The sequence below is a fragment of the Lacerta agilis genome, chromosome 6 (assembly GCF_009819535.1).
Source record: "Lacerta agilis isolate rLacAgi1 chromosome 6, rLacAgi1.pri, whole genome shotgun sequence".
NCBI classification, from domain to species: domain Eukaryota; kingdom Metazoa; phylum Chordata; class Lepidosauria; order Squamata; family Lacertidae; genus Lacerta; species Lacerta agilis.
Window position 1 is genome coordinate 27,734,590 of NC_046317.1, and position 72,089 is coordinate 27,806,678.

Below are 72,089 nucleotides of genomic sequence, written 5' to 3' on the forward strand. Positions count from 1 at the left end.
GCCAAGAGTCCAGGGCTGAGAGTTGAGTCCAGGGAAGAGCCCGCCCATCAGTCAGAGCGCTGTGGCGGGCTCTTCTTCTGCTGGCGGCTCTGTGCCATGAGTTCAGGGGTGACCGAGCCAGCAAGACGCTGGGGCAGCCAGCCGCCTCCGCCCTCCTGCATGCCTAGGACTGGGCAACTGGGGGGGGGGGGTTCGCTGGGCAGGTTTTTGCACCCCGGCGTCACATATGTTTAAGACAGCCCTGCCTCAACTTAAAACATAGAGGTTGCACTTCTGGCCATTCTGGCTAATAGCCTCTGATAAGCTTCCTGCATGATACAATTTATCTCCTCTTTTTAAAAAGTCATTAATGCTAGTGGCCACTATTCATTAACCATGTTTATTAACTGTAGGTTAACCTGCTTCGAATTAAGGGGGGGGGGGGGTGAAACAGAAAGGAAGGGGGTGGGAGGTACCTGGCAATTTGTAGATGTAATTAGCTTTAGAATTTCCTAAGCTACTTCCCCCTACCTTCCAAGCCACAAAATCTATATCACGCTCCCCCCCACCTCTGCGCTGCCAATTTTGTCAGAGCATCTTGAAGAAAATAGGAAACATTACCAATGTGTTATACCAGACATCATCAAGCTCTGCCGATAATGAAGAAACACTTGTAATTTGTTCCTCTTATCTGTGATCAAAAGATAATTAAAAAGAAAGAAAAGATAATTAAAAAGAAATTAACTTTGCTTTACTTTAAACTCCCATTTCTGTGGGCTGTGTGAAAGGCTTCCCGAAGCATCTAACGTTTTCCCCAGCAAGTGAGAAATCTTCTTTAAACTGTTACAAACAGAATGGCATTCGTTCCATCCAAACAAAAAAAAGGCAGGTGATTTGTTTGTGAGATGCCACGTTTTGCGGGTTTAAAAAAGGGAACGATTTGGTTCTGTAACAGACTTTATAGGGATACGGTTGAACCCAGCTAGCCACCTCAGAACTGCCTCCAACACTTGCATCCCAGTCGTGTGTTGAGACTCCACCACTTCATACTATGGATCCCTGCCTCCCACTAGCAAGAACAGCAGCAGAGGGAAAGTAACGGGCGGAGAAACAGGCAAGGACGTGTTATTTCCGATCATTTTGTTTGTTTGTTTTGATTTTTGGACCTGGAAAATGGCATGTAGGGAAGTAGTTGAGGAGGGAAAGTGGCAAGGAAAAATAATTGCAGAAGAAAAGGTTGCCACAGTGGTACTGGAGTTCTCTTGCCTGCTGCCTCTCCTCAGAGTATCAGTACCAAACACAGGGTTGGGAATTTCACGTTTGGTGCCAAAGTAACAGCTATGTAAGGTTAGTACATGAGGGTAAAATCTATTTTCCTCCTTTGCCCCCCTGGCTGAGGAGGGCTTGGAAGAGGAAAGCCTTCTCTGCCAAATGGGGCATTCTGGGAGAAGTTTCAGGGAGGGACTGAGCTGGCCCTCCATCGTGTGATGGCATGGGGCCCAAGCTGCAATTGCCAGCACCAGGCTGTGCAATGATTTGCCCTGCCCCCCCCCCCGACTTCAGCACCAGCCAACGTGACGCAACAGGGCTGTGGGGTGGCAGTAGCCCCCCACTTAAACATTAAGCCCCACTGATCTTTGCCTGGGCTTTAGATTGCAGTGCTGGCTTTCCAAAGTCAGAGGTATGCTTTGGTTTTTGTTGTTGTTGTTGTTGTTGAAATATACTTGGAGTCCTGCAGTGATTTCATGCTCTTTATTGCAGCTTGTAAAACAGTGATTGAATCCTGCTCCCCCCCCCCCAACCTCAGGCTTTTATATACATTCTTTACACAATGAGTCCCGTCTGATTGGCTGATTCTGCTTCCCTCCTGAAGCCTGATTGGGCTGCTGCTGCAAGCCAATCAGTTGTTGTATTCTAGCATCCTACTTGCCTATTGTTTTAGGATTCAAGCTTAGTACATAACAGTTGTTGTTTTTTTTAATAAAAAACAAACAACAACATGTGAGGAAGAGTGTTCCGCATCTGTATTGAACTTCATTTTAATATGTCTTTATTGCTTTGGGAGGAAGAGACGGTTATTAAATATTAAATATTAAATATCCAAGCATGTGATCCATGGCTTTGCAAATTGAAGGGCTACGACCCCATGTTATTATTCTAATACTGTAGACTGGTTCAAAATGCAAGAGAAATGGGGATTCTGTCTCATGGACTGGAAACTAAATGAAAAAATCCTTCCAGTAGCACCTTAGAGACCAACTAAGTTTGTTCTTGGCATGAGCTTTCGTGTGCATGCACACTTCTTCAGATACCTTAGATACCACACGTCATGGACTGGAGTGTGGGTGGGGAAGGAATGAGTCCCATTTTGGAAGAAGTAGGCAAAGCAGAATCCAGGGTCAGTCTTTCTTCTCTGTCACATGAGCCACAACTCCTCCAATATCCTGATAGAATATGTCCAAAGGAACCATAAGAGTTCATTTTTTTAAAAAAAGAAGATCTGCTTTGGGGTTATTTATTCAGATAAATGAATAAAATGCCCTGGGGATCTAAAATCTCTAGTGTTATCTGAAAGTAACATTCTCCATTGAAACACCAGCTACAGCTTCTTTTGTCTTTGAACTAAATACAGCTGGGGTTGAAGCTGCCTTTGGCAGAGAAGGGGGGAAAGATAATAAAACTGTTAAAAGATTTTAATTCTGCAGACTTCCATGCTGTCACTATAAATTCACTTCTGCCTACAAGTGAATTAAAGTGCACTGTTTAAACCCACAGGTTTCTCTGTTGAAAGTGGATTCTTTGGATCCTTCTTGAAGGAAAGGGATGCTGCCAACTCCTCTGCTATTTTTGTGCCTTTTGAAATCTTTGAAGACTCCCCATGGGAGCTCACTTCAACAAAGGGAATTCCTAGGGTTTGAAAACTAGCCTCCAAATTAACCTTTGGCCCCCGTTTTCTCTTTAACAGAAACACACACACACACACACACACACACACACACACACACACACAAGTAAGTAGATTTAAGGACTGCAGTTTGATTTTTACACTTTGGGCTTGAAACAAGGGTCAAAATGAGATGTGTGCAGCTTAACCTCAAAACGTAAGACAAGCTATTCAATGGCTGCAGCTCATAATAGGTGTACAACTGGAATTGCATGTACTAGAGAGGAGGCCTTTTCAGTGGTGGCCCCTAACGGAATTCTTTTCTGAGTGATGTGCAATGCATGCGATGTGCCACCTATGCAGGCCTCCAAAAAGATTTGGAAGATCCACCTCTTCCAGTTGGAAATTAAATTTGATGCAGGTTTCTAGAATATTGTTTAACTGGTGTTTACTGAATTTTGGCCACTTTCATGTTGGGATGAACATTGCTTTAAAACTTACTCCCCATTGGATTCTTGGCATTTGGCTGCTTCATTATTATTTTTCTGTGCTATATTATTTTGTTGCTAAAGTATTATTTATATTATTGGAATGCTGGTGTTCATTGTTATATGTTCATAAGACACCTGGGAGACCAGGTTTGAAATCCTCATTCAGCCTTGGCCAGTCACTCACTCACTCACTCTCTCACTCTCTCTCTCTCTCTCTCTCTCAGACTAACCTACCTCACAGGGTTGCTGTGAGTATACAGTGGAACGGGAAAGAGAACCACGTATACCACCTTGAACTCCTTGGAGGAAATGTGGGGGTTTTTTTCCTGGGTGTATACACACACACACACACACACACACACACACAGAATGCATGCAAATAAATGCCCGAACTGGATGAAATGCAACATAACTTTTGTTCACACAGTCAAAATCCAGGGGTACAAAAATTTTGTTTTGTTCATTTGAATCTAGTCATCAGACCATCACAAAGCAAGAATTTAACAAACAAATGGAGCTGCATATATAAAATTAACAAAAGTTAAAATAAATAAAATGCACATAATTTACAGATTATACAAAAGCATAAATAAACTTACAATTCCAAGTCTCTCTGGAAACACAGGGAGAGTTTATGCTTTCATAGATCCTCTGCAAACAGAGACTACATGTCTACAATTGAGGTGTGCCTTGGCTGTCTCCTTGGGATCACAGGACCAGATCAGTCACACACACAACTAGTATGCAGATTGCCGCTGTCCACAAGGAATCCACAAACACTTAGACATCAGGGCCAAGGTAAGCAAGCATGGGCAGAATCCCTCTATGTGCACAAATGTTTATATTCAAACATATTAGCACACATTCTTAGGGACTTTGGGCTGGGAGATATAGCCTCCCAAAGTTCAGGAGGAAGAGGAGGCTAAAGTTAGCTGGGGGGCAATTATTTTGATCAGGGTGAACGCATTGCTGGCTAACTGTTTTACGAGGTGGTCTGAGGGCTGGTATGACTTCATTGTCTTTTTAAATGAAGCTGAAACTCATCAGCGGAGCACTCAGCAGTACATCTGTGAAGTATTTGGCTAGCGGGGCCCTAAAAACCCTGGGAATGTCTCTATATGGTATCAGGAATGAGCCAGCTCCCAGTGAAGGTTTGCAGCCAACTAAAAAAAGCAGCCAGGAACAGAGAGGGTTAACCAGGGGTCAGCAACCTTTTTCAGCCGTGGGCTGGTCCACCGTCCCTCAGTCCATGTGGTGGGCCAGACTATATATTTTTTTTTTGGGGGGGGGTGAACAAATTCCTATGCCCCACAAATAACCCAGAGATGCATTTTAAATAAAAGCACACATTCTACTCATGTAAAAACATGCTGAATCCCAGACCGTCCGCAAGCTGGATTGAGAAGGTAATTGGGCCACATCTGGCCCCAGGGCCTTAGGTTGCCTACCCCTGGGGTTAACTTTCATGCAGGATGAGCAGCAGAGAGACCCAACTCACCCGCCCCTTGGAATGCCGATTGATAAGGGAATGACTGAGAGCGGGCTGGAACCCAGCCAAAGCTCTTGGGAAGTTCAATCAGGCGGGAACAGAGAAGGAAGTAGTCTGTCAGGCCAGGAAGAGGAGCTGATCCAATCTCTCCTAAGAGTTGGCTAAGGGGTGGGCTCTTAGACTGGAAACAAAGCAAGAATTCAATATCTTCTGTTGAACCCAGAAACAGTCTTCAGAAGGGTCATCTTGATTGATGATGCTGGAGGCTAAGTTACAGCCGTCTGGAGCTATCTGTTTGTTTTTGCAATAAATCCTCCTTTTTAATTAATGACACTTGCTGTGTTATCAAGCCGGGAACTTGGATGCATGACATATGATGACATAGTGTCATCACCCAGTCGCTATAAGGAAAAAAGATGACTGCGCCCATGCTGTCTTTTCTCCCCCTACAGTGTCCTGGTAATGACACTATGGTCCCTTCCAGGCATGGCTTTTTCCAGAGCTCTTATGCCCTGCATGGTTTCACAAGGCATTATTGTTTCTCCACAGGTGTTTGAAATAATGTAGGCACAGGGCCAATTTTTCTATCACAAACTATGTGACATCTGAAGAAAGATCTGGTATGATCCCACCGCAGTGTGGAAGATGCTGGATGTCATTCTACTGTGCACTATGTTGGGGCGTGAGTGGTGAAAATGGTCTGACAGAGTGACGCCTGTCTCATGCCACTTCAGACTGACCAGAGAAAGCTGACTGTCCTCTGAGGAAAGTGAGAATGGCAGGTGGTCTTGAAGGAAGTTTGAGGGTTGGCCATCATGGCTGAGGTTATAATCAGGACAGAAAGAGTCTTTTTTTTTTTTACTGGCAAAACAATTAAAGAATTCCAGAATACCAAGGGTGATTAAAAAATAAATAAATCTGTCCTTGTCAGTGATGTGTATGCTTGGATCTTCCCTACCATGACTTCCAGCAACTGGTATTCGGCAGCATCGCGGTCTCTAGCTGTGAAGTTAGAGCATAGCCATCATGGCTCATAGCCATTGATAGCCATGAATGAGCTAATGCTCTTCTAAAGCCATCCAAATTGATGGCCATCACTTCCTCCTAGGGAGCAAGTTCCACATGAAGAAGTACCTTATTTAATCTGTCCTAAACCTTCCAACATTCAACTTCAGTTGAAGGATGCCACTGAAGAATTTATCTCTTCTTTCATTAGCTCATCCCTCAAGCTCACCAAGGTTCTTCATAGGACGCTGGTACCAAATCAGAACCAATGATAGCTGAGGCAAAAGTCCTCTTCTAGTAGCAGAATATGCACTTTCCTGCCACAGCACAAAGCAATCCATTGGTCTTGTTAGTGAGGAGTTGCTCAGAACACCTTTTTCATGACCCATCTGTCACCTTCAATGCCTGTATCAATACTTACTTCTGCAATAAGTATGAAAATTATAGGACAACCTCCTTAGCTTCAGACTTTCAAAGTGCCAAAGACGTACCATTTTTGTGTCCATCTTCAAATAACCTTCTGGGGAAGGGCAATATCACTCCCATTGTGCAGTGGGCAAACATTGGTCGAGAGAGAATGGCTGGCCCCAAATCACACAATCTCAATCCATGTAGAGGCCAGACTTGGATCCAGATTCTAAGCAAACAATTTTTTTTCCTACTCAACAACCTGACCCCACTTGCCTTGCCTCTTCCATTCTGTTTGCAAGCCTATGACATGATGCATTGGGAATAATTTTGAGCAGCAATAACGATTTAAAAAAAATTTTTTTTACCCATCTCACTGTGCAGCATCTTTCTCTGTGGGCTTCCGCACCATGCCCATCCTTTCAGAAAGAGGTCCTAGGTTGCCCCAAGTGTCCCCAATTGCAGGGCGAATGTGACTATGAACAGACCTGTTATGCCTTCAGAATGAAGTACTCCTTGCTAATTTCTCTTCAAGACACCAGCTTAATTGCATTTTAAACAAATGGGCTGCTTTGCTGGCCAACTTTTAAATGAGATAACAGCAATGTTCACTCTCCAGCGGTGATGAGTGCCTTGCAGTAGATTCAAAACTCTGTTCAATAACAGGTTTAATCTCACACCAGCAGATTTACTGCAGAATAAACTGCCACTGAGCTCATAATTAGCAAAACAAAAAAAATTCAGCCTACTAAATATTATTTCCAAAGCAGCAGGCTTTGTTTTTAGTGGGAAATTTCCATTGTGTTCTTCATGTGTTTTATTGATTTTATGTATGATATTGGGAATTCATGCTATGATTTAAGATAATGGCCTTTATCGATCACTTAAGCAGTTGTTTAGCTACTCAGTAACGAAATGATGTTCCATTCATGGAATATGCAATGCAGACAGCAGGGAGACCTCAGTACTTCACATCTTAATGTTTATTTCTTTTTCTCTCTCTCCTACCCCTCCCAAATCATATTCACGGCTGGAAAATGGCAACAGAAAACATTTGTGCTTCAGAAACAATCTTCTCATAATTTTCTTTGTTGTAGCTATTAGTAGCCAATTGTCATTCCCTGAAACCCAGCTCAACAGCTGTTCCAAAGTATATTCTGTTTAGCATGACAACAAATATTAATGAGGTAATTGAAACTATTGAGAAAAAGAAAATGGGAAGTGTTTGTTTCACAGAGCGAGAGGTCATGCCCTTTGCATATTTTCCCCCTAGCAAAAATAAAAGCTACAGTTAGTATCTTGTTCAATTTCAGTCCAAGAGAGTGTTTCACCTGCATCTCTGGGTTGGTTTGTGCAACATGCAAAAACATATTGGCTAAGTGGATTCTTTTGCAAACAACAACGACCCTGCAGATATTATTTCAAAAAAATGGTCCTCAGAAAATAGTGAACATCCTAAAACAAACTACAGAAAGCGGCAAGCAGATTTAGGTTTTGCCACCATTTAGCAAATGCCCTTTCCATTGAGGTGTCAATGGAAATAAAGGCAACTGTCGTAAAGAGAGAGAGAAAGAAAACCTGCCATCCATTAGGCCAACTAACAACATAACATATGGGGATGCTGATGTGTGGAAACCTTCAGTGCGTGAATTATTGGGTCACCACAGAAAAAACTCAGCTGCAGCATATATGATTGGGGCAACTCTCTTTAACCCTCTCTTTAAATAAGCAGTTGGGGGAGAATTTTCCACAAAAGGTTTCCTTTCCCCTCTCTCCTTTGCTGCCCCTATTGCATATTCATGTGTTTGAAAGAATGTGGGAGGGCTAAAGTTTGACAGGGAGCAGGTACATGAACACTGGCCCTACCTCAATGTCCCTGCATGCACCAGGCACACCCTGAAAAATGCAGGATTCATTCCTACCATGGTTTTCAAACAGCATAGTTCTCGAACGTTTTGGCTCCCGAATGCCGCTAACCCAGAAGTTTGCGAACTAATTTTGGAAGTCAAACGTCCAATATCCCTGCAGCCAATCCGAAGCTGCGCTTTGGTTTCCAAATGTTTCGGCAATCGAACAGACTTCCAAAACTGATTCCATTCGACTTCCAGGGTATGACTGTACCTAATAAGGCTTGTACGTGTAGAGAAATTAAGTAGAAGCTTTTCTCCCTCTCCCACAGGGCCATCCAATGAAGTGGAATGCTGTCAGATTCTGGACAGACAAAATACTGTATTTTTTTCGCACAGTGCATAGTTGACTGTCAAATTTGGTCCACCAGCCTAAATGGCTTTAAAACAGGATTAGACAAATTCACGATGGATGGTTACCAGACATGATGGCTATGTTTTACCTCCCGTGTCAGAAACAGTATGTCTCACAATAGCAAGATGCTGGGAATAACAAGTCGAGGGAATGCTGATGTATTCATGTCCTGTTTGGGGTCTTCCCATAGGCATCTGGTTGGCCACTGTGAGAACTGGATGCTAAATTAGATGGGCATTTGGCCTGATTCGGAAAGACTCTGTGGTGTTTGCCCTTCCTGGAGAAATATGAATGTGCAGGAGTAAGTGAAGGGTTAAGTGGCTGACCCTAGGCGGACCAATAAACAGAGGGAGGAGGAGCTAGGGGCAGCTGAACAAAGGCAGTTGGAGTTAGACAGTGGGTTAAGAGCAGTTGATTGAAGCAGTTGGTTGGTGGGTGGTTGGTGATTGTGAGGGTTGGTGGTGAGGTAGAGTGGTGAGCGTAGGATTAGGACAGGGTTGTGATAAGAATAAATACATACCGATGTAACCAATATCTTAAGTTGTTGAAGTTTTAAATAAACACTTATTATTTTGTTTAAAATCACACCCTGACTGTGACAGTGATTACCAGGGAGGGGATCCTGGTTGTTGGCAGCGAAGCGGCGTGGTGGCACAGGGATCAATAGTCCGTTAAACGACCGGGGACCCTGTGTGATCGCCACAGGCTCTTTCTGTACATTCTCTGTTTACATGTTCAGCTGAGTGAAATGCCTTACAAGCCTGCAACACACCTCCACACTGGGTGATGGAAGCATGTGCATCAATGCTGCATGATGATGTTGCAGTGTCACAAAATCAACCAGAGTGGAGATAATGCCTCCACCTCTCACTTAGAGCATTCAAGGGAGAGGAGAGGATGGCCACCGGGATGAAAAGGAGAACAAATTAAGGCAGGCATAGGCAAACTCGGCCCTCCAGATGTTTTGGGACTACAACTCCCATCATCCCTAGCTAACAGGGCCAGTGGTCAGGGATGATGGGAGTTGTAGTCCCAAAACATCTGGAGGGCCGAGTTTGCCCATGCCTGAATTAAGGCTTCCACATGGGGAAAGTGTTATTGCATGGAAAAGGATGCAAGGAATAGGTGCAGACCATGAGGGGACTTTTTGATCCAGCGATGTCACTTGAGGACCAAGTGACCTCAGGATCCAGGTTTGCCTATTTCCAGCTGTGGCTCATTCTTTAGCTATGGGCCTTTCTGGATATAGTTTGGCTACAGTGGTCCATCCTTTGCTATTCTCCAGATTGGACTGTGGTACTGTACTCTACATAGGGCTGCCCTTAAATATGGTTTGGAAGGAGCAGCTTGTGCAGAATATAGCAGCTAGGGTGCTCATGAGTGTCCCTGGCTAGACTCCTATCATGTCAGTCCTAAAAGATCTGAACAGGTGGCCAGTTCTCTACCAAACTCAATTCCAGGCGCTTACGCTAATGTATAGAGCCTTAGCAACTTGATTCCCAGATAACTGTAGAAGCATCTGCTCTGATCGACCTATCAAGTGTTAAGATAGGTAGGCCAGGCCATGTTAACAGTGCTGCCACCCTGTGAGCTTCAAGGGGCAGTGGCATGGGAGAAGGCCTTCCCTGCAATGATGCCCATGTTGGGGAATATTCACTCTGTGGTGCAACATCTGGCTTTCTTGTTGAATGCATTTCATCAGCAGCATGAAGAAACACCACTTTGTTCAGGCTTTTGGGGATGGCGATGCTCTCCTTTCTGTTGTATCATTAATGTTGTTGCTGTTACGGATGTGATGCTAATGTCTTTTTTAACTGAAGTTCATTTACTGTTTTGAATTGTAATATTTCTACATAACCCACTGTGGGACCATTGGTGAAGGTCAGGCTATCAGTATACATGATAAATAAATATAAATAAATAAACGTGTCCAGGCTATCTGTTTTCCTTCATTTCTGGGAAATCTAAAAAAACAGTCTTGTGTTAATGCCATTTCTTTAGATACAGTATATAAGGGCTGCAGAGGGACCCATTTGCTGGAGATTGACTGTTCTGGGCTGAGTTAATTGGTTGAAGAGATTAATAGTTACTCTAATATCCTGGCACAGTGCATGTGTTAACATGTAATGTAAAATACATTAAGTAAATGCTACAATGAATGTCTTAATTTTATGAGAAATTTGCATAATGCCTATGCTTAACCCCTACTACATTTCCCACCATTGTAAACATATATAGCGAGTGTGAAATGTGCATAATTTTCATTCTAAACACATATTTTTAAAAGACATTTTAAAAAGTTGTCACTGCATTTAGCACCTTTCTCTTGCAATGAGATTCCAGCACCCAAAGCGACTCAAGTTTGAGACTACATACAGCAGGAAGAGAAAATAAAGAGAAAAAATCCAGAGACATAGTTAAAGGACAGGCTCTATGCTCCAAGCTGAAGGAGATATTCTCATGACACGGCGAAAGACATGCATGTCAAACAATCCAAGCTTCACATATTACATTGATGGGGTCTGAGCTGGCAGTGACTGACAAGGAAAGGGATCTTGGGGGCATGGGTCACACCAGTGGAAATGTTAACCCAGACTGCAGCAGCTGTGGAAAAAGCAAAATCCATGTTAGGGGTTATGAGGAAAGGGACTGAAAATAAAACCACCAATGTCATAATGCCTTTTATACAAAACTGTGGTGCAGCCATACAGTACATGGAACAATGTGCTGTTGTGGTAGTTCCATCCCAGAAAGGATACTGTAGAGCTGGAAATTGTGTAGGAAAATGGGAACCAAAATGATCAAGGACCTGGGGTTGCTCCCCTATGAGGAATGGCCACAATGTCTGGCAACACGCTGGATATTTATAAAACTATACATGGGGTGTAGAAAGTTTTCCCCTCTCTCATTATACTGGAACCTGGGATCATCCAATGAAGATGAACAGTGGGAGCTTCAGGACAAGCAAAAGGAACTCCTTCCTCATACGGCTCATGGGGTTAAATGACAGAATTCACTTCCATAAATGGTGGTGGGCACCAACTTCGGTAAAGGTAAAGGGACCCCTGACCATTAGGTCCAGTCACAGACGACTCTGGGGTTGTGGCGCTCATCTCACTTTACTGGCCGAGGGAGCCGGCGTACAGCTTCCGGGTCATGTGGCCAGCATGACTAAGCCGCTTCTGGCAAACCAGAGCAGTGCACGGAAACGCTGTTTACCTTCCTGCCAGAGTGGTACCTATTTATCTACTTGCACTTTGACATGCTTTCGAACTGCTAGGTTGGCAGGAGCAGGGACCGAGCAACGGGAGCTCACCCCGTCGTGGGGATTTGAACTGCCGACCTTCTGATCGGCAAGCCCTAGGCTCTGTGGTTTAACCCACAGGGCCACCCTGGTCCCTTGGGCACCAACTTAAATGGCTTTAAAAGGGGATTTGATAAATTCATGGACCATTAAGCTATTAGTTGCCACCTTGGGGATCATAGTCACCATGCTCTTGAATACCAGTTGCCAGAGAACAACAGTGAAGGAGTAATTATTGTGCTCATGTCCTGTTTGTTGGTTTTCCCTATGTATCTGGTTAGCCACTAGATGGGCATTTGATCTAGCAGGGCTCCTCATATGTTCCTCTGTTAACTTTGCTTGAAAATAAAAAGTAGATCCAGTGCATATCCAGAGCTCCTACTTTGTGCTGGCAAAACCTGGTCAATGTGAAATTTCCTCATGAAGTAAGGTGTGCAGGGGTGGTCAGTGGCGAACAGAGTCGCTTGGCTGCCCGGGGCAGCAAATGTGAAGGTACCCCCTTGGGGTGAGGTGGCGCTCCGCAGCGTGCATGCATCCTAACGCATGCATCATGCATCGTGCATCGTGACGTTATGACACACGACGCACGCGTTAGGACAAACAGCGCGTGTGCACTGCTTCTCCCACGGAAAGACAAGCAGCAGCAAAACAAAACAACCACCCCGTGGCCTCCTGCCGGGCACCCGCCGAAGTCCCAGGACTGGCCAGGCGCTGCAAAACAAGCAGCAGCCGCAGAGGGACACTGCCCCCCTCAGCGCCGCTGCAAAACAAAACAACCACCCCGCGGCCTCCTACCGGGCACCTGCCGAAGTCCACTACCACGCACGCAGCCCCCAGCCCCAGGTACACGTTACCTCTCCAGCTTTTTCAATCAAGTTCTTTGGCTGCTGGAAGGCTCAACCAAAACTGGGAGCCACTCCCGCAGCGGGAAGCGACGGTAGGCAGGGAGGCTGCATTGGGGATCAGGAGTGATGCCCCTCATTGGCCCACCCCTGCGGCTCCACCCAACCAGGGCCCAGCAGGAAGGGAGAAGAAAAGCATGTGCCGGCTGAGCAGCAGGCAGCCGTGCTTCGGACTGAAGCACGGCTTCCTGTTGCTCGGCCGGCGTGCGCTTTTCTACTCCCTGCTGGGCCCTGGTTGGGCGGAGCCGCGGGGGTGAGGGGCGGGCCAGTGAGGAGCATCACGCCAGCCACAAGCATGACACCTCATTGGGTGGGCCAGCGAGGCATCACACTTGTGGCTGGCATGATGCCCCTCGCTGGCCCGCCCCTGCGGCTCCACCCAACCAGGGCCCAGCAGGAAGGCAGAAGAAAAGTGCACGCCGGCCGAGCAAACCAGCCATCCGCGGCACCACCGCACCAAGCGAGGTTTTTGCCAGGCGGCAGGGCTCGGCTTGGGAGTCGCCAGTCGTGGGGGCAGGGCCCCAAGTGTCACCCCCCTCCAGGGTGTAACACAGGGCAGACCACCCCCAACACCCCACCGTTGCTTTGCCCCTGGGGTTGGTGCCTCTGTTGTAGTAAGCCCAGCCAAAAGATATCCAATAGAAGAGTCAAATTTCATGCATCTCTGCAAAACCTTTATCATACGATTTGTCAGGCTCTGAAGGAAAGGCTGTGCAGATCAGCATATTTTTTCCTCCGTGTGTCTTGAGTAGTTGCCTGGCAATATGGGAGATATAAACCCAAGATGAAGAAGTCAGCCCGAGTGGAAAGAGGAACAGGAAGACGTTGATAGGCAGATTAGCTAGTACTAGTTGTCTCAGCATCCGTTGTTGCCGCAAGATTAATGCTGTGAGCTGGCTAACACTTGTTCACAGTTGGGTTTTCGCTAGTCTTTTTCCACAGCTGGTGCTGCGTGTGTTGACAGTTGTTTATTTGGCTTTGGCTGGATTGTTTTGGCTCTGCAGGAGTTTTCAGCTGCTTTCTCTGCTTTTCAGCCGTTCATCATGTATTTGGGTTATTTCCACGTGTTCTACTCATCCTCGGGCCTTCTTGGAAGAGTCAGAATTGGCTGGCAGTGTGGGAATTAACTAATTATGAAGACAACCGGTATTATTTGTGGGGAAAACAACACGCCGGAGGCCATGGATTGCAATGTACTGTTTTTAGGAAGTTGTGACCCATGTTTTGCAAGAAAACCAGTGGGGGGGGGGGTTTCCAGGAAAACAGAAACTAACTAAGGAGTAAAGAAGACTAACATGGGGAAAACAGTCAGATTTACATTAAGTAGGTGAAAAGGTTACAGGATGGTTATGGGAACTAGCTCAAGGGGCTCATAATAGGAAACAAAAGTGATTCCACCTGATGTTCACCAGTTCAAATTCTGCCCAAACTGATCAGGGCTGTGATTGTTTAGATCGAGAAGTTTCAGCCGGCCATGTAAAATGTGTTGATAATCTAAGTCTCATAATGATCTATGCAAGTGTTAGAAACCTGCAAAACCACCATAATAGTTGGTCTCAACACTAAATAAAACTCAAGTCCAACTGAATTGCACAGTACAGAATGAGAGTAATCTGTGAGCATCACAAGGGATAGAATGAAAGCCAAAAGTCCAAAACATTAAACAGAATGGACAATTTTTCTCTGCTTATCTGTGATCATCTTGCAATATAGCCTGCTTCATGAGTGCTAAAGAAGCATTCTATAACAAAAGGATTTCCTGACATTTGGACGTTGAGCTTTCAGTAGATCCAATATAAACTGGAACTTAAGGTGGCAAGAAGAGTAGAAAGGGTTTAACAGAGGAAGAAGGAAAGAAACAAAGTAGGGTAGCAAATGGCAGCAGAGGAATAGCTAGAATGGCACACAATAAAGATCTTGAGGACCCAAAAGGGGTCTGGCGTGGGCAGCTGAGCCTGGGATGGATGGAATGAATAGGAAATAGGAGGAAATGAAGGGTAAAAATTGCTTACTGATTGCTCCAACAGCTCTCAGCTTGCATTAATACAAATACAATACTATTACAAATTAACATATTAAAAACAATACATAAAAAGTCTAACCCCACAATCTAAAAGAACAAAGACAGATAATTTCTGTTCATGCAGTTGTAATCAAATGAATGCCTGAAAAGGCCTCAGAATGCACTGGATAAGAGGGATATACATAGGTCTGTTTGTACATCTTTCATATTACTGGGTCAGATAGCGCCATTAACAAGGTGTGTCATGGTGGATCAGGGAACTTCCAGGCTTCTGAGTAGCTTTCTCCAGTTTTTCCATGATGGCCTTTCCCCATCCTTCTCTTTTCTGAGAAACAAAACCAAATTCACTGGAAGATATCCAGAGTTTTGAGAGGGAAAGGATTGTAAGGGCAGTGGCAGAAGGTTGGCAGAATCTTTCATTGTGATGGGCAGGTCTAGCTTTAAATCACTGTGAATTATTTTCCAGTGAACTCCAATCACAGTGATTTTGGGGAGAGCTTAATCCCTTAAAGATGTGGGTTGGTCATTCTTTGAGTTTAGGCTGTGAGAATAGGGCATTGGCAGCAAAGTTAGAGCATTTGGGTGGTCTGCTTCTTTCCCGAATTTCTCTCTCTTAGAGGATTTTCTTTGCAGATGGTACTTCCTGGAAACAGGGGGAAACCTGTGACTTTTGCACTTTTTGATAATAAAACAAAATTGCACACCACCATAGACTCTGAACCAACTTGCACACACACACACACACACACACACACACACACACACGGGCTTCATGGGAAAGGGGCTTGAAAGCCAACTCTCTCATATTCTCTGAATTCAGTGTCCAATTTGTCCTCCCAACTGCTTAGAGTTTGCTCAAGCAAGAGCTAATTTGTCCCTTGTCAGTGGCCTACTTTGTGTGTATTAAACATAAATCAATTAATTACAAAGACGTTTGTAATGGCCAAACATACTGAATTCTGAGGAATCATACTACTGCAATCATCAAGGTTCAGCTTGTGTAAGTGTTTATACTGCAAATCCCTTGTTTTAAGGATTTACAGCTGGCTGTAAAAATTCCTCAGGGATGGAATTTGGCAGATGAGGGCTCAGCTAGAGGTGGCCTCCCCCCCCCCATCCAATGATTCCTCATCTTAGTTTTAAAAGAAAAACAATCTTTTTTTAAAAAAAAATGTTACGTGAAAGTGAGAAGCAATGTAGAATTTGGTTTTCCATTCTGCAAAATCTGAACATACCAGGGTCTAACTATACATAACAATGAATGTATAGTATAGTACATCTGCAGCATATCAAGAGGGGAGGCCTGAAAACTCTCTGCCACTACTCGCATGACCATTGGAGAAGAAGCTGATATTTCAATGGACCACAACTGGGGAGGGGACGAGATAAAGCTTCCTTCCTGCCTTTTTTGTAGACAAAATGGACAGTTATTAAGCATAAGACGAAGTTCAACACCTTCTCATAGTAGCCCCTACAGAGGGGATTAACCCTGCCAATTTTAGGATGGGTAGCCCCAGGGATTTTCATGCTAGCCAACTTGGAAGTTTAAAATGTTTTAAAATTAAAATGGACACAACGTCTCTATTTTTCCCCACAAAGGGACATGAATTTTGGATATGTGATAACCCCCACAATGCGGGTGGAGTGGGGGGAAGAGAAATAATTAATCTGGCCAGATTTCAGGTGGGTAGCCTCAGGCGGTTTCATGAGAGCCACCTGTAAATTTTGCTCTTCTTCAAAATGAGAATAAATATTAAATTAAAAAAAAAGACTGAGTGCTCTGGTATGCAAATTCTCATGCTCCTGTGTTTGGCGGTGTTCCTTCCAACAAGGTTTTGAAAACACCTGAGGGGTTTTTAAAATTAGGCTTCAGATAGTAGTCATCAGCAGGCAGCATCAGGCAGACACTAGTGGGCAGCAGCACAAAGCTATGCAGAGTGTTAGTAATAAGAAAAAGGTAACTTATTCACTGGTATCACAGAAAAAATATCTGTCGGACAGTATATTAATAATAATCTCTGTCAGCAACTGGAAATATTACTACCACTACTAATTGTGTGACATCCCCCCTAAATAAACACACATTTGACTCAAATTTTAGTTTTGGTTTTTGGCAGAATTTAGGCCATAACTTTATTGATTACAGAAAAGTGAGTGGTTGCATAGGCTCTGGTTCGACTAGCCCCCTGCACCCTTGCAGGCAGCGCCGACCCAGAGCTCCATCATAGGTCAGCCAAGGGTGAACACCTGAGGTAAGTGAAAAGCCCAGGAACAGACTCTGTTCACTCCCCAGATGCTCCCCTGGACCATAGCTGTTAACCTTCCATTTTTTTTTGCGGGAAATTCCCCTATCAGTACTATAGTCTATAGCAGTGTTTCCCAACCTTGGGCCTCCAGCTGTTTTTGGACTACAACTCCCATCATCCCTAGCTAGCAAGACCAGTGGTCAGGGATGATGAGAATTGTAGTCTGAAAACAGCTGGAGGCCCAAGGTTGGGAAACACTGGTCTGATAGGGGAATTTCCCGCAAAAAAAGGGAAGGTTGACAGCTATGCGGTCTGGACTCAGGCATGGGCACAACCCCCTCTTGGGAGTTGACCAAACCAAGTTGAATCCCTGGATTCCTTTAACGGAATACCTTTCACATAGGGATGGCAAGACCGTTCCCCAATCCCTAGCACCTGAACCAATGCCTATCCACAACTTTACAAGTTGTGATGATTTGCTACGTGGCAGGCAAAACCCAAATGGCAACAGCCAATCAGCCAAGTGGGGGGAATTCCTGCCGTGCCCCCACTCCAACGACAGATGACACACGACGGCATAGCAAGGTCAAGCACAGAAGGCCCTAAAAGTAGGGAGAGCTGGGCGAATGTTCCAATGCACGAGCCGAAAGAGGAATCTCTGGGTCACGTGCATAGGTATATATAGGTCCCTTGATCCATTTAGACTGCGCCCCATTGGCCAGATTGCACCCAGCAACGAGGGTCCTACCAATCGGGTGTTGTGGCTATCCAATAGACCCACTCACAACCAGGAAGTCAGTCTCCAGGTCTCACCGCAACACATGCCCTCTTTTAGGGAGGACATGATTAATCACTTCAGAAGGCTGTGGCTGAATATGCCCACAAGGTTTGTTGACTAATAAAAAAGAAAATAAACTTGTGCGATTCCACAAAGCATAAGCTGGGATGGTGCCAGGATCGATTGGGAAAGGATAGGGAAAAAAAACAAGTTGAACAAAAGTCAATGAACCCCACCAAATGCTTTCTAAGAGGCAGAACTTACAAAAGAGTCCCTAGAAGCACCGCTATTGGAGAGTGTTGAGCAGCGTGAGATCATTCTAGTCTTCATCTCTCCACACCCTGCCTTGGTGTTCTCCAGATATGGTGCTGTATTTAATAATTACAACAGTTTGGAAACACTCTATCTTGCTTCCTGAGTGACACTTTTGAGCTACAGATGGGTACAAGTATCTATAGATTGAACCAGGACAACCTGATCTGCTCTGTGGTGATTTGTAGCTACATCAACCCAGTGCTATTTTTCTATTAAAAGAAGGGCCGGAACTCACCATGAATGCCTCCCCTGTTCTCTTAGCAATGGTGCCCACCTGAGAGGTGCTGGAACTGAGTTCCTGTGAGTTCCGGCAGAAAGTACGGTAAGTCATGCTTCAACCCAATCTGGGCAGAACACAAATCTACCTAATTTGGTCTATTTTGTTTTGGGATTCAGCTGAATCCAATGCACAGTGTAGATATGTGTGTCTATGTGTGTACACACACACACACACACACACACACACACAGCTACTTGAATGTCACAAGTTGTGAACCATCTTGACTGTGCCAGTGCAGTTTACTAAGCATGGGCCATGGGATAGTTACTGTAAAGCAGCAAAACCCCTGTTTTCCGTCTTAAAGAGGGATACCATAGAGCAACAGAAGTATGGACAAGGGCATCTGAAAGGATGAAGGCATTCAGCCTTTCTCTGTGGTTCATTATTATGGCCATCGTCAGCATTTATTAAATGCTTATGTTCAGTGACTAGACCAAATTGCTAATGACAGGGAAACAGGAGCAGCTCTCTATGGCTGTCAAGTTTCTTTCCAGGGAGTACCTAAATGTCTATTTATATATTTAGCTATTTTACTACTAATATATTTGGGGTCATTTATCAATTAATGCATCTGTATCTAAAAGTCCACAGCATGTGGAATTTATGGAGGAACTCTTGCGCCGTGCAGTGAGGGAGTAGGTGAGATGGGTTCATACAGATAAAAATAATGGTAATTATAGCCAGTTTGTAACTTTTTCTAAAGGTTATCAAGTCTCTTTTCCCCATGAGCTGCTGTTGGACTGTAATTGAAAAATCACTTAAACAGAAAGGTGTGGAGGGTTTTTTTTGTAGGAACATTGCACTACAAAATTAATAATGACAACTTAAACTTCTCTTACCACAATATGGGAGATAGTGCATCTTACCAAAACATTAACTGGGCAGATAACAGACCTTCTTCTTCAAGGCAAGGTGACTCATTCAGTGCTTCTTTAAAAGGGAAATTCACGTATTTGAATAGTGGATGTTCTGAAGAGAAAATGTTTGGCTAACAAGTTTTTTTTTCTTTTCTTCTGATGGCCAAACAGGACTTTTTGGTGGTCATTTTCTTTAAATTGTCACTCTGGGGAAATATAAGGGACTCTCTACTCTATCCTCCCCTGCTTCATTTCATTCTGTAGGGTTGTTGTTGTTGTTGCTGCCGCTGCTGCTGTTTATTTATACCCCACCTTTTTCCCATACCAGACTCAAGGTGGTTTACAGATAAAAACAATAATGACTAAACAATAACTAAAAAGATTGGAAAACCAATCATTAAAAAAGAATTGAGCATTGATAGAATTAAAACTGCATAGCTATATATATATAGGCTTAATGCTTGAAAGGCCAGGATGACATGGAACTTTGCTCATAATATGGTCCCTTCCTCACTCGCACGTAGTCTTATTACCTAATTGGGAAGGGGCAGGAACTCCTGCATAGAAGAAACATGCACAATTGCTCCCTCCATGTTACCATGGAGGTAATGGGATAAGATAGTCCTATTACTGTAGTCCTATGTGGATGTTCTCTCTAGACAGGGTGGGAGACAGCCTTACTCCCCCTGCCACCACATGTGATAGTCGGTTAGAAGTGGTACCTGAATATGACTTTAGTTAACATGAAGGTGACAGAAGATGAGATGGTTGGACAGTGTTCTCGAAGCGACTGGCATGAGTTTGGCCAAACTGCGAGAGGCAGTGAAGGATAGGCGTGCCTGGCGTGCTCTGGTCCATGGGGTCATGAAGAGTCGGACACGACTGAATGACTGAACAACAACAACAACATGAAGGTACTCTGAGTGTGATTTTCATTGTCCAGCCATTAAATATTGTCATTCAGAAGATGGTAGCCTTAGCACCTACTCAGAGCAGACATGCATCTCATTGCGGAGTTAATGACCTAAGTGTTGAGTCTTGATTTAAGGGGAAGTGGGGAAAGAAATTATTCCATAACTCAAAGGTATGTAGAGCTGGTTAAACTTTATGTGGTCTTTTCATTTAATGAATGCAATTGATCAGCATTTATTTACACGTCCTGAATCTTTGTCTGGAAGCTGCCCCCCTTTTATAGAAAACCTGACTGCCATCTAAACTACCATGAAAGTAATTCAGTTTAATAGAATGAGTCCTTATTTTGAAGTCACCCTCAACTTAAAGCCATCAGGGAAGTAATTAAACTCCCTGGAAGACATCAATTCTACACTGTACTCCCCTTAATTATTGTGGTTGTGAAATTTAATTGATGAATATTGCCATTGCCCTTTTCCTTCCTTTTAGATGAGCAACGTGGTTCTAGAGCAATCCAAACCCCCAACCCATCATGCTAGAGGGGTTTTGGATGTGACAGAAGTGTCCCTCTGCCCATCCAAGCCTGGCTCCACCATCCTTCTCCATTAGGGAAGACCTGCTGGTGTGGAGTACCCCAGTTCATCCACCCAAATTGTGGGCAGGCAGAATCTACTGTGGGCAGCATCTCCACCACTAGTAGCCAGGGGAAACCCCCAAAACTGTGTTTCTGTAGTATTATAGACAAATGAAATTGCAGGCAGGATAATAAACCTCAAAAATGGGTTTTTGAAACTGGATTTCTGTGTGGGGGAAGGGGGTGTCTGAGCCAGTACAGGATTTCCTGGATCCTATGCCAACCTGGCTACCATCTTGTGACAGAATTAGGCCCAACCCAGGCTGGGATATGGCACAATGAAAGGCATTTCCCCCTAAGCCATTGCTGGGAGTGGTGGTGATGTTGCATTCTGGGTCTTCTTTGGAATCAATGAACAAACACACTTAGTGTTGATGAACTCATGATTACATATTCAGGTATATATATTTCAGCTTGTAATCTGTGGGTAATACAGAAATCCCTGTTCAAAACCACATGTGTCATTGAGCTGCTTCATTTTTGCAAGTTATGATGTTTAGGTTGTTGGGGGGGGGAGGCAGGTTTGATTATTGTGTGATCACTTGTAGTGCTTAAACTGATTATCCCATATATACTTTTATTGAAGTGTGTTGCCTGCTAAATTGCCTTGAAACTTTGGTGTAAGGCCATTCTGGACAATCTTTTTGGAAAGGGGTGGAGAGAAGTCCGGTGGGTGATCCCGAGATGGGGAGGAAAAATGGCAAGAAGAGGGGTAGGGTGAATTTTTTTTAGACGTAATCAGGACGGCTTATCATGGTACCCCGAAGTCAATGTGTTAAGAATTTTTTGATTTGGATGTGAGAAGAGATACCTGGACTGTTTTTAAAGAAGAATAGTGTAAGATTATATAAGGTTAGAATTAGAAATATCAGCAGCAGTTTTAGTGAAATAAGAAGTTAAGATTTGTATTAAGAAGTTATATTTTGTATTAAGAAGTTATATTTTGTATTAAGAAGTTATATTTTGTATTAAGAAGTTATATTTTGATATTTTGATGGTAATTGATTTAAATTTCAGAGATGAGAAAGTTATTAAAGTAAATTGGAACTGGAAGCACAGGAGAGAATGGGGGAAGTCCCCTAATTAGATTTGAAATAAGATTTTAATTAACGAAAGGAGTGTTGGTGTTCCAGTGTGGGTTTGTATTTTCTTTTATTTTTTGTTTTTCTTGTTGTATTTGTTGTTGTTGTATTTGTCTTACTGTATTTGTATTTGTTTTGTTGTGGAAAACCAATAAATTCTTGTAAAAAGAAAAAAAGAAACTTTGGTGTAAGGCAATCCATGATTTTGCTCCCTTTTAGAACTGAAAGGCAGGATTGGGCGCAGAATCTTGTTGATTGTACAGTTGGTGACAAAGAGTCCTCAAAGTTCCTTACCTGACTGCGCTTGGTGTGAAGAACTCTCGTCTCTCAGCTGGTTTAGATTAACAAAGAATTACAGCTCACTTCAATGCAATTAGATCTAATGAGGCGCATATGGAAACAACTGGGGCTACCTTGTAACCACATTTTATAGACTCTGCTAGTTGGTATTTTAATCAGTTGGTTTGACCTCTCCCAGCTTATACACATACTACCTAGTTACTTGGTCAGAGGGAGAGAGAGAAAGGCATTAGCCTTTGGATTAACCACCAGTAGACACTTGTGCAGAATGGTTTTGTAAGAGAAGAGAAGAGAAGAGAAGAGAAGAGAAGAGAAGAGAAGAGAAGAGAAGAGAAGAGACGAGAAGAGACCTTAATGGCTTTGTAGCATTTGACGATATCAGAAGTGTAGTTAAAGCAATGTGTAAAACAGTTGCTTCCCACACCCTCTGAGACCTTCTCCTTTCCATTCTATCATAGAGTTACTGCACAAATTAAGCAGGGGTTGCATTTCACCAGAAGCAGAGCACTGGGGTGTCAGTTTACCTTGGAGTAATGGAACTGTAACTCAGACTCCAGTGAGATTTCTGAGACTAGGCAGGCGCTGTCCATGAGAGTTGGCCTGTCTAACTGCATTTGAGTTTTGTATTAGAGCAAAGAAGGTGAAAATGTGTGTGTGGGGGAGCAATAATGTACATTATGGAGCTAACTTCACGAAAGATTATAGAACTCATGAACCTGAATCAAAGCTTTACTCACAATACACCCACTGATGTCAAATAACTTAATTTAGCCATTATTGACTTTAGTCTATTGTTTGCAATGGTCCACTCTGAGTATGACTTAGGCCACAACCTCACTATAAATTTTAAATGCTATGATACCATGCTAACAATGGCTCCCCTCAAAATAATCCTGGGAGTTTTAGATTGCTATGGGTGCTGAGAGTTGTTAGGAGACCCCTATTCCTCTCACAGAGCTACAATTCCCAGAGTGGTGTAACAATCAATTCCTCTTTTTCAGGGAACTCTGGGAACTGCAACTCTTCAGGGGGACTGCAAACAACTCTCAGCTCCCATAACAGTTCCCAGGAATCTTTGGGCAAAGCCATGGATGTCAAAGTGCTTTAAATTTATAGTGCAGGTGTGGCCTTAGTTAATGATTATCTATTGATTTGAATGGGTCGATTCTGAGTATGACTTAGTCAAATACAGCTCACGATCTTCTATGAAGCATGAGAGCAGCTTATTCTACAGGACATGGAAGAATTTATCATGCCATAGGTCAGAACATAGGAAGCTGCCTTATCAAAGTATTTGCCCATCTGGCTCAGTATTGCCTACTCTGACTCACAACAACTCAGTGGGAATCTGGGCAGAGGTTTCCTAACTCTTAAGATGGGAACACAGGAAGCTGCCTTCTATCAGACAGGCTGTTTGTCCATCTAGTCTGGTATGTCTGTTCTTCCTGGAGTCACATTCGGTGGTCTTTCCTACCATCTGCTAGCTTATCCTATTAACGGGCTACCAGGGATTGAACTTGAGAACTTCTGCATGCAAAGTGTGTGCTCTGCCTCTGGGTTGCAGAATTCAAGTACAACCAAGGGTAAAGTAAAAAATAATAATCTGCATTTGAAGGTGAGTTTGCAAATGAGTCTTTCCCAGAAGAATGTTTTTTCCATACTAGGCCTTGAGAGAGGAGATGACTCAAATGTACATTTTAACAGGAATTGGTTTTAGATTCTTGGCTATGAGTCACAATAAAGAACAATGTCTTCTTCCTAACCGGCTACTCAAAATATAAACTTCCTTCTATTTATGAGCCCTTAAAAAAAAAGATTAATATCCCTTTGTGTCTTAAGAACAAGTTGTAACTTACATGCAATGTCCTTCAATCAAGCAGATAAGAGAACCACAATATTCCCAAGTCATTGTTTGAGTGGGTCAGATTGGGGTTCTCATAGCTATATTTATTCCATTTCATTTTATTAAGAAGCAAGTACTTGTCTCATTTTTTTATATATCAAGTTGATTTTGTAAATTCTTTTGCAAATATGTTAGACGTGAACTTGATCAGATGGGTTAAAAAAATAAATCAGCTGCCAGGTATATGGCAAACGCAGGTGGGAAATGCAAGGTTGGGTTGCAATTTAGAGAACAATCCAAGCCCAAGGTCCTCTGGGATGGGGGAGGCGTTAAAATAGGTACATCTCCAGCTGATCTGGCTGAGCTGGAACTGCATTAACTCAAGTTTCCCCATCTCGGCACAGCTGGAGAGACACCAAGACAAGTCCCCAAATTTGGGCTTTTCAGAGGTGCGGAGTGCGTGGGGCAGGGCAGAGAAGACTCACTCCTTTTACCCAACTCTTTTCAGCTCGGTCACATGGACTAGCAGCTCAGTGGGGAAAGGGTGGTGTGTCAAACTATTTTAAAGGCTTGTTTTCCCTCTGCTGGACTCTGGCTAGCTCAGTCAGGTCCTGTCCTGGAAGGAGTTTAGAATAGAGATACTGTAAATTACCCCAGCATAATTTCCCACAGCATAAATTACACTGGCTTCCTATAGTTGGGATTGCTTTGTTAGAAGGTAATGCATTAGGCAATGCTGCAGAACCTTCTATTTCAATGGAACCTGGGCAGAGTACCGTGAACCCTCAGTTAAAATAACCAGGTGGTGCTTGGGGAATACAGAGCTTACTTCTCAGTGCAGTGGCATTGACTTATTTGTATATTGTATTTGCTCTCGCATCACCTGCGGATGAATTACTACTCGCCGTTGACCACTGCTGTAATCTAGTTATTGTACTGTACTGTATTTGAAACAGAAAAGTGTGTGAGCACATTAAATAGATATGACATTTATGTGAATGAGAACATCCAGAGTTCAGTTAAAATGTTTTTATGAGAGCCATAAACCTTCAGACTTCAGGATACAAGCCAACTTTTTTTTTTTTCTGAGGACCTAAGAAGAACCATTTCCTTTTTATACTCATGTTGGATATAGGATGAGGAATGCACACTTATGCCTGTATCCACAATTTGCATTTTCTACAACCAGAAACCAAAATTCTGCACTGAAAATTGATGTATGGTCAATTTGTTTTCTTAGGTTGCTAAAGTGACATAGAATTGATGAATGCACTGGGTGGAATTCAATATTGTAGCAGTGCTGTTTATCAGATGAAATATACTCCCTCTCCTCTCCCCCTGCCACTGTGTTGTTCTGGGGGTCTCCTGACCTGTCCCTAGTTCTTTCTTTCTTTCTTTCTTTCTGAAAGTATTTCTTATGAACTTTTACAAAAATATTCTGCATTTATTTCATTAAAAGCAAAAAGACATCACTTAAAAAAAAACTATCCAAGTGCATGGTAGGTAGGCTATCTGATACCCCAATTCTTGCTTTTAAAAGTGAAGCTCAGCTGAGGACATTGTGGGGTTTTCAGGAAGTGTGGGCGGCAAGCAAGGCAGAATAATGCGGACCAATAGAGTGAATGAAATGAAGTGCATGCACAAAGGGGCCCCAGCCACCTCAAAAATAAGGTAAACACAACAGAAACCCAGCACCCATCTCATGAACATTGAAATTGCCCCCCCCCATTTGATAATCTTCAAAGTTAATTCCTTTTCTCATTCATTGATGGAGAACAGTAAGGGGGGACCTGGAAGGAATTTGTCTTAATGTTAACAATTACTACAAGGTTTAGAAACTCATTTTGAAATAAAAATTGACACTCCGTTCCATATTATTCTCAAACAACCATGCCTTCTTCAACCTAGTGACCTCCAAATGTTTTTGACAGGAATGATGGGAGATGAAGTCCAAAAATCTGGAGGGCACTAGAAAGATGTTCTGTACAATAATTAAAGCTATGCAGCTTTAGAGCCCTTATCTAAAGTGAGCTGTGATCAGCTGCTGTTTTAAACTACAAATTAAAATGCAACCAACATTACCTAGAACTTAAAAAATAATAATCCTTGGCTTTCTTCAGTAATGCTCTAGCTTAATACCAACTCAAGCTGAGACTAAACCCATCATTTGTATGGACCCTTATATGATCTTACCTTCTTATATATGAGTTGTTTATTAAACAAGTATTCCTACCCTATTGGCTGTGTGTTATATATGATGCACAAGTATATGAAATCAGTGTTCTGTAACTGCAGATGTTGAATAAAGAATTGGACCGGATTCTGTATGAATTAGACTAGATTACTTGATTCAAATAGGGAGACTGATTGGAATTTGAAGTAATTTCCTTCTTTTTTAGGAGGGAATGGAGTCAAATACCATCTGTTTCCTGGTACACAATAGTCATGAAGGCACTGAGAAGACAAACATTTAATAACTTCCTTTAAAAATGTTTCAGGGTGGGGGGAGAATCCTTCCAGCACAGTAGCCATTTATCACAGAAATAACATGCAAACTGTGTAGAACTCTACCAAAATATTAACAAATATTTCTCGGGTAAAATTTAACTCCTTCATTTTCAGGGTCATAATTATGAAGTTTAAGATCTAAATAGACATTGCAGGGAATGCTTGAAGGCTACTGACCCTTGTCACCCTACTTTTTCTCAGTAGCATCTATTTAAATATATGTTTCAACACAGGCCCCATAATGCCAAGTTAGATCTTTAGAAAGCTAATGTTTTGAACAAAATGTACTGGGGGGGGGGATCTGGTTTCAGTTCCTTCATAGTTTGCTAGAAACTAAATCAATTAATGTAGGACAGGACAGGAGAAATCATCAACTGAAGTTCTTGTGGGGCTCAATACGCCCCTAGAGAGTGAAGTGTTTTTATTGATAAACTAGGATACCTGATTTGTTTCAAATCACCATACTTTTATTAAGTTATTGTCAGTCTACACATCATGCTCACTCTGTGAAGGCTACTCAAAGCATCTCCTGGGAAGTCACTGCTTCACACAACAGCTGTAAAGCATAGAGCAACACGGCGTGTGGATCAACCAAACAGATGGAGTTTCCCCCATTCTAAGCAGCCACAAAGAAAATTACCATTGTGTTGTGGATATGCGCAGTGTTAAATAGGGTGAGCTAAGTGTCTAACTGGCCCACATATTGCGGCCACTGCATGAAGCAGTAACCACGCTGCAGCTGTTTCAAGTTGTCTCCTCCTTGGTTTGATTTAGGGTGATGGCTTTTTCATCAGTTGGCTTCTGCTACCAATCAGAGAGGGGAGTTGGCCTTATAAGCTCACTCCACACTCTAAATGTTGCAGTTTTATCTCTGCTGCACTCATCCTCTCTCCCTATGCAGTATGGGCCCTGCTAGTCACCTGTTCAAGGGGCTAAGTAGAAATTTTGTTGGGAGCCAGGTCAAGTGGCCTTGGACTCTTCTTTTTTGCCTACTTCATGCTGCTGGGAATCTTGTTTAGAAAAGGTAAAGGACCCCTGGAAGGTTAAGTCCAGGCAAATGTGACTATGGGGTGGGGTGCTCATTTCAGGCTGATGGAGCTGGCATTTGTCACAGACAGCTTTCCAGGTCATGTGGCCAGCATGACTAAATGGCTAAATGGCTTTTGGTGCAACGGGACACCAGAGCACACAGAAACTCCATTTACCTTCCTGCCACAGCGGTACCTATTTATCTAATTGCACTGGCGTGCTTTTCAACTGTTTGGTTGGCAGGAGCTGGGACAGAGCAACACTCCATTGTGGGGATTCAAACCGCCGACCTTCCTATCAACACGCCCAAGAGGCTCAGTGGTCCTGGGGTGAACACCAAACTGCAAAGCCCCAGTAAGCATGCCAAAAACAGATTCTCAGGGTGTTTGGCGCAAGGAGGAAGCGTTCCTTCCAATCCTTTCCTCCAACAACACAGGCAAAGCCTGTCAACCTGTCCATGACTCATGGAAGAATTTAACCTTCAACTAGGAAGCTTCCCTGCCCAGGCTATATTTTGATTTGGTTAACTAGGTTGTTGGTTTGCAGATCCTCAAGTTTTGTTGTATTTCAATAAATGTAATGAATTTCTGCAAATTGCTGGTGTGTGAGTCTTTTTCTGGGTGCGTTGGCAAAAGCCGGATCTAGTCACTTCAAGGTGAGTGTACTGGATGCAAATATGTGTCTTGACTGGAATTTGCATATGCATTGGCTGTCCTAGGATACCCCCCTGATGAATCAGGATGACTGTTTCTGCCTCCTTTCCAAGCAAGAGTAAGGGAGGAAAAAACTGTTGTCAAAATGATACAATTAACATGCTTTCAAACTCATTTATCAAAGGCAACTAATGAACTCATTTGCTTTATTTTTATTGCATTTAATACAGCAGTGTGATTTTCTCACCAATCTAAACACTTCATTCAGGATCCTGACCTATAATACTGCGAGTAAACAATACGAATGATGATGGATGAAAACTATCATAATTATCTTGTTATCTGAAACTCATAATTTTGCCGATATACTTTGTCTTTGGAACAAATCATTGCAAACTAGTACATCAGGAACATGTGCTGGGTAGTTTGATTCCAAACCAATTAGAGGAAAAAGCACAAAATAGCACATTACAATAAAAAAATGACTTGTCGTTTTCCTAGAGGAGATATTCAGTTTTTCGTTTTGAACAAATCCCCGAAAAGCTTTAGGGTTCTTAGGATACCAAGAGTCAATTTTGTGTTTCTTTTCCATAGGGAATCTTAATTCAGATTTAACAAAACACTGTAAGAGGGAATGCTTAGAGCTGTGTAGCTCCCTCATAGCTTCTTTGCATCAGCGTGAGATCCCAGGTAGACAGAAGGAAGGTGTAAATAAAATGTGCTGTCTTGCAAATGAGAAGTAAGACAAACCAGTTAACATTTCTATACATTGTTTTGCAAAATAAGAAGGATTTACGCAGACTTTTACTGTTGGTTGAGGAAGTCTCTAAATCTATCAGATATAGTATACTGTATAGTATCCACAAGCCCATATAAAATACATAGCTGTAAATCTGACTTTTACATTTTTCACAAATAATAAAAAGGGAGTAAAAGTAAACTTCAGCCAGTGTGGTGTAGTGGTTAAGAGTGGTGGACTCGTAATCTGGTGAACCGGGTTCGCGTCCCTGCTCCTCCACATGCAGCTGCTGGGTGACCTTGGGCTAGTCACACTTCTTTGAAGTCTCTCAGCCCCACTCACCTCACAGAGTGTTTGTTGTGGGGGAGGAAGGGAAAGGAGAATGTTAGCCGCTTTGAGACTCCTTCGGGTAGTGATAAAGTGGGATATCAAATCCAAACTCTTCAGCTGAAGTTGGTTCTCCCCCCCCCCTTATATCCCTTTATTCAGAATAATTTAGATAAATAAGGATTGATAATTCATATAAGGGCCACTGTTACAGCTGGATAGTGGCAGCTTTGTCTTCTCCATACTCCTCAGAGTGGGATGGACCTGCAGAAGCCCCTGTGATGACAGCTGGAGCAAGTAGGGGCCACAATTGGGGATTATCCAATCTTCTCTTTTCTCCTCCTGTCTATTTCATCAGCTGTCCTTGTTTACTACCCTGGCAGTGTTAATTGACATTCTTTTCTGTAGTCAGTGATAAATTGAGAAAGAATATAGTCTATACCACACGTGACTGGTGTTAGCTTGATTATTCCTAATTAGACTCGGGTGTAGTTATTCCCAGTACAACTGCACACCAACATTTCAGCCAAAGCGAATGTGGGGGTTCCTTTGTAGGCAAAACCTATACAGGTATGTTAGGACTAGGAAAATATCACCACAGGAAAGGAACTCCCACACAGCTGTGTGAATGGGCCCCCATAGTCATCACCTATACCTTCGGAGATGCTGAAATGGTAAAATATGTGCATGTCACTTTTAATTTTGGATGAAATTTCATGGACCACTCAAGTAGGTCTTTGATTACCTGAGGGTCCTCCACTCTCCTTAAATGTAAACAGCAACACCAGTGCATCATCTAACAGTGATTAAAACAGTGCCATTTCCATGTCACTACCTGGATCACAAAAGCCAATGTAATATTCATCTTTAATGTAGTCAATTCCATTCTAAACATTGACAAAGGTACTAAGACATGAGCTTGCAACATGTGTCTAATAGAGTTTCACCACAGCTGATTGAGAGATTTTGAAATCATGCACATTACCTTCCTTTTATTCCTCAAAGCCTTTTGGATACTCTCTAAGTCTCCCACCTGAAGTATTTAATCTGTTGAAATGGAAATTGTGATGATGACAGATATGCAGGATGCTGACTTCCTTGCTGTGAGGGGGGAGGAATAAAAATGAGCAGGGGGCTGGGGGAGAAAGCTCTTGTTTTAAGCATGCACAGCATTTTAGTAACCTTTGGAGATAATGGTGTGCCAAGCATTGGTTGTTCCTAACAGTACCAGAATGATAAGTAAGAATTAGTATGTGAAGAGTACTTGCTGCCTGACCCTTAAAATGCGATCCCATTAGATAACATCGCATGGCAGGTTGCTATAAAAGGCTAGACAGTGGCTTCTTTCTGTGCAGGAGTTGGAGTCATTTTTATTCTCTTCCTCAACTTGCCAAATGGTCAGAATTTATCATCTTTAAACATTTCTTAGAGTTTACATTAGAAAAAAGCCCCTCTCTCTAAAAAACTAAATGGGCAATCTAAGGCTCTGTGGAGATGACAGCTTCTCAAAGGCTTGGAGGGGTGATTAGAGAGCTATTACTGCCACTGTACATACATTCAGTGTGGGTGAAGATAGGGTTGTCACCAGTGCTGTTGTCATCTTGGATCCAGGGATGTCTTGTGTGACTTTAAAAGCACCTCTGCTTCTGCAAGACAGTTTCTGGCTCCAGTTCAAAGTATTAGTTTTGCCTTAAATGGCTCAGGACTGCAATACCTCCATGACCTTCTCTCCCCATGTGAATTGAAGAGGACCCTGAGATTGTAATCTGAGGCCCTTCTTCATGGACCACCACTGTGAGAAGTCTGCTCACCTTCCCCAGAGGGCGGTATTGCAGCCAGGTATCCAGGACCTCTCAGTGATCCAGCTGGGAGGGGGGGGGCAGAGGGATGCTGCCCCCATCACACTGACTCCCTGTTGTCCAATTTGTACTTCTAAAACTTTTGCAATGCAGTTCTCCAGAAAGTTATGTGTGCAAAGATGCATAGGCTAGGTTAAGTATACACATGACATAATGGGAAAATTGCTTGCAGAAATGTACAAATTAGGTAAAGCTGCATACAAAAAAGATTGTTGTTTTTTTTTGGATAAATTTACAGTAAAATGCTGGTGGATTTTCACAACAATTTGAAGTTCAGAAATGTGAAAATATTGATGGATGGCTGTACTTCAGTTCTCATATTGTTTCAGAAAGTGTGAATTGGGTATGATTGCATACTCTCTCACACAGAGACCATAGTCTTTCATTTCAGAAAGTGAACTCTAGTCAGTGAAAGTCTCTGTCATGATGAATCTGATTGACTTTAAGGTGCCTTAATACAGTTTGTTGGGTTTTTTTGCAATGGATAAACCCTCAGGAAAATACTAAAGGATGGCCTGCAGTGGTGTTTGTTTTTTTAAAAAAGCAATTCTACAAAAATACTGTAAACATTTTTTTAAAAAAACACCCATCATATTTTTCAATCATTATTCCTTTTTTTAATCTATGCATAATAGGCTAAAATAATCCCACCGCAAAGCATTTCTATATGTAACTGGATTTTTTCTTTTCTTTTCTAACTTCCCACTTTCCTTTATAAACCAAGCTTCTGAGACCAATGGGCCATTTAGCCATTGTGTTAATAACTTCCTCTGGCACCTGCAAATTTCATCTTATCACTGAATCATGTAATTTGGAGAGAAAATTTCACAGGAGAATAACTAACAGAAGATTTTTAACTTGACATATATAAATATATTGTTTTACTAATCCTGATTGTGCCTCACCTGCTTGAAACAATGCCTGCTGGCAACTCAATAATTCTTCTATGTGGAACAAGAAATCCATTTAAATATATAAAACTAAATCACAACCTATCATGCATGTAATAAGTGAAACAGAAAGTGTATGCTACATACTGTACCACTAGCCTAAGGAGGCCAAGTTGTCCAATCTTTTAAACTGCAGAACCTCATGCTGTTCAGATTTGTTTTTGCCTGCTCTGCCTATTTCTGCTTAAGCCCATTCACAGTGAGATGGTTCTTAGCATCCACCAGAGCAGCTCTACACTCCAAGTAGCCACTATCATGGGGAACAGCAAGATATCAATGCCTCATTTGCCTTGCATACGGTGCTCCTTTGAATTCTGCAGCCAAGCACAACTGTTGTGGCATCTAACTCTAGGGTTCTATAGTGTTCTGACGAAGAATATGATGAAGACAAGGTGCAAGTCACTTTGCACAGGGCCATGCCTTTGGTACGCCCATTCTCTTTCATCACAATTGGAGATCCTTTTTGTGATTCCACACACACTCTCTATAATCCATAGTTCCAGTTACAGGTAGGTAGCCATGTTGGTCTGCCATAGTCAAAACAAAATAAAAAATAAAAAAAATCCTTCCAGTGGCACCTTAGAGACCAACTAAGTTTGTTCTTGGTATGAGCTTTCGTGTGCATGCACACTTCTTTAGGTATCTGAAGAAGTGTGCATGCACACAAAAGCTCATACCAAGAACAAACTTAGTTGGTCTCTAAGGTGCTACTGGAAGGATTTTTTTTTGGGTCTATAATCCATATTATAGTTTTAGAGGTTCACAATCATTAATGGGACTTGTGATGCCCTGGATTCTATTATGATATCATTGCCTGCCTATAACAAGAAAAACACCTTTCATGGTAAGAAACCATGTGACTGGCTCTACCAGCATGGTTTTCCAGGCCTTTTAGCATTACAGTAGCACATGGAGTGCTAATCTTGTGGGGAAACGGCTCACGTTATGTATGAGAATGTCTCCAAAGATGTTGTCTCACTCTGAGAGCAAGCCAAGGAAAACATAGACACCATTAAAATATGACTGCAGCATATGACAAACAAATTGTCCAGAGACCAATGAGTTCCAAGAAGTTGTCAATATGGAAGGACGAGTCCCTCATAAAAGCTTCAAAAGGCTCTTGTCGCGTAACGGCCAGATGGGATATCAGGCGAAAATCCAAAAGGAACTGTTTGGATTGTGGCTAGTTGTGTGCAGTTTGGGGTGGCTTTTTTTTTTTAAGGATCTCAGGGATCCTCTATGTGTTAGGAAAGAATCCCAAAAAATTTGGCTTGAGAAATTAATTTGGGTAAAGGAGCTGGTTTGATGAACAGGTTGCTGAGTGGCATATTAGAAAGGGACATGGTCCACCTGCAGCCTTACTTGGCAGCACGCACCACAGAACATTGAACGACCATAAGGACTACTCTCTTCAAAAGGAGAGTCAAAGTCATCTGGGTGGAGTGGGTGGAATCTGGAAGCAATGATGGTTCCACTCCTGTCAGTCTGAGTGGATGATGAGTGACTGTAGGGCTTTTCTGCCACCAGTTGCACAACATAAAATTTTTATACACTCTGGTTAGTGGCTAAAGCCATCACTCTGAGAAATGTTCCTTGTGACTCAAGTAAGCTATGAGTTACAATCCATGCTTCCCAGAAAGCCACATAGCCATAACTCTCAAGTACAATGCCCTTCACTATGATGGATACTCTACATTTCATTTTCATATTTTAAAGAAGACTTGCCTTTTCTCATTGGCATTGGCCGCACATAACTCTCCGTACTTGGAATGCAGGTGGGACTCTCCAAAAGTAAGATTTCCTCTGTGCAGAGTGATAGATGAGAAAGAGACCTGCAGTTCATCTCTAATCCAGAACTGATACCATGCATTCAGGATTCATCATGTAATAGCTGGATGTGTGAAATAGTTATTTTATTTTTTTTAATCACAGTTATATCCCATAAGTACTCTAGCTTTACTCCAAGGAGCTCAAATTGGCTTCCCCCATGACATGTTATTCTCACAACAAACCTCTGAGGTAGGTTAGGTTGAAAGACAGAGGGCTGGCCTAAGGTCACTCTGAGTTTTGTGGCTTCATGGGTCTTCCTGGTCCTAGCCTGACACTGCACAAGGATCTTTAACAGATTGTGGTTCATCACTTACTGCTGCCTCAACTGATAATGCTAATTTACTTCTGTCATTCTAAGTTGCTTTAAACTGTCTTTAATATTGTGTTTTAATGTTGAGACCTGCCCTGGGACCTTAGGGTGAAGGCAGGCAACAGCAGCAGCAGCAGCAGCAGCAGCAGCAACAACAACAACAACAACAACAACAACAACAACAACAACAACAACTGGCAGATATCAAAACTGTAACTGAGAGGACAGGGGTTGACGCATGCATTCAATTGCTAATTTGGTATGAGTTTATGGAAATCAAAGCCACAGAATACACCCAATCTGGACTTAAAATGCAGCTTAGAATCGGATCACGAGACCAGTGAGTATATAATAGTGTTTTCTGCCTCTTTCCATGCAAGGTTAATAATAAAATTCCATCAACAAAAATACATTTCATTTTAACAGGCTGTGCAAAGGCCTTTCCATGTTCCTTCAATCTCCAAAATGCTGGAAGAAATTACAGTTGCTAAGGGCCACATCCATAACAAATATTATTTTTAAGCAATATTGATATGGTGTAGTATACTATCCTGTGGTTATATCCAGAATGACCACTGCCTTGGAGCTCAATAACAGACACAGGGAGACTATGCAACTGAAGCTATCATACAACAGAACTAGCTTTCCGTGTTACTAATACCCAGCTAGTACCCAAAGCAGCCTTGGAGACTGTTGGCTAAGTTGTAGTTGTTTTAATTTTTGTATTATTTTAACCTGATGTCTGCTCCTCCTGGCCTCCTTCGGAAGGAAGAGCTGGATAAAAATCCAATGGATTACTATTATTTATCATTACTATTTCTATCCACATTTTTAAGACTGGGAGGGGCCTGAAGCAGAAAGACCAGAGTAACTTCTTGGTTCAAGATAGGATTTGAACTGGAGACGACTGCCTGTTCAAACCCAGCCACTGCCCTATGCCAGCCCCTTCACATGATTAAAGGAAAGGATTCTCAAATGTACTGCACATTGGCAAAATTGGCAAGGTCTTCCAGAGTCTCTCAGACGTTCAGTAGAGTTAAGATTCAAGATACGCACACAATCAAAGACGACAAACAGCAATGCAGCCCCTTTCCTATGCCAAGACATAGATATGCTTGAACAATCGTCAGATTGTGTTCCTGGATTTGTAGTAAAAGGTGAAATGGATCTTGAGTTAAAGTGATGACTTAATTAATACTGACTAATTGCAGCTTTCTGTGTAGCACAAGTTCGGGGGCATTGGATCAAAAAGAATGGCTTGTCTGTTTCTGTTAGTCAGGAGAGCCCTGTGATCTTTCACCAATAAAGGTTTTGGATTGCATTCCGTGCATTCCGACCCAACGTGCATTGTTTCTTTTATTCATCCTTTCAATTTGGGAAACTAAATATTCTTGGCTTCCCAGTTCCTTGAAAATTGGCATTTCTCTCTAATGTCGTATCTCATAAAACATAGGCAAATAAAATCATTCCCATGAAGAGCTAAAAAGGTGCAGGGAGGTTTAAGAGGGAAAACAGATTATACTAGGCTGCAGCACTTCATTTGAGGTAGAAAAATGCCAGCCTATATAATGCAGTGCATCTGATTGATTTTGCCTAGTGAGGACTGTTTTAAAAAGAAGTAAGTATGGAAGTGTGTACAAAGGAGCACAGAGAGATTCCTTTTACTTTTATCATTGGCTTGTCAAAGCTTGGTGCTGTCCAGTCTGGCTAGCAGCTGCCCTCTAAGTTCTGAGACAAATATTTTTTCCAATCCTTTCTTCCTTACATGATGGAGATGTCAAAGAATGACCAAGGAGAGGCAAGACACAAACCCTACTGCTGGTCAATGGACCCTCCCAGATGCTTGAATCCAGATGCTTCCTCTTCCCATCATGCAGAGAGGTTTACTATGATCTTTATAACAAGATCCAAAACTCAAAACTTTGGACTTATCGTTAAGATAAAGAGCTTTATATGCATTACAACACTGTGATGCCAGATGGCACTGTGGAGTCCCGCCTTTCGCCAACAGGATTTCCCTGTATGAAGTTTACAACGCGTTAAGTGAAACGCTTCTTTGATGTATCCAGATCGAGCCATAGTGGCTGCTGAGACTTGTGCAGCAGACTTTTCAGACAATGCAGTCCCATGGGAAAACTGTCACTGTGCAATTTCCCAAGTTACTGTGTAATGGGCAGAATGGGGGAAGTGACAATCTGAACCGAGCCAAGGTTTCTTTGCTTCGTAAGGCAGCAGATAACTTTCAATGGGCAATACTAAATGATGGAAATAGGCTGCGCCTAGAATTATAGGTTTGACGCATGATCTTGAAACACTGAGCTTCTTTTTTAAAAGCTGTAGGAATGCCACCAACTTGTTACCTTGCTCTCTAAACAAATTCAAAGAAAATAATAAACTTTGAGTCTTTTGCTCCCATACTTTGGTCATGTCTGCAATTGTGTTTGGGCAAGATGAGAGGCTGCTCTTGCTCAGAGCTGCTCCCCTTCCCTTCCCTTCCTGACCAACCTCTGACATGTCCACAGACGGATGCAACATTTGAAAAGCACCAAATTCATATAGGCCCAGGTTGCCTATCCCACGATTTTACTAGGGATATGCACAGTTTTTTTATTTATTTTGGGGCTGGGGCTATTATTTAGGCAGCTATTAAAGACTTGTTGTTGTTTTTTAAAGAAAGCTTTCCTGTGCAGTTGTAGAAATGGCTTTTAGTTTTCCAAGTCTGTTTCTTCTAATTTTATGTCCACTGCTTCAGTAGCTTCTGGCTGTGAAACGGTTTGCAAATCTCCAAAATAAATAATGAACAATAGTCCTGAACAAGCACCCCACCCCTCAGTTACACTTGAATGGCACTCACACCTCTCTCATTCAGTCCCCAGAAGCATCTCTCGTGTTTTTAAGGCTGAATTAAACACATACAATTTCTTTAAATATTTTCACTCATGCCCCCTTCTTATATATCATTGCTACCTCCTTTTTTGTCTTCTACACATCTTCACTCTGCCAATAGTATCCTCTTTGCTAACCTTGGCTTCTTTCCTTCCTTCCTCTTCCTTCCTTTCTCTAGTTCTCTAGAACTCCTGACATCTGAGGGAACTCTTCCTTGCAAGTGTTTAAAGAGTCTTTGAAAACCTGCCTCTTTCCCCAAGTCTTTAACCTATAATCTCCTTTCCCCTTACATGTCTTTTTGTCCACTCCCCTTTCCTTGAGGTCTTGTCTTTTTTTTTTTTTTTTAAGATTGTGAGCCTGAAGGCCAAGCTTGTTCTTTTAAAGCATCAACCATTCTACAACACATAGATTTTGAACAGAACTAAGAGGATCTTCCCTCTTCTATTGCTTTATCAGTCCTGTAGTTCTCTCTTGTCTGAGTTTCAGTTCAGTTAGTATTAACCCCATGGTTATGACATGAAATTCTACTCAATATTGATCCAGAGCAGAACTGCGACATATAGTTAACAGAGTAAAAACTTAAACACATTGCAGGATTCCCCAAAAATAGACCAGAGGCAATTAATATTTCATCCAGCAGAGCTTTACTGCTACTGAAGGCAAATGAGCATAATGGTCACAAATCCAATACGTGCAGGATTGGCACTGTCCATAAGAAACCCAGTTGTAGCTGACTTAACAAAAATCTTACAATAACTTATAATGAGTCTAACCCTTAACATTATGCGTACTATGTGCAGAAGACCACACCAGAAGGAAAAGAGATAGTCAGTATGACCTTGACAGAAGAGATAAGAGAACCAGTTTAAGCCAGCTGTACTCAGCTTCTCTGAAGGATTAACCCAAACATCATGAACCTTCTGCTTGTTTCTTTCACACAGAAAAGCTTCCAGAACCCCCCTGAATTAATTAGAATAGAAAAGATCTCTACACATCAGATCAATACTTTCTGTTCCAAGAAATGCAAGCTGACAGGTTAGGATGTCCCATTTGTTTCAGCTTTTACTTCCTTGCACCAATTTGCACCTCTCCCTCTCTGAGTTACCATGTATGCAGTCATAAACCACTGATAAAACAAGTGATTATATACGCAAATCTATCAAATTTCTTTTAGGGTGGTGCTACATATTGGGGGGTAAAATTATCAATGGCTAGTAGCCATGGTGGCTGTGTTTTGTTGGAGGCAGTATACCAGTTGCTGGGAATTTCAAGTGAGGAGAGTCTTTGCAGAGTCATAGAATTGTAGAGTTGGAAGGGACACCATACAAAAACAATATTGATGCCGGCAGGTGTCCAACAAATTTCACTTCTCTACAAATGGCTGCTATCAATGCTTAAAATGCTATTCACACATTTCTGCACGTCTCAGTTGGCAGACAAACTTTCACCACACATTAGAATCCATTGGACTAAGCAAATCCATAGCAGAACACCTCACCACTTGGTGAGTTGGTCATCTACAGTGAACCAGTGTAAGGGCAGGACTCTTCACAAATGTTGGGTCCTACCCCTTCCCCCACTGTCTATGTTGCTGTTGTACTACTTTTATTGAACAGCCATAGAAAAAGTTATCTAAATAATTTGGGACCATCTCATTGAAGAACTTTCAACACCCATATGAACTTGCCTGGGCCTTAAATTTGACTCTCCGACTTGCCACGAAAGACCCAATTGGAAGCTCTTGAACCCAGAGCCTTCTCAGTGGTGGCTCCACACCTACAGAAATCCCATTCCAGATACCGTCATCAGATACCCTCCCTTTCATTGCTCTTAAGCAGGTTCTACATACTTATTCCTGGTTTATTTATTTTACATTTAACACTATCCTGAAAAAGTCAGACACGTTAAATAAATAAATAAAAATAAATAAAAATCTCTTTAAAAGTCACAGTACTTGAAAACCCCTCTATCTGCTAAACTTCTTGTGAGCTGCTTCAAATCCTATATTTATCTGAACTTGCAGTTCAGCTTCCCAACAAATGACAACAATCCTGGCTTAATAAGATTAGATTTCCCACACACACCGAAGTTCATCTTTTTGCTTTGTGGAATCTTCTGATAAAACTAAGACATCAAATCAAGGAGAATGAATATTATAAAATCCCATGAGCTCTCACGAGATTATCCTTTTTCTTGAAAGGTGACTATGTCAGTTTCGGTCCACCTTCTTTGTATAGTTGGGCAACTTTAAAAAGTTAAACTATAAAGGCAAGATGTATCATTTCATAATTTAGTGAAGATGCAGTTGCGTGGGAGGAGGGGGAATGGAGGAAAATGCCGTGCACTGTTACACGTGAGAGAATCTAATATTTGCAGGTTAACATGGATAAAGAGATATTGCAAGTATGTGTCTGTCATAGACCAGTTTTTAAGACTGTTGTACAATTGCCATTTCAGATCAGCCTTGCCTCTGAAGTTTCAAAAAAGAGCAAAGACTTTCATGGCCACCAAAGATGTACCAGTTGCTTTTGATTATTGAAATTACAGAAAGCTGCAAAGGCTGATATTGAGAGCGGCTGATTTCCTGTAGAAAGGATGGATAGAACCAGGAGTCTTATTTCTCCAACCCAAGTTCAAAGTTATCTGTGACATTGTGTAATACACTCGGGGCTCCTTACATAGTTGGATTAAAAGCCGTGTAGGCTGTTCCGTAGCCATCCCTTCTCTAAAATCAAACACCCTGCACAGTACTTCTCCTCACATTTTTCCAGGTCAGCCCTTCATCTCTTCTTCTGGGGGGGGGGGGGAGTTGCTGCAAACTTGTAAAAATGAACACATTCCTCACTTAACTTGGGGCGCAATGCTCAGGACTCAACTGATGTTTTGTTTTCTCCACCAACTTCAGTCAGTGATGAGGAGTGACATTAGAGAACAACACAGGGTAATGATGTCTTGGAGTGACAACACAAGTTGCAGGGGAAATGGGGGAAATTTGACAAGAGACTGAACACAGCAACTCCATATCTCATTCTGTGCTCAGAGCCGCAGGACTAGGTTTCAGCGCTGCAGTGCTACTAGATGCTTGCCCCAATAGGGCTCCCTTGCTCTGCCGCATAAAATAATAAGAATTATAATGAAACATGTAATGTTTTCTGCAGAGGAAACATTGCAAACAAATTGCACAACTTTGAATGTAAAACTATAATTGCAGATTCGGGACATAAATGTTTCTATGGCTGTGCTATTTTCTCTACCTTGGCGGGGCCATCTACATTCAAAGCCTGAAAGAGATGGAGTAATAGCCTAAATCAGTGTTTCCCAGACTTGGGTCTCCAGTTATTGTTATTGTTGGACTACAACTCCCACCATCTCCAGCTTGCAGGACCAGTGATCAGGGATGATGGGAGTTGTAGTCCAACAACAGCTGGAGACCCAAGTTTGGGAAACACTGGCCTAAATCCTTCTTCACCAACCTGGTTCCTTCCAGATGTTTTAGATTACAACTCCCATCAGCCGTAGCCAGTGCAACTATGTTGGCTGGGGTTGTTGAGAGTTGTAATCTAAAACATCTGGAAAACCCTAGGTTGGTAAAGGCTGGTCCAAATGGTATCCAAAGTTAGGCCCATAACTCTTTACATTGTAAATGTCTGTCACTGTGATATATCAGCTCAGAAAAAATTCAGATACCGATATTATTGATCACCAAACAACAATGAAAACAAGGAGGATGTGAATTATGAAATTGATGCTTAATCTGTGTTGATCTGACATGGAGCACAGCGAACTGGTAAGAGGGCAGCATGGTAGAAATATACAAATAAATATGCAGATATGAGCAAGGAAAGTCTCTGCAGACTTGGAGGGCTAAGAAAGTGTGAGATGACATCATCCAGATGTTCCACATATGTAAACTACAGAAACAAAAATCAAAAGGAGCCTCTCTTGCTACAACAGCTAATAACTGTCTGAAAGGAATTTATAAAGAGGGGAGGGACCATGTCATGTCTCTCCCCCCCCCAATTCCATATGGAAGATGTGAATAAACAGTTTCCAAACCATGAAATGTCTCAAAGCAGGAGAAAAGAGAGAGGCTCATCTGAATAATGAAACATAGCAATACTATGCTCCTAAAGAAAAACAACAACCCTCGCTTCTTGGGAATTACCATCCTCCTTTTTGTTTGTTTCAAATGCAAAGGGTTTTTTTGTTTTGTTTTTGTTTTTTGGATTACATCCAGATATCCTGGAACAAGGCTGAGGATTATGAGGCCTGGTTTTCTGCCCACATCCTCCGGATATACCACCTCTAGATACATAACATTCCAGCATAAACAAGGCATATAATCACAAAGCCAAACCATATGAACACATGTACCTTTAAAAAATAAAAATAAAAACTCTGCATGAGACCCTGCCAGTTGAACAAAGTCCCTAACTTTCATGAAATATCTTGGTTTGCCAGACATCTATTGAAGCTGCTAGTTCACCAGCGGTTAGAGCAAATACATTTCAATACACCTGATATGCCTGTGGCATTTGGTTTATCACATTGCACCCCAACATACCTCCATTTACAGAAGCTTATGTTTTCATTTAGATGAAATTCACCATTCTCATATGCAACTCAGGGCACCATGGCATGTGGCGAATGTAGGTTGATGCCAGGAGACAGGAGAGGTCACTTCAACTGCATAGCATCCCCCCTACCCGTTGTCTCGTTTTTTCTGGCACCAGCTCTCCAAGATCTTCAGTAAGGACCTGCTACCTCATCTTTTTAGCTATAGATGCCAAGGATTGAACATACAGTGGTACCTCTAGTTACAAACTTAATTTGTTCCAGAGGTCCCTTCTTAACCTGAAACTGTTCTTAACTAGAGGCATGCTTTCGCTAATGGGGGCCTCTTGCTGCTGCTGCGCCGCAGGCACACGATTTCCGTTCTCATCCTGGGGCAAAGTTCTCAACTCGAGGTAACTCTTCCAGGTTAGCAGAGTTTGTAACCCGAAGCGTTTGTAACCTGAGGCGTTTGTAACTCGAGGTACCACTGTACTTTTAAAGCAGTTGCCACATACCTACAAATGAGCAGAATAAAACTCTGCATAATACCTGAAGGTTACATTTGTGTAATGCATTTCTTGTATTTATTTTTTCATGTCCTGCAGCTATTGCTATGTTTCCCACATGACTGTCTTGAAACAGACAATATCCAACGTGTTAGTTTTGGGAAAGCAAATTTTATATTAAATACATTGGTTTATAACATCCTCCTGTTCTGGTTTCAGAAGCAGAAATGCAGCAAAACTGAACAGCATGCCTGGCAATCAGGAAGTTTAGAACCTGTGGGGAAATCTTGGCTGTTTCAAAAAGTTAATGACCTTAATATCTATGTAAAGGAAATTGCACCAAAAAAGAACCCCCGTCTCCCTTCACGCTATCATCCAGGAAACTCTGGTTTATTTTGGACAGATTCAAAGCTCTGCAGACATAATTGAGCACTGAACTTGTGGTTTTCAGACCAGAAGTGTTACCGACCCTGTTCTTAACCTACTAAGCCAGGACTTCCCAAAGTTTTGTAAGCTGAGGCCAACCTCAGGAGAATGTAGCCAATCGCGTTTCACCTTCAGCAGATCCAAGGGCAAAACTCTTCCCATATGTTAGAAATGTTTCCCTGGAAAATGTCTCCTTCCATTTCTGCTGCAAGAGATTACATCTAAGTGCTGGAGGTTAGGAACATGGAAACACTTGGTGCTGAATAGTAGAAATTCGCCAAATCTGAACAGGAAATAAACCAATAATGCCAATCGTCTAACATCAAGGAGATACAAAGAAGAGTGGAAATCTATAGTCCTTTTCAGGCGCTACACTAATGGGTTAGTTACCTCATGAAGGGAGCTGTGGGAATGAGTGCCTTAAAGGCACTCTAACCTCGATCACATTTTCTGTCACCTTCCAGAATATGCAATACAACTGACTGCAGCAAAGAGGCTCTTGTAGGCATAGAATCTCCTCACACATTTGGAACCCCATAAAATTAAGGTTCCTGCTGTGGAACTATCCATTCTTTCACTTGCCTCACACCCCAGTTGTCAGGAAGAATAACCGAGTGAGTCAGAACTCAGATTTCTCTTCACTTTCTGTTGACCTTTCTTCTTTCAGCTATGACCAATCTAATACTTTAAATGACAACATGGTAAATGACCAATGTTGGCAGAAAGGTTAGCATTCTTCTGAAGTGAGTTTTAAAGATATATTAAAACAACAACAACAAAACAACAACAACATACAAATAAAAAGGTACTATATGATCTATACTAGAAATATGCTTGTACACTTTGTTTCTCTGGTAGTTGTCTTTTTTTTAAAAAAAAATAATGATATGACCCTTAGCATATCAATATACTAACTCTGATTCCCATTATTGACCCAAATGCTAACCATAGGTGGTCACAGGTGTTGCTGCGCTTAAGCAAAAATGGCTCAAGCTGATATCATATACAATGTTGCTAGGAACCTTATTTGTTGGCTCAGAAATAGCCTGCAGGGATAAGGAAAAGGAAGAGTAGGTAGATCATTGGATTGGTGTTTATGAGAAATGGTTATAAAATAAGGAAGAAAATTTACGGAAGATAAATAAATTAACATTTCTCCCACCTCCGCAGCTGCCCACACTCCCTGATCTGAAAAAGCCATGAGAGGAGTTACCAGTCATGCTCCCCACACTTTAATTGTAGTGGGAGGGAAGCACTTGGGATGGCTGTAGGCTGCTGACCACAGAAGAGAGGATTCTGAGATGAAAAGAAAGGACACTCATTATACCTCTCTGCCACCTCAAAAGTAAGGTAAGAATGATTACCCTGCACTGCCTCAACATTTTCTCTTCACTTTGATGAATTTCTAACGCGACCTCTGTTTGCATTAATCGTTGACAAATTTTTGGCATAGCATGAATCTTAACATTTTTTTAACGAGCCATTGAGAAGTATGTGAAATATACTCTAATGGATTCTGGATTACAGTGTGAAAGGCAAGGAGAAGCACACACAGAGAGAGAAACAAATAACCCTGTTCTGATTTATTTCGTGGATCTGACAACACAACCAAATCTCTTGCCACTTAGCTCGGACTGAGGTAGAAAAAAAAAGGGTTAGAATCTCTCTCCACAAGACTGCTGAACTGGAATCTAAGACTGTCACGTTTTCCTTGAATTTTATTACCTATTTATTAGTCTGTCATTTACAAAATGCATACTCTGCCTTTCAGGATTTCTGCTCCCAGGGTGTCTACCAAATAACAATGAATAATTAAAAACAATAAAACAGCATATCAAAACAACTGCTAAAAAAATATGTCAAAGCCAGCAGGGGCAAGAAAAACATTAGAGCCACAGGAGAGTACCGCATTCATGTGACGTTTTAAAAGACTGCTGAAGTGCAACATACCGAAACAGTTGTGATTCTTCCCAAATTCTTTTGCTCCACTCCCTTCCTGTCTAGGCAATGTGGCATATTCCCAAGAGAGCTGCATCGCAAATGTACCGATGTGTGTTCTTCTGCATATGTAAATTGAATCGGAGTACTGATTCACCTTTCCCGTTTTGCACTGGGCAGAATTCTGGAAACTGGCTGATCCCAGCAATTGTGCAAATTCTGAGGAGAAAGGTAAAAATACAGGTGTGTGCACACCTGTAAGCCACTGCTGCCAGCTCAGATCTCGCCTGACTTCTCTGCTGCCCGCCCTGCCCTGCCTCATCCCTGTTCAGAAGAGCACAGTGTCAATGCAATGATGCCATGGCTCCACCTCCTCCTCAGCCACCAACATGAGAGGTGATATGATAGCCATCTTCAAATATCCAAAAGAGCTGTTACATGGAAGGTGGAGCAAGCTTGTTTCCTTCTTCTCCAGAAGGGTGGGACCCAAACCAATGGATTCAAATTACAAGAAAGGAGATTCTAAATAAACATTAGGAAGAACTTTCTAGCAGTAAGAGCTGTTCAACAGTGCAATAGGCTACTTTGAAAGGTAGCGGACCCTCCTTCATCGGAGGTTTTCAAACAGAGGTTGGGTGGCCACCTGTCAGGAATACTTCAGTTGCAATTCCTGCATTTACAGGTGGGTAGCCGTGTTGGTCTGCCATAGTCAAAACAAAATAAAAAATTCTTTCCAGTAGCACCTTAGAGACCAACTAAGTTTGTTCTTGGTATGAGCTTTCGTGTGCATGCACACGAAAGCTCATACCAAGAACAAACTTAGTTGGTCTCTAAGGTGCTACTGGAAAGAATTTTTTTATTTAATTCCTGCATTGCAAATGACAGACTAGATTACCATTGGGATTCCTTCCAGCACTACAGTTCTGTGCAATTGTGGAACATGCTTCATGCAAACTGGAGAGCTGGTTGCATCAGGCGCCATGGCTAAAAGGCCTTCCAAGGCAGGCATAGCCTTTTTGAGCAACCAAAAAGTTACAGGGTTTTCAAATCTGCAACCCTCATACTTCTCACATTACCATAAGAAGAAATATAAAAGTTCAGCTAAACTCTATGCAAAATGCTTGGCTCATTATTCTGAAAATATGCTACAATGTGCTGTGCAAAAGGGAGAAGCCAGATCCAAATTATTGTAGGAACAACCATTTCCTCCTTCTAGCACAATGGGAGAATGCTTACAAAACATGCTAATTTAACTTAACATCACAATATATACATCTATTTGCTGTGGTGCCTTCTAAGTGGATAGTTTCAGTCTCCTGATATACACCTACTCTCCACTTAAATGCCAGTATTTTAATGGGAACGTTTCCTTGTCTCTTTCTCTCCCCCCCCCCCCCGCCACTGCTCTCCAAAAAACTAAAGATTCCAATTCATACACAGTTTAGAGTAGCCTTAATGCTAATCTAGTTTGACAAATCTTCATGTCAGCCTCAACTGTGAATGGCCAAAGGCCAAGCGATTGTCAAATGGATTTTGGCACTGGATTAAAAATTAAATCTATTTTATTTCCTTTCTCTTATGCCAGACATACACCCCCCCCCCACCACATTGCTTTTGAATGCTACAGAGCTCAGACACAGCTTGGTACTACAAAGTGCTGTTTTGCTGGGGTTTGGAGGGTGGGCGTGATGGTATGTGTGGAGAAAATCTCTTTAAAAGCCTTTCTGCAGATCTTTGTTTGAAAACACTTTTTTTTTGTCTGTGTGTGGAAGAAATATGCCTTTTTTCTGAATTATGAACAATGCCTACATTTGTTCCACTTCTTTCTGTTTTTGAGACTTTTAGAAGTATGCTTAATTCTAGATTTAAGAGGTGGGGTGAGAACATCCCTGTTGGCTTTTCAAGGTATTTCATTTCCTATTCCATTGTGAATTCCTTAGCAACACAAAGTGGGAGCAACGGTGGCAACCATGGGAGGCTGCATCTTTCTAGATCAAGGTCTGTGGATCATATGCAGGAATGTTTTGCAAAGTTCACAAATGCATTTTAATACAATGAGACACTGAAGGGACAGGGGGAGTGAGAGGAATTCAGCTGAATTATCTCTTGCACAGGAAACAGGCAACTTGGACCCCAGATAGAAATTGGCCAATTAAACCCGAATGACCAATGGAAGTGGAAATGTCTTTCATTTTAGGAAGGAATAGAAAACATATCTGCAAAATGTATTTACTCTTACAGGAAGGAAAACCAGAAATTAAATCTGTCACTAAAGCCTGGAGGGGGAGGGAATTGATCTCTCCAAATCGGAATGAACAAAAATTTGCATTCTGAAATGATTACTTCCATGTCAAAGCAATCGGGGGCTTTCAACAGTAGCCAGCAGTGGTGACTCAGAGTTGAAAGGTTATAAGCCACCTGCATTTTTTTAAATCTATATAGTCCAGTGATAGAGTACATCCTTTTCATCTCAGGTGCTGGCCCTGGCATCTTCCATTAAAAAAAAAGTCAATGTTCAGATAGATAGATAGTCATATTATAGTAAATCAGTGAGTATGAACCATTTTGCAGCATGATTTAGTGGATTAGGCACTAGTATTTAAAGCTTCAGCTTTCACTATGATTAATTTTAGTTACAGTGGCTGCATTCACATGGAATAATAATAATGCAGAGTTTCTGGATTATCAGGATTTATGGTGAACGAGTGTAGAGTGCCTGGCGCTGCCCAAGAATATGAAGAACCTGAAACATTGTGTAGTTTGTGAGTTGGGGGGCTGTGTGCACACACCAGCATGGACACACTGACCCTGGGCTGCAACTTCACCCAGGGAACACCTGACCCAGCCCCAAATCAATTTGCGTGTCTGTGTGTGCATGCGCTAATGTTTACCTATGGCTTATTTGGTCCACCATCTTGATTCAAAATGGCACCTGGCATCCATACATAGATGAGGATCACCACCTCTCCCTAGGGAGTTCCCATGCTGAGTTGCGTGACAGTATATTCAGAGGCATACAGGTCACACGTTGGGCAATGGTATCTTCAGAGCCAAGTGAAAATTCACACTTTGCAGTTCTCCCGCAAAGCAATGTTTACAAAAATGCATATACTAGGGCAAAGTCTGCATCTAAATGCATGTATGTGTGGAATTGGCATATATATGTGGAAAATTGGATACAAAAATGTGTGTATAAGGAGAAATGTGCACTAAAATGTTGCTAATTTTCAGAATGGCTTTTGGGGGGCACTCTGTGTAGAAATGTGGAGAACTGAAGGTTGGATAAATGAGGATCAGAAGATCCAGAATTAGCAGATTTCCCGATCCCCACTATGCTGTGTCTTCCCTGCCCGTATCAGTACAGTGTGAATGTCCACTACTGCACTTTACAGTATTGTTTTGAAGGGACATCTTGTTCACAAGCACAATATGGCCAATAATGGCATTGTGCAGCCAATTGTCAGGAACCCCTTTTTAATCCTGATCCTAGACGCCCAAGAGTAATGTTTCCAAGTCCTACGTTCTGCATGCAAAATGTTAACAAAAATTGTATAGCAAATCAGAACCTGAGCCAACCTTTACCTTTTACAAGACTCTCAAGGCATTCAAAATGCCATCAGGCTTCTCAAAATTTCACAGACAACTCTCCTGTTTTCTGAAGATCACATCTTTCATGTAGGTCGCGGTTTAATTTGAATGGCTCGAGCAACCTATAAAACACAGTTAAGACGTGCTATTGTTATAAATCTTGACAACACTAAGATATGTAACCTTTACTTTTATTTTTTACTGCTTGTACAAATTGAAAAACTTTATTCAAATGTCACATTCTCCAAACAACCCCTTGCAATGAAAGCCAAGATATACCACTGAATGACACCCACCACAGAAATGATATTTAAACTTTCTGCCTTGTAGAAGGGTTATCATAGTAGCTAAGAGAGCGCAATTAAGGATATAAGCTGGCCAATTCTGAAAATACACACAGTAATGGAACATTTGGGCTTATTGTTCATTTTGCTTTTCAGTTTGTAATCCATATTAAAAATAAAACCCAATGGAGGTACGTTATCTTAATGGCTGCATTTAAATAGCAGCCTATTTCCATTTCCCTGATGTTTCACTAACTGTTAATGTCCACATACAGGGGAAAAAACCTGTTCCCAAATAACACAGAAAAGAACACAAACCTTATGTTATATTCTACTATATTTCCAGAAGAGGCTTTTATATATCAAGAGAAAGCTCAAATATAATGCGGAAATTAACAGGGAAGTGTTAAGATAAGAGATAAGATAAGATAAGATTTATTTATTGTCATTGTCCGTATATACACAGTATACACAACAACGAAAATCAAACACCCAAAGACCGGATTTACCATACACATTTGCACATATCTCCAACACTCTCATCCTTATTAAAACATAATCTATTAAAACATAACATAATCCAGCGTATAACATAACCTATTAAAAGCATAGCATAACCTAAGAGCCTGTCTCATTCCCTACTACTCACTGCTTACTATTACTTACTACTGACCCTGAGATCATTATTAAGTGCAATCAAAGCTCTTGGATAGAAACTATTCAGAAGGCGTGTGGTTCGAGTTTTCATTATCCTGTATCTTCTGCCCGAAGGCAACAGTTCAAAAAGGTTGTGAGCAGGATGGGTGGGATCTCTCAGGATGTTGTGTGACTTCTTCAAACAGCGAGACGTGAAGATCTCGTCCAGGGTTGGTAGTTGGAGCCCAATAACATTCTGGGCAATTTTAATTATTCTCTGTAAAGCCTTTTTATCCGTTACAGAGCTGCTCCCATACCACGATAGTATACTATAGGTTAAGACACTCTCAATGGTACTGTGATAATAGGACAGGAGTAGGTGCTGAGATAGATTCAATCCCCTGAGCATTCTCAGGAAATACAACCTCCCCTGCACCTTCCTCACAGCCATATTAATATTTACAGTCCATGAGAGGTCCTCGGAGATGTAAATGCCCAGGTATTTAAAACTGCCAACCCTCTCCACCTCCTCGCCATTTATGTGCAATGGTAAAAATACACTTTTCTTTCTCCTAAAGTCAATTATAAGTTCTTTGGTTTTTTTGGTGTTAAGCATAAGGTTATTTTCTTTACACCATTGAATTAACCCCTGTACTTCTTTCCTATAAGCAGACTCATCATTCTCACTAATGAGCCCCACCACTGTTGTATCATCCGCAAATTTGATGATTGTGTTGGAATTATACAGTGGGGTGCAATCACATGTGTACAGGGAATAAAGAAAAGGGCTTAACACACATCCCTGAGGAGCTCCTGTGCTTAATACTAGGGTAGAAGAATAGTAAGATCCCATTCTCACTGTCTGCGGCCTATCAGTCAGGAAATTTCTTACCCACAAACAGATCTTCTGATGTATACCCAGATTGGTCATTTTAAAAAATAACCTGTCTGGTAAAATTGTATTAAAAGCAGAACTATAATCCACGAACAACAGCCTTGCGTAGGTTCCCTGTTGTTCTAGATGACTCAGTACAGTATGAACAGCAATAGAGATAGCATCATCAGTAGATCTATTACTTCTGTATGCAAACTGGAACGGGTCTAGAGTGGATGGAAGACCAGCCTTAATATAATCCAGCACCAATCTCTCAAAACATTTCATAACGATAGATGTTAAGGCTATTGGTCTGTAGTCATTGAGAGATACCACCACTGACTGCTTAGGGACTGGCACTATAATCGATGTCTTCAGGCAGGTAGGGACAGAACCCTGCAACAAGGATAGGTTAAAGATGTCCGTAAATACACCAGCTAATTCTGCAGCACAGTCCCTAACAACTCGTCCCGTGATTCCATCCGGTCCAGCTGCCTTCCTGATATTAATGTTCCGAAAAGCACGTTGTACATCAGAAGTCTGTAATAAAAGTGGTTGTTTATCAGTAATAGTTTCTGATGATGTGCTGGTAGCCAATGCTGTGGTGACGGTAGTTCCAGTTCCCACCTCAAAACGACTAAAGAATTGATTCAGCTGATCAGCCAGGGGCTCGCTGCTGCTAGTCAATTCGTTTTTAATATTTTGCCCTGTAATTTGTCGCAGGCCTTGCCATACTCGACGAGGGTCGGAGCTCTCAAAATGCTTTTCGATCCTCCGGCAGTACATAGCTTTGGCATCCCTAATGCCCCTTTTCAGTTTGGCTCTGGCTTCTCTATACTGTTGTGCATCACCAGAGTGAAAAGCAGCATTTCTTGCCTTTAACAGAAGATGCACATCCCTGTTTAGCCAGGGCTTGTTGTTAGGAAACACCCGTATTTGTCTGGTGGTAGTGACAACATCAATGCAGCTTTTAACATAGAACAGTACTGTTGAAGCATATGTATCCACATTATTCTCCTCAAAAAGTGACCATTCGGTGCTCCTAAAACAATCTTGAAGTTGCTCAGATGCACCTGCTGGCCACACTCGTATCTCTCTGGTTGATGGTCTAATTCTGCGTGCGAGAGGTCTGTATGATGGAATCATAAGCAAAGATATGTGGTCTGACTGTCCCAAATTGGGCAAGGGCTTGGTCTTGTATCCATGCATGATGTTACTATATACTCGATCTAAAGTATTTTCCCCCCTAGTGGGACAATCAACATACTGGTGGAACTTAGGAAGCACAGTCCTTAAATCGGCTCGATTGAAATCACCAGCAACCACAAATGCTCCATCCGGGTGGGCCCGCTGCTGTTTGCTAATAGCAGTTAGCAGGTGGCCCATAGCTGTAGTAGTGTTTGCATCGGGAGGTATATACACCGCTGTTATTATGACAACATTAAACTCACGTGGCAGATAAAAAGGGCGGCACTTCACCACTAGGTACTCCAAGTCAGGAGAACAATTAACAGGGAAGTGTTATGGAAATTGGGGGGGGGGGGGCGATGACTGAGGTGTGAATGCAGCTAATATGTCTGTTAATTCAAATTACATGTCTGGATTCATGTTGCAATAGAGGAATAGCCAATATGATGCTGTTGGACTACAACTCCCATCATGCATGGAGAGTGGCAACACGAGAATGGGCCTTTTCTGCAGTGGCTTCCCACTTGTGGAATCATCTCCCGAGGGAGGTTCAGCTGGCACCTTCATTATACACCTTTAGGCGCCAGGCAAAAACATTTGTCTTTAAACATGCTTTTAGCTGATTGACATCCCATGCCCATCTAAAATGTGTTGTGGAAAGGGAGATCATTGATTTGCCTTGTTTTTGTTATGTATTTTGTGTTTTTTATGTTGTAATTTTATGTGGTGAACAGCCCTGAGATTTATGGGCATAAGGTGGTAATACAAATTTAATAAATAATAATAAATAATAATAGCATGGACACGGTGGTCATAACTAACATCTAAAACTAGTCCTGAACAAAGGAGGTACTTTTAGAAATGATCGAAAAATGCTAAGTAACTGTTTCAACCCTGCTGCTATTTCAACCATCGAAGGATAGTTTAGTTGTGTGATGTAGCTATTGTGGATTATCCATTTTGGGGAAACCTTTCTTTTAAAAAAAATAATTACTGGTATGTGAAGAGGACAAGCACATCTATATATCTCTAGTTGCTTTGATTTGTACACAGTACTTGAGTACTTTGAAGTCATCACTTAATTTTCTTTCTCCTGCTCTGTTTCTGACCAGTTCTGGAAAGAGAGGCTCTCCAAGAACCATCAAAGTGGAAGCAAGCATGCGATCACATTTCTGAAATGACAGCACTAGGCAGAAGCTCTGCCACCTAAATGAAATATGTATTTTGAGACACTCTGCAGCTTCCGTTCCTTTCCAACAGATTCTTCCAAAAATCTGCTCTCGGTTAATGTGAAAGCCTCTTGAGGGAAGCTTGAAATGGGAGCATCAGCTGGATTTAGCAATGGAGTCCAAACAAACATTTGTCTACTAACTGTGCTGGTACACAATAGCTTTTTAAAAATACTAAACTCCATTTAGACGCCATGGGAGAGAGTACCTGCTTGCTAGCCAAGTGGGGGTATTATAAGCTTTCCTCACTGTCAGTATTACTAAGCCATAAATAATATTTAACTCAAAGTCCATCCTCAAGCCTACTGGGTTTTTGTTCCCATCCAAGTCTGGCACAGTTCAGCATGCCTGGCAATGTCTGCTCAAGCTAGGGCAAGCTCCAGAACAGCAGAAGAGGTTGCAGGTCAAGGCTGTGATTCATTGGCAGTGCTGAGAGAAGCTGCTCTCTCCTCGCCTGCCTCCATTATGGCTGGCACTTGCTGCTGCCATCTATCGTTATTTCCATGCGCTCTAGGCTCATTCGAGATGTAAAATTTCTGCAAGGGGATTCATGTTTCTTTCTACTGCAAGCTGAACAACAGGATGCCTTGCTGACTCAAATCCAATTGTTACCATGGCCTGCGCTGAAAACGGCCTTGTTCCAGGAGAGTCCAAGCGAAATCTGTACCAGAGAGGAAGAACTGTTGGGAAATGCACGTTTTTCTTCATTCGTTGATGGAACCATTTTGTAGAACATTTCAGATATAAAACTTGAATCAAATAGTTTGGTTGCTCTCTTATACCCTACTCAACAGTCTACTGCTGCCAGTTCAAGGACCTGTTCATTTTTGTACATGCATGGAACCCAAGGTCTCTCAACCTAACTAACACTCACCTTAAATCTTAGTCCCACTAAGGTGGCTGCAATATGTGTTCTCTGGCCATGATTGCAACAGCTGTGACAAGAGGCGGGTGGCCCCTGGGACAATCTTAAGGGCATAATATGCCCCCATTGTTCCCTTGCCCAGGCCATTGGTTGCAGCTGAAATGTGTACAGAATTGACAGGTAGCAATGTGTCCTATGCCCATTCATCAAATGCAGGGACCCATTGAGGCTAGTAGGGCAGAAGGCGGGGAGGCCAACAGTATGTGGAACCAGAGTCAATGAGAAACAGAACTACAGTGGTGCCCCGCTAGACGAATGCCTCGCTAGACGAAAGGCATTCGCTAACAGAAGGCTGCCCTGCAAGACGAAAAAGTCTATGGGGCTGCCTCGCAAGACGGGGAAAAAAATTTTTTTGTCACGAAAATCGCTACTTGCATTGGTGCTTCGCTAGACGAAAAAATCGCTAGACGAAGATACTCGCAGAACGAATTATTTTCGTCTAGCGAGGCACCACTGTATCTGATTCCAGTTTTGCCACCATCCTCCTCCTTGCTGAGCTCAACAATGACAACACAGACTTAGTACCTGTGTTGTAAACAAGAAGGCAGGCAGTTGGGGTCTGCTAGTGAGCAAATGTAGCTTGGTGGGGCAGTACCGCATGCGGTCTACTAGCCCATTCTCCACTGCCTGCACTTCTGAAAGGGGCTTGTATGCACATAACTTTGCATCCAGTTTAATAAATGATACAGCACAGGCAAATAGCAAATGCATTCCTTAAATCCAGAAAAATGAATTATTTACTGCTCAAAATAATAAGCAATTAATTTGTGGGGGGGGGGGGTTGGGGGGTGTCTTTGTTTACTCACTAACTTTACATTAGCATTTATGTGTTAAAAAAAATCAAGCTCCATTATCAGTGACGGACAGAATTTGTTTGGCATGTGCATCATTTTCAAGCTCCTGTGGAAAAGTTCACTGTGGCCTTTATTCAGTTTTAATTACCACAGCTGAGGAGCAATACCTCATTTTATTGCACTAAAGCAACCTTAACACTAGATGTAAATTTGGTATGTTAACAGCGTGTACCTGGCTGTTTTAATTAATCTGTCTAACCTGAACATGCCGCTTCAAATCTATAACGATCAATCTTTGAACTACCCCTAGAATGCTCATAATCATAGGCTGTTCCGCCACATGAATGTGTTTTCTATTGGAGAAAGACAAAATACTAAAACATGAATTGGCCCAGGTGGGTATATCCAGCTCCTGGAAACACCAGACTAAGTTTAACTGGGTTCATGCCGTAAATAACTTACTAGGGGTCAATATGTGCAGCATGCTGCAGATGAAAATTAAATAGAAGATTAATATCACCCTTTATGATAGCTACGGTTTCTTCTGTTTGGAATTCACCACCTGCAGTTTGAATGTATGTGTCTGATTTCCTCCCAAGCCAATGTAGCTGTATTCAGAAGCCCCTTCTCAAGGTTTCGCCAACCGACATCAACAGTGCCACCCTGGTCAATCTGTAAAGCCAAAATCGGAAACCTCAGGTGCAAAGCGTTACGTTTTTAAATAAGCTTCATAGCTGCAATACAATAAATGGAAGAAGTAATAAAAAAATAAGGTGAAAAATCTATACGAATAGGTCATGCAATGGATGTGCTGGCTCCTGTATGCAACCACAAATCCACAAACACATTGTGGAGAACCTGAATGAAGCTTGCAGATCGCTGGTGGTCCGTGGACCATAGTTTGGGGACCCCTGAGCTCTGCGGTGCCACAATCAGCAAGCAGGAAATAATGCTATATGCCCAGAACAGATACTCACAATAGTGAGCAAAGCCACAGACTACAAGTCAAGTCACACGTGCACTCCAAGATACAAGATGCATGCAAATACATATGTTTTATACATAAAACTTACATACATAAGATAAGTTTTATCTTCCAAGTCAATAGCAAGAGTTGTTCATCCTCTACATTCAGTAACAAAAGGTTTGGGCCATCTAAATTAATATGGATTGCAATAGTTTTTTTTTTTCAAGCTTTGTGATTTCAGAAATGGAGTACAAAGTTTTATGCCTAATGCTCCACCCCCCAAGAGTTGGTGAGCCTGGCTGAACGCCTCTATATGTCTCTGCACATGTACAAGCTTTTGTGTGGGTGTAAACTTGTAGATTTGTGCAGCTCAGCTGCTGTGTACACAGACTATACATTCATTGAACCCTGCATGTGAATAACTGTATAAGTGTACAGCCCAACTATTTGTATACATTTGTACACAGATTGTACACTGAAATCCATGATCATATCTCTCCAGAAGATGTGAGTGAATGAGAGCTCCTATTTGATGGCCTTTTCACAACACCTTGAAAAAGCTTCTCTCATTGCTTTCCAACATATTTAGACAGCAACATGAATAACCTGCCTGTGTTGTGAATCAAGGTGACATCTAAGCAGACCTTCTTTTGCATCTCTGACAAATTAAATAACTTCATAACAGCCTCTCTCATTCTAGTGAGTGATAAATAAATTGAACAAAAGTACTTTAATGATATTGATTTTTTCTGGCACTTCACTAATTAACTTTTTCTGCTCCTGTATGTTTCAGTCAGTTTTGTGATAACCTCTTCTTTCTTTCTTTCTTTCTCTCTCTCTCTCTCTCTCTCTCTCTCAGATATCTCAACCTGTTACTGCACACTTTCCACATTGCCTAAGCTACTTGATTGGATGGTATATCAATTTTCCAAATGATTCCTGTAAGTAGTGATTTTGGAAGATGTACACGCTGGAATTAATCCCACACAGACTTTCAAATTTTAACTAGCTGTGACAACCTCAATCATTTACCGCATGTCAGCTAAGTAATAATAATAATAAATGACTGTAAATGTCTGATCCCCATTTTATATTTTCAGCTGATAAATGCCTCAATATTTTCAGTAGTGAGAAATGAGTATTGCAAAACACTTGGTTTTTGCAGCAACCCCAGCTGTAAATTAAGGGAAGTACAGGTTCAGCCGTCCTAAATACTCGCTTTTTCCTTCCTTCCTTCCTTCCTTCCTTCCTTCCTTCCTTCCTTCCTTCCCTCCTTCCTTTGCTACAGAGGCAAAGCATTGTATAACTCTCACGGGCCATATAATTTATAACTTGGTAACACGGTGCATACAGTCCTTGTTGTCATGGTTCCCTCTGCACTGATTGGGAGTGGGAGGCACTTGAGGAATGGGAGGAAGGACAGGATGAGACTATACAACAGGACCCTCTTGACAAAGTCCCCTCCCCCCACCTGATGAGGTAGGAGAGTCTGGGGCTGCTTCTGCTCCTGGGACCTTCCCCATAGCACAGCCTTCCCTCCACTGGTTTTTTGTCCTGCCACTGCTGCAGCAACTGTGCTGTCAGCCCGACCACTACTTTGCATCCTCTGCAATGCACAAGGCTTTGTATTGTTCTGAGACGCGATCGATGGTGATGGAGATATATCCTCTCAGCAGTTTCAGCTCAGCTCTAATTTCCTTGGTCAACACCAGTGTTATTTCGGAAGGCTCCAGATGATCTTACTGAAGGCTTGAGGTTCATTGGGACCATGTGGTCCCATCTCAATCAACAAATGTCAGCACCTGTGTTTTGACTTGTGCCCAGATGTGAAGCAGCAGCCAAAGGAACAGCTGGGGAACTAGAAAAATGTGTTCCCAATGGCTTTCCCAGCTGGTAGCCTAGGTGCAGCAGAGTGGGCTACCTGATTCCCAAGCAGTCTCTAAAAGTAAGTGCAGGAAACTCTCCATTTACACACGAGGGTTACATTCTGAACCCCTACATGCATATGCAAAATCACGTAAAATCAGGAGTTGCCTGTATCAGCTCAGTGGATGTGCAGGGAAGAACCTTCCCCATCTGTTGACTGTGTGAGAACCACACTGTCCCTCTGCTCACATGCACAAGAAAAGGGACAGCCCTCGGTGAAGGCTCCTCCCTGCCCAGTCCACAGAGCCACACTGTTCCTCTGGTGCATGCATGGGAGCAGAGGGACAACCCGACTATCACACAGCTAATGGGTGAGGAAGTGGCTGCTGCTGCTGCACTACCCCGCATGTCAGCTGGTAGGCAGGGAGGCCTCCTGCTTACAAGGAGACCTTCCCCAGAGCCTCAAGAGGACTTCCTCTTTGGTCTCTTGGAAGGATTTCCTCGCTAGCCAGGATTCCGCTCCAAGGTGCTGCCTCTTTCCAGGATCCATTTCTGAGATCCCAGCACTGCACGTTTGCATGGTTGCACACAAACAGAGGGCATGTAAATGGGAGTTGCCTGTACTGTTACAAAATAACTGGGTGGGAACTGATGCTGGAAATTTCTTCTTCCTTAAATGGCACCTCTGGATAAAAGTCAGTTTTTGGTCTGATATAATTTGTTGTTTTTTAATTGCACCCACATACAGTCCAACATACAGGGACATGGGTGGCACTGTGGTCTAAACCACTGAGCCTAGGGCTTGCCAATCAGAAGGTCGGCGGTTCGAATCGCCGCGACAGTGTGAGCTCCCGTTGCTCGGTCCCAGCTCCTGCCAACCTAGTGGTTCGAAAGTGCAAGCTGATAAATAGGTACCGCTCCTGCAGGAAGGTAAACGGCATTTCTGTGATCTGTTCTGGTTTTGCCAGGAGCAGCTTAGTCATGCTGGCCACATGACCTGGAAATACTGTCTGCGGACAAACGCCGGCTCCCTCAGCCAGTAAAGCGAAATGAGCGCCGCAACCCCAGAGTCGTTCGTGACTGGACCTAACTGTCAGGGGTCCTTTACCTTTACGTTTTACAGTCCAACATTTCTCCAATGAAAATAGGGACACCCCATTCCATAATGATAATTTTACTATTTGTATGCCACACATCTTAGTGGGTTGCCCCAACCACTCTGGTCAGCTTCCAACATATATAAAAACATAATAAAACATTAAACATTAAAAAAAACCCACAACACTTCCCGATACAGAATTGCCTTCAAACAGCTTGGGAATTGAATAACTCCATACCCTCCAACATTGCTCCAATGAAAATAGGGACATCCTAAGGAAAAGTGGGACATTCCAGGATCAAATCAGAATCTAGGACAGCTTCTCTAATTCAGGGACGTCCCTGGAAAATAGGGATGCTTTGAGGGTCTACACCCACAGCTTCCTATAACTGCTCCAGTTCTTTCCTTCTATAATCTACTGTTGTTCTTGCATAGTTATAACTAAAAACTAAAAAACAAACAAACCACTAGCTACTACTTCCTGTAACTGCTGCAGAACTCTACAGTTTCCTCCCCTAAACTTGCAGTTCTGGAGATCTTCAACTTTTCATCTGATATCACAAGATGTCCAACTTAATTGTACCTCACCACCTAGAAAATACATTTCCTTGTTGACTGACAGGCCCTGAAAGATTGTCACTTATAAAGTGCATCACTAGCATTTCCTGAGCCTGACAGTATACACAATTTGTGAATGCTGTAGTGTGTGTTTTTCTATTGTAGAAGCAGCATGGAAGTGGCACTTTGCTTTTATCAAATAAGAGCGAGGGACGCACTGAATGTTCTTCAGCTGGATTAGATCTGCAACTGGTGTATTTGAAAGATCATCTTGTATGCACCCACATCAGGAAGGACAAAGTATTTAGGGGGGTATGTAAGGCCTGCTTTTTCCATAACAAACATAATTTGACTTATCAACTGAGCGGAAGTAAGGCAGTGTAGACTAAAGGTATTAGCAAAAGTAGATGTATTTCCCCTCCTGCTATTAAAATATGCATTGACTTGCATCCTAAGGGAAGTGAACTTAAGGAGGTTTATCAAATAAAAGTTGCACATCCCATCTTCCCCTCTGCATCCTGCAAAGCGTCTTTGGAAGACCCTAATGTGCACTGGTATGTGGGACGACTCAGTAAATATTGGGGAAATTGCCTGAAATCTTATTGGATGTGTGATTAAGCCACTATTACAAGGAAGCAGATAGGCAACCTATTTTTTTAAAATGTGCTGCAACAGCAGCTGATGGGGACTTTGGACCCCTGGAAACAACCCCCAAAGGTACTCTTTTCAGGGAACATTTTCCAACCTAGACCACCTCCTTCTGCACCAAAATGTTTTGCTGGTGTATATTCTGCTCAGCCTTCATACCAACCAAATCTCTTGGCCATGGCTGGGGCATCAATACAGTTTGATGTGAGCATATCCTCCAACATTTCTTTGATGAAAATAGGGACATCCTATTTAATCATCATCATCAGTGCTCCCCCCCCCCCAGAAAAATAGGTGCTGGTACTCACCATGAAGTTGTGCCACACTTTTTAACAACAAAAAATGAGGTGCCAGAACTCACCATGAAGTTGTTACAGTAAGTGCCACACTTTTTAACAACAGGTGCAGATTGAAAAGAGAACTTAGCATTGAGTTTGTTTCTTAGATTTGTTTCCCCCCCCCCCAAATTTCAGCCTGTTCTACTCCAGCTTTAATAAGCATATCTCTTCCATGTGTTATAGGGAGGGGGGGTTGGCTTCCTGTGATAACATATGGCCCAAATGTTCATTATATTTCAGATCAGCTAATTTGAGCGGGCCTGTCACTCCAAAGTGTGAAGTCTTTGGGGATATCGACTTCATACTGAACTTTAAGAAAAATTAATAATATTTCATGCCCCGGGAGATTATTATCTTCACTCCTGGCATTCTTCTTATGTCTAGGGTGGAAGCTAAACTATCAGAGTTACTGTTTATCAGCATTTCAGCACCCTTTTTGAAAGATATCCCATCTGTCTATAAAATATTACTAGTAGGATGCAGAGTTACGAGCTCTATTCGCTTATACGTTATTTGGATACAAATATTCCTGCCTTCGTGTCTGTAAACTTTCATATACCCATCAGTGATATAACTCAAAACATTTCCCGCTATCTGAGGGGGAGGGGGAAATTCATACATTGGGAGACTAAACCTCCTCCTTTTAAAATATATTATCTGGCTTCAATTCGCTTTATTCATCTGGATTACTTATTAAGAACCTTACTCTTTACTTTGACAGACCTGAGGCCCTCTTTTTCTTTTCAAAATAAAAGCTCTTGGTGAACTCACATGAGAACAGATCGATCATCCCCTGGATTGGGAGAATGAATGAGACAACAAGTTTAGGCTGTAGGTACTAAACGGGCTGGCTAACCCCCCTGCCAATGAAAGTTAGCTAACAAATCTCATTCCATCTCATTTGTGTGTGTTTTAGTTGCCTGGATATTAATAATAATAATAATAATAATAATAATAATAATAATAATGTCCCATCCACATGACTAGGTTTCCCCAGCCACTCTGGGAGGCTTCCAGCATATACAAAAACATAATAAAACATTAAAAACTTCCCAATAAAAAAGGGCTGCCTTCAAATGTCATCCATTTATTTCCTTGACATGTACTAGGAAGGCATTCCACAAAGAGGGCGTCACTACTGAGAAGGCCCTCTGCCTGGTTCCATGTAACTTCATTTCTTGCAGTGAGAGAATCACCAGAAGGCCCTTGGAGGTAGACCCCAGTGTCTGGGCTGAACAACAGGGATGGTGACACTCCTTATGTGGTGAACCTACATTGGAATTTGCTGCTATTTCTGCTTCTCAAAGACAAATGTGGGTGCAGGGCAGAGTAAGGGAGTGTCCCCCCAACCCTTTGGAGCAAATTTTAAGTGCAAGGGTGTTCTTCTCCCAGTTGCTCGCCTGGAGCAAGGAAGGGAAAGCCATGGCCCTACAAATTTTATTGGACTCCAACTCCCAGAAGACCCAGCCAGCAGGGCCACGGGTTCCACATCTCTGATTTATAGCTCTGTGGAAAACATATATAACTTAAGCCTGCTAATAAATTCCTTATAAAGAACCATAATTTCACTTCTTTTTATAGTAGCCTGGTGAAAATAACATAAGCTTGAGATTGATCCCCTGCCAAAATAAAGAACCAGAAAAGATACACACGTAGGGATAATATATGTATAAATGGGATTAATTTAAAGATTGAAGCGTAATATATTGATAGAGGAAAATGTTGTATCTTCAGACGTTATGTCTTGTTTAAAACTTGGTATAGTTGCTCAGAATATGGAAGTCACCATCTAGTTACATCCCTCTTCAAATCCAAGGCCTTACTCCTTCACCTCTCTCCATCCCTTCCAGCATTCGCAGAACAGGACTTATTTATAGGATGAAGTCTTCTTTCAGGTCCAGATGTCAGCCAGATGGGATGTTCAGCAACAATGAAAATGTCTTTCGGAAGAGACATTTTCACTTGAGTTAGCAGCACCAACATCCCGAAGAACCTGGCTTTAGATCCATAGCTGCCTGCTTCCTGAACCACACCTTTTCTGGAACCTTCTTTCGCCAGCTGCTATTGTATCTTTTGAACCCCTCCACCTCATACACTTTCTGCAGGTTATTTCTCTGGCAGCGTTAGTAGTGGAAGGTGGGATTGAAATGACACAAATTGTCATTAGGGTGAGGTGGATTTGCCTCACTTCTGAAGAACGTCTTGAGATACCTCCTCTGGATGCTGAGTGTGACAGTTCTGTGGCCTGGGTACACCAATCAGTATGGCCCTGACACTCTGACTCATAAGGAACCTTATTCCATTCCTTTGCTGCATCCCACCTTTTGGAAATAAGGGCTTTGCCCCTACTCAGTAGACTGAGTTGAATTTTTTTGGGTGCCCTCAGTTGGCATTTAGGGCACCTTTCCCCCCTGCTTCATGCGGTCCTGAGTTTTGATTTGACTCTCTTAAGGTGGTGGGCTGTTAACTGGTAATTGTTTTATTGGCTGGCATTTTCTGTGGTCAGTTAAGAGGACTGTGCATGAAGCCAAGGTTAAACACCTTGACATTGGGCAGTGAAGGGCATGTGTCCTACCACCTTCACCTGCCAACCAGCTTGGCAGGACCTTGGATTTGTGTTCTTAGGGTCTCTCCTGTGCATTCTGCTAAATGGTGCAGATCAGGAGTCAAGTGCACAGGTATGGAACCTATACCCTGCTCCCCTAGCTGGAGAAGGGAATCTTGCCTCCCATTGTATGATAGCTGTGATGAGTCCAAATTGGGAAAATTTGGGAAAAGGGTTGCTCCCTTTTGGTTTGACATTGGCACACCTGCCCACGTATTAGATCTAGGATGACTGGGTGCAGATCCTTATTGTTATATTAATAAAAAATAATCTTAATTCCAAATTGCCTATCTCCCAAGCTTTCTTTTGGATGTTCGGGGCAATTTAATAAATAATAACTATAACAATCAGTCCCAAACCCTGAAATTAAAATGAGCTGTTATGTAGCAGTCTTTTAACTATAACTAAATGGCAACTCGGTTTAACAGCTCTTTTGAACTGCAAGTATGTATAAAGCATTAATTAATTTAGCCTTGTTGTGTGCTCAGAGGGTGCTACTTAAAAATATACGATAGCCTAGAGTAGGGATTATGTTCTAACGCTATTGTTTTCTGTCTCCTGCAGGAAACCAAAATGGGTGACCTTGTGGCTCTCTTGCAGGGATCTGGGAACTAAAGGAAGATCAAGTGATTACTGGACTGATGACCTAGCTTCCAGCTCACACTATTAAGTGCCTCAGCTGTCCCTTAACAAGGATGCATTCAGAACAGCTTTACAATGGTGCTATTGATTTTCACGACTAAGTCTTTTCAAAAGCTGGAATATAAAGAAACTTTAATGATTCATATGCTTATAAAAATGAATCTGTGGGGGGGGGGACTTGCTCTCCTGCTGGATCGTTTTCTAAAGTGTCGGAGAACAGTAATATTGACAGTCAAAGGTACCTGGAGCGACAGGCAAAAGAGAAAAGGAAGTTTTCCATCATCTTCCGCAGTCTAGCAGCCAACTGTGCTAGTTTGTGTAAATATTAGGGTCTGCTCTTTTCAGTTGATCTTAAAATGGGGTAACTCTTTGTGCTTTGATATTTCCCATTCTTTATCTCAAGAAGTTGCATGAGATGTTTCCATTTGCATTCAACAGAGAGAGCTCAAACTATTTTTCAGCTTTGAACTGCTTCCCCTTAATGGTTGAATTGATATTTTGGTTGCAAGAGGCAGAACACCTGTTGGGATATGGTGGCTTCTGGTGAAGAAGACCTGCATTGGCTATGACTTCTAGGGTTCGGCCAGAGTGAGGCAGCGCTTTTGGGCAGCTGATTTTTTAGCACCATGAAAGGGCAGCAGATTGTTAATTATTCAATTTATTAGCACTGTATTTTACTGCCAAAGAGAGGGAAAGCCACTTGTTGGAGCACTATGTTCCTTGACTTGGATGGGAGGGAATGCCATATATTGCTTTGTTTCAGGCAGGTAAATGTCTTGGGTCAGCCATCCCTGGCAAGATGAGGAAATAAGGAATAACCTCATTGTGGTGCAGTAACCCTATGTCTAAAAAGCAGGGTTCCTGTGGTCTATAAAGGCTCTCAGAGAAGATAGATGCACACTTCTTGTCAAACAAGGATGGAATGCCATAGAATTTTTCCACTAATTGCTAATACCACTTGACAGCAGCTTGTAAGGGGAAATGGAGACCATCAAACTTACAGGGGGGGAATCTTAACAATCTAATAAGGAACTTGGGGAAGTTAGCAGATAATTTTACATTCACATTGGCCAACATATTTTGACACATTCCAGTGGCTTGTGAATTATCAGCAAGCAGATACAAGAACAGATTTTTCATAGTGACACATACCTAAAGTTCCTCAATAATTGTCCTGTGCATTTGGCTTAATCCCAGTGTTTTGAATCTTTACTGGATCCATTATGAGCAACAATACTAAGAAATAATTATCCTCTTTATTCTCAAACAGTTAAAATCAGGCATAGGCAAACTCGGCCCTCCAGATGTTTTAGGACTACAACTCCCATGATTCCTAGCTAACAGGACCGGTGGTCAGGGATGGTGGGAATTGTAGTCCCAAAACATCTGGAGGGCCGAGTTTGCCTGTGCCTGGTTAAGATGCTCACATCATGGATGAACCAAACCTTGGTTAAGTTTTCCCAGAGCCAATACTTGAAAAGTGAATGCCTAAATGGAGGCCAAACCAATCTCAGCCTAAAGGCTATTTATATAATGGAAAGGAAATGTTGGCTTATATATGAGTTGGAACTAGAGCTGGGACTCCACAAAGAGTTGAATAATTATAATTATTACACATTATTAGAAAAAAAAGGTGAGGGCACCAAACTTAGTGGCAGAATTTGTGCTTTGAATTTGTGCTCCCGGTTTAACACTGGGAGACCAGCCCAGACAAAAGCTCCTCCATGAGCCCTGGGAGACCCACTCTTGACAGCACAGGCAGTATTCAGCTGGATACGCTAATGTTATGACTTGTATAAAGCAGCTTCAGAAGTTTGCATCATGTATCTTAGGCCTGGTAGAAACAACTAGCAGTACACAGCAAATATATATCCAGACAAAGCCATTCATCTATCCACTAAAACAAAGGCTGCCTTCTGAATTGTTCATAATTGCAGGGGGAAAGTAACTTTGTCAATTCTAAAATGAATTGGTTTTCCATTCCCCTCTTTGTAACTTTATGTACATATGGAGCCAAGTTAATAAAGTTGTTGGAAACTCACATTTTGCCCGTGACTTTACATGACAGATGCATCTTTGTCTCAATACAGTGTATCTATACTTGTGAACACATGCAAAGAGAGATACACCACCTAAAAGGAAAAAGCAGTAACTCAGACTTATGATATAGGGGGGGGGAATACTTTCCCCCCCTATCAAGACGCCTTTGTTGCTTTCCAACAACTATTGGGGGGGGCGGCCTTACCAACTGCAGCTGGTCTCAACTTCCAGATGAATAGCCTAGCCAGCTGCAAAATCATGACTTCATCTGGTTTCCAGTCTTGCATAAGACTGAGGTTCTTGTTAGGAGACTGTATTTTATCCATTAAGCTTTTTAATATATAAATTTAAAAATAAACCCCCAATATATCAGTACTATATGAATCCTTGTTGCCAAGTTTATTACTCAAAGCATTTGCTTTTTCAGAATGCCTTTAATTAAAAAAGAGAGGAGGGGATGTTTTTTTGGCAAATGCAGGATGCTTCTATAACATGGATTTGGAAAGGACTTTAAGTAGGAAAGAGCGTCAAGAGTGCCAAGCAGCTATCAAAGTATTACAGGTGGGTGAATAATGTACTTTATACTCTATATTTATCATTACACTTTGAAATGATTGAAAGACTTACTCAGTTTATGGGGAAATAAACAAGTAGATGCAAGACATAGGTTCTCCATGAACATGAGTGTTGTTAAATGCAATGGTTTCAGCAAGATGCTCAGAGCAACTTGGGCTCTTCTTAACTTTATTTTTCAGTTTCTAAAAACAGAGCAACTCATTGACCGATTTACATGGCAGTCCTATGTATGTGTACTCAATGGGACTGTCCCGCACGTAAATGGGAATAGGATTGCAACTTTAGTCTCTGGAGTAAGTTTGATTGAATTTGTATGGGTTGCCATATATCCGTAATTTCCCGAATATATATGGAATATTGCATTCAAAAGCAGTGTCCAGGAAGAAATCGCAAAAATGTCTAAGAAAATCTGCATGTACGGCACCCCATGTTGGCAGTGTCATTTTTGGCGATTTCCCTTAAACTTAATTTAATTTTATTTTTTTGTGAATTTGCTGAAAAAGCTCAACAACTTTTCCGATCAGATTTTCACTGTTTGAAATATGGCAACCCTAGAATTCAGTGAAGCTTGCACCTGAGTAGACATATATAAGATTGCTCTGTTAAGCAGTAAATATTTACCTGGAACATATATCTGTAGACAATTCACGTCTGAAAATATGCTCATACAGTCAGAAAGACCTCCCTGCAAAATAAAATAAATGTTCAGCATGGTTGGGGACAAAGCTAGGATGAATTCTGCCGCTTGACTTGCCAGTTTGGTTTGTGCAAGCATTTTTTTTTTCTTTGGGGGGAGCATTCAGACAGGTGGCCCCTACCTCATACCTCAGGAAGATCAGTCCTAGAAAGCTTTTAGCACTTGATCTTGCTGAATATAGAACAATGGGCCTGTGAACTGTGTCAACCCAAGAGATGCTCAATATAGGCAATGGTGGCTGGTACCCATGGGACTGGTAGGGTGGGAGGCCAACAGTAGGTGGAGCCAGAGCCAATTACAGGCAGAGCCAGCAAATACTAGTTTTGTGCCCATCTTCCTCCCAGCTAAGTTCTACAAGGGCAACACCGAGGAGGAAGTTGACAAGCAGCGCCATTGCCTGGAAGGGTTATAAGAAGAACTCAGATTTGATAGTTTGCCCCCCCCCCTCCAAAAAACAATAATCCTACAGTTCTCTCATTACTACACCATGTTTTGTGTACTTTTGAAAGTGGAGAATGTGAATATTATTTCTTCTTCCTAATGTTGGGCAACATCAGGCAGTGTACATGAAGAGAGTGGATAGTTTTACCATTGGTGGCTTTCCGTTTTTTGGTTGCTCAGTACTTCCACCATTTGACTGAGTGAAGTAGGGACCAAGTTTACAAGATGGTGTCAAGAACGCCAGAGTCACAAAAGCACAGCTGTGATTATGACCCAGCCCTCAGCGAAACCCGCAGTGAAGCACTGTATTTGTTTAGAATTGGCACAAAGGGGATCAAGAAGGCTCAAATAGCCTATACAGTGGTACCTCGGGTTAAGAACTTAATTCGTTCTGGAGGTCCGTTCGTAACCTGAAACTGTTCTTAACCTGAAGCACCACATTAGCTAATGGGACCTCCCGCTGCCGCTGCACCGCCAGAGCACGATTTCTGTTCTTATCCTGAAGCAAAGTTTTTAACCTGAAGTGCTATTTCTGGGTTAGCGGAGTCTGTAACCTGAAGCGTCTGTAACCTGAGGTACCACTGTATTCTAATAAAGTGGATTCTCCTGTCATTCACTTGTCACTGTGAGTAATGAAATATTTTGTTATTAAAGACAGATACGGCACAAGCCATGAAATCCAAATGTGGGCTTTCATTTTAAAGCATTTGAAATCTGAATAGGGTGTGCCTGGATTCCTTGCTGGTACAGTTCTACTCTCAAACTCTAAACCCTTTCTAGACTAAACTGTACTAAAAGATATTTGGGCCATATGGTATCATGAGGAATATATGTCCCTAGGACTTAATTATTATTTTATATGTGCTCTTTTTATATATCAGCTGCCCAACAGATATATGGCATCTTTAGTGCAATCAGATCTCTTTCTTTTAATGAACTTGTTACCAAGATAAGTACTTTGCAGTGCTCTAAATTCTGGCAGTGGGTTTCAAATAATCATTAAGGGAGCAGTGAAACAATATAATGAAGCAGATTTTAGAGGACTTAAAGGTAGAAAACGTTGGAATAGTAAAACTCAGTGAATTGGGGATGAAGTTTCATTTGTGTGAATATGTAGTTAAGACTTACAGTCCAATTATTCTTGAATGGGGCAATGTAGTCTGATCTAATCTTATCTTTCATGTAAAACCATAAATCTGCATCTGTTAAGCTTACGGTAACTTATTCTGCCTTATTTGCTTTGATTCCAGTCCACATGAAGTAGAAAAGGAACAAACAAACAAAAACACCTCTGAAATCACAGGAGGGGCTTCGATGTATATAAAATAAGTCCTCAGGCTACTGCAGAACTTAGTTTTAAACTGGTAGATGGAATTATGGATGCAGACGTTGCAGTTATTCCTGAAAATCATAGCAGAACAATGTGCAAAACTGTGTCTAATGCAAATTAATGCAATGTTATGTATCCTGGTGGTAAAATATTAAAGAAACCGACTTGAAGGGCAAAGCAACCCAGCAAATGGACTATGAACTATGCATAAAGTTAATGATGGAGTTTGTCTCAAATGCACTGTGCAGTACAAAATAACAACATTGGTACATTAACTTTGCAGGCATGTGATGAAGGCTCCATGGCATCACGTGCTCTCTAATTGCAAATGTTGTCTAAAAGAAATTCACCCATGTAGGAATAACTGAAAAGGTGACTGTTTTGGAACGAAGCAACCAGAATGGAATTCTATAGCCCCTTGGTAAAAGAAATTAAAAAGGCAATTTACATAACCGGCTTCATTCACTGAAACAACAGAAATTGCTCTCCTGGTGGTTGGAGATTTTTTTGCACTGGAGATGCCAATTCAGCACCGTTGAGTCATAAGGCGTTTAGGTGCAGACCAAATTTCCCAGTGTGATGCCTCCTTGGAACGCTGACAGCCAATTCCTGATTGGGGCCTTCAAAATAACATTATGATTGTGTGGTTGGCCATCATATGATCCATATAATCATGTGGTTTGGCTCACATGCAGCCCAAATCGTTCGTGTGAGTTTAGTCTTTACTTTTGCACAACTATTTACTACTGAACAGGAATGGGGATTTTAAAGGGAAAGAAAAGGTTCCAATTTTACTAATAAAGCAGAGGCTGAATAGTGGTGCCTTCATAAAATCTGGTTAATGTATTTTTACCAGAAAAGAAATAAATGCATTTTGCTAACTTATAAAAGAAAGAAAGAAAGAAAGAAAGAAAGAAAGAAAGAAAGAAAGAAAGAAAGAAAGAAAGAAAGAAAGCTCAATTGGACTTAACAATGTCTGTCAAGGGAAAGTAAACATCTGAAATAATCAAAATGCCAATTATTTGTAACAGTTTTAATGACAGCAAAATTTACAAACATGAACATTAAACTTTCAGAAAGTACTCCTAATTGGTATTGTTTGTGTTCACCAATTGATCTATTAATCCCACAAGTATTAGCATAGGTACAATGATATTATGGCTCATTGATTTACAACACAACTTGATAAAGATTTTAGAAAGAATGCTACTTGCATGTTTATGTAGACCAGGCATAGTAAATGGGCTCCCTTCTGGTGTTGTTCCCATCAGCCCCAGCCCTCGTGACCAATGGTCAGGGATAATGGGAGTTATAGTTCAACAGCATCTGGAAGGCCACTCCTGATTCAGACTATGCTGCCAGGGTTCAAAATATGTTGTGTAATTATTTCAAAATGAGACTTTACAACATGCTTGATGATGGCAGAGTCAGGAATGCTAGTTTGTTCAGTACTGAAAGAATTATGGAACATTACAATGAATTGCTTTGGTTTCTAAATAATATTTTATTAACAAAATCGGGAGAGGTGGAACAACCAAGCTCGGCCAGTTTCTACTGAGCCTTCTAGCCACCAAGAACAGCCAATAGTCCTGATGTATCCAACCACAAATAATGAAACACCCAGTATGATGTAGGGCGCGATCAGAAACTCATTCCATTTTTTCTTTAGTAAGCTGAATGAAAAAAAAGTTCCCTGCATATGTAGGAAAAAGGTTTGCTGCATGTGTAATTATTCCATTGTGATCAAATCAGATTGTGTCAAATGTTTTGGATCTGGGAAAAGAGAAGATTACCATGGAAACTAAAGCTGTTGACTGAGTGATATAATGGTGCATCTAAGAGAGACTGTTGTACAAATTTACTTTCTTTGTACACAGAGAAAAGGGAGCAAAGAATCCATTGCTATGAGCTTATCTGATTATGTTTTCTCCTGCAGCCTCCAGAGTACCTTGAAGGATTCGAGATAGTCCACAGGTATTGTGTTTGCCTTTAAGCCTATCTTCTGAAGCATATGGATCAGAAACTTGATAATTGCAGTATTCTGAATTTTGTAACTAATACTGTGGTTGTGCTTTTTCTTCCACTTGGTAGAGATTGCAGAATGCCACCTGCCTGCTACAATGTTAGGGGCACAGCTGCCCTCCCAGGCTTACCTGGACAAGGCTGGGGTGGCACTGAGATTTAGCCCACTGCCGATCCAATGTTCCTGCCAGTGAATTTGCATGGCCTGAACCTCACTACTGCCTGCTCCACCCCACCTAGCCCCATCCAGGTAGGAAGCAGTATTAATTTGGTCAGGCAGGAAGCTGCATGGTCATACCCTCCAACATTTATCCAAAGAAAATAGGGACGTCCCATTCCATAAAGCTAATTTTACTATTTATATCCCACACAACTTACTGGGTTGCCCCAGTCACTCATGAAATTCTACTCAATATTGATCCAGAGCAGAACACCAATGTATAGTTAGTAGAGTAAGAACTTAAACACATTGCAGGATTCCCCCAAAATAGACCAGAGGCTATTGTATTTCATCCAGCAGAGCTTTACTGCTACTGAAGGCAAATGAGCATAATGGTCACAGATCCAATACATTCAGGACCGGCGCTGTCCATAGGAAACCCAGTTGCAGAAGACTTAACTTAAATTTACACTAACTTATACTAAGTCCAAACCTTAACACTAAGCATGTACTTAAACCAGCTGCAATCAGTTTCTCTGAAGGAATAACCCATATATCATGAACCTTCTGCTTGTTTCTTTCACACAGAAAAGCTCCCAAAACTCTCTTGAATTAATTAGAATAGGAAAGATCTCTACACATCAGATCAATAATTTCTGTACTAAGATATGCAAACTGACAATAAAAACATAATAAAACATTAAATATTTAATAAAACTTCCCTATACAGAATTGCCTTCAGGTGGCTCGGGGGTCAGATATGTAACTCCACACCCTTCAACATTTCTTCAATGAAAATAGGGGTGTTCTAAGGAAAAGTAGGACATTCTGGGATCAAATCAGAAACCAGGATGCCTTCTCTAAATCAGGGACGTCCCTGGAAAACAGGGACGCTTGGAGGGTCTGCATGGTTTCACTTCAGCACATCCTCCTTGTGAAGGGGAACTATGCTTGCCCTATCGCCCCTTCCTGTGATTGGGGAGAGAGCATTGCTCTGGGATAAGAGAGGCTTAGTTCATCTATATAAGAGAAGCAGGTTCATCATGACTGTATGGGAAAGTATTGCTCCAGTGCCAAAGTACAACCCTTCTGGGACTCAATTTTTTCAAGTACCATATGATTGCTGCCTTAACCCAGATGTCACTTATACATTTATTTGAAACTGGAGTTGTAACTACGCATGGCAGAGAGATGTTGCCTCATTTATTACTGGCCTCCAGGACTATTATTGCCAGACACTGGAAAGGTTTAAATGGAGCTACCCTCTTAGCATGGTACAACAAAGTGGGGGAGACAACCATATTGGGGGGAAATTTCTTGTAGATTAAAAGTAGCAAGAGGACAAAACAAAAACAAATTCTCTGTAATAAGGCATGATTTTATTATGTAAAGGATGGTGATTTGCACAATTTGAACCCACATCCAGCATTCAGAAGTCTATGGTTGCTTTTAGGAAATTATTATTATTATTATTATTATTATTATTATTATTATTATTATTTCTACCCCGCCCTTCCCAATCCAAAATCCGGGCTCAGGGCGGCTAACAACAAATATAAGACAATGATTAAAACAACTTAAAAAAACAGCTAAAAAAAGCATTAAAACAAACATCAATGGGATTCCCAGGGCTAACTGGCCAGGTTAGTCATGCTATGCCAGTAGGGAGACCAGGGAGGAATTTTAATGTAGGGACCCAGAAGGGTTTCTTCAGAAAAAAAGGGAAGGGGAAAAGGAATAGGGAATCAGGCTAGATTAAAGGCCAGGCGAAATAACTCTGTCTTACAGGCCCTGCGGAAGGAGGTCAGGTCCCGCAGGGCCCTAGTCTCGTGGGACAGAGTATTCCACCAGGTCGGAGCCAACACTGAAAAAGCCCTGGCCCTTGTGGAGGATAATCTGGCTTCTTTTGGGCCTGGGACCCTTAAACTACTGTTATTTGTGGACCTTGAGGTCCTCTGTGGGGCATACCAGGAGAGGCAGTCCTGTAAGTACGAGGGTCCTAAGCCGCATAGGGCTTTAAAGGTCAGAACCAGTACTCCACCGGGAGCCAGTGCAGCTAGTAAAGCACTGGAT